Source organism: Bactrocera oleae, chromosome 6, assembly GCF_042242935.1.
Source record: "Bactrocera oleae isolate idBacOlea1 chromosome 6, idBacOlea1, whole genome shotgun sequence".
Lineage (NCBI taxonomy): Eukaryota > Metazoa > Arthropoda > Insecta > Diptera > Tephritidae > Bactrocera > Bactrocera oleae.
Genome location: NC_091540.1, coordinates 30,135,961 through 30,196,908, shown reverse-complemented (window position 1 = coordinate 30,196,908; position 60,948 = coordinate 30,135,961). Strand labels below are relative to the sequence as shown.

General features: G+C 35.2%; 1 pseudogene; it reads right to left on the bottom strand.

Annotated features, from left to right (window-relative positions):
• Window positions 1-19,605: 19,605 nt before the first annotated feature.
• On the bottom strand, window positions 19,606-20,974 carry LOC138857793 (uncharacterized; annotated as a pseudogene).
• Window positions 20,975-60,948: the final 39,974 nt, after the last annotated feature.

Sequence of the window (60,948 nt, the reverse complement as noted above, 5' to 3'; positions counted from 1 at the left end):
TATTGTTGTTTTAGTTTTTGCTTAACAGTATAATTTTCAGGATTTACTTCTGATATAGTTTAATTTAAGAGTCGGAAATTCCTCTGTTAGATTTGTTAATATAATTAATTATATATATATGAACAGCAAGCATATGCATCCAATGTATATTATATATCCATATTTATTCTATGGAGTTCCAAAGTCAGATTATTATACGCATTAATAAAATTATCTTGTAATTTTCTTTTTGAAAAGATTTCGGTTTTTGATAAGCCTGATCTCAGAGCTTACAAATAGCATCAAAATAAAGCATTTATTCTACTATCAGACAGGAATTGTTAAGAGTCAATTAAAATCAAAATATCTTCTGTAGTAAGATTTTATTTGAAAATATTTTGAATTTTTGAAAATTGTTATTTACAACTTTCTGAATTTTGAATTGTTTTTGTAAGAGGTAACAATATTTGCGTTGAAGGCATTAGTGAATATGATATACCAAAAACAAAAAAAGTATTGTCCTTTTTTCCCTAATACAAGACCGACTGTCATTATGCTTATGGTAACCCAAATAATTTTCTAAGTGCCTGACCGAACCATCTATAGAAATGTAATTGTCAACGAAATTAATGACATCAAGAAATGTCTGGGGATCTTGAAGGTTGATCCAAGGAGCAGTATTAAGGCAACACCATAGTATGTGCTACCTGCCTTTCTGTTGAAACTTCACTCTAAAGTAAAAGTTTTTTATAAAATGCCCTCCAAAAATCGCACCATTCTCTTTAAAAAGCTTAAGGATTTGTCAATAGCGGAAGTCATTATATCCTGCACAGGATGCGGTCAGATGCGATTGTTCAAATCAAGCGATACCAATCTTGGTTTGTTAAATGGTTGGCTTTCTCTTCCTAAATATCTTTAAAATCGACACTTTTTGAAAGAATGACCAAAAACTCAACCCACTGAGATTCAGCAGCCGATAAAGTAATGAAGAAGGTTGGAAACCCAAATTGGCAACTGCGTTTTTTTCGCAACTTCCCAGTGTATTGGACAAGATCTAACCCCTTTTAAAAACCATCATCGTGTTGAATCAAGTTTGAACAAAATTTTCGTTTAATACCATAGATTCTGGGCCGTAACTCGGTTACGACCTAAAAACTTTCGAACGCAAATGAATATACTATTCCTAATTTGCAAGAATTCTAATTTTTTATAATGGTTTTCTTACTGTATTTGAAAGGGTATCTTGACCGCCTAGGTTCAGTTCTGCAGGTACAAGTGCTATGGAAATACGATTGCCTGAAAAGTTAATGTCGGACGTCTGTTTCTCATGACGATATTGAACCAACCTGGCATCCTCGGCATATGCAACTAAGGGAACTTCTTCTTGGTTATTAAATCCTGATATCAAGATCTCATTAATATGTATGTTTCGCTCATGATATAGAAGAGTCATATAGTAATGATTGTATTCCAAACGTGTGACATGAGCGTCATAAAAGGATCTCTGTAGGGATGTCACAATATTGTTATCTGAAATAGGTATATTAACCACAGCCCCTTTGAGCAAACTTTAGCCTTGAAACATCAAAGAACGGATGGTCATAAAAGGCAACCTAGGCATTATAAGCCGTTCTTCAATTGGGGTTAAATCTTTTAAGCAATCCGGAATTTCAGGAAATTCTAAACCGCATTTTTGCAAGTTGCATTAAAAATACGCCGGCATTCTGGTGACCTTGAGCAATGGTTTCGACTTTTAATTTGCGTACTTAGTATGAAAACCATAATTCCCAGCAGAAAATACATATTTCGGTAAGGTCCTTCTTTAAATTGTCAGTATAATCAGTTTCTACAACATTATTTTCTCTCGTTCATCTAATTTGTTGTGAGTGCCTTTCGTTTTAATTTTGTCTATTGGATAGGTGATCTCTACGAAGGCGAATCTGACTTTGACGACGAGGCCTCTAATTAAAAATTTCTTCCCTCGCTTCCCTCCTGATAAGTTTTCGACGTTGTGTTTGTCTATTATTCTCCCTATATCAGATATTTCTTCTTGCATGTTCTCTTTGTATTTGATCATGCATGCGCTCTAAATTCCCTTACTCAGGATTTCTTGCGCGAAGTTCTCTATATTCCCTAGTGTTGGAGAGTATCGTTATTTTGCTCAAACAAACGTATTTCGGGATCTAATCTGAGAATGGCGCGACTTTCTGTGTTTTGTGTGTGCTCACTATTTTTAAAAATATTGTTTGATCTACCTATCGTCTAAACGTCCAAACGACTTAGTGTAACAGATCTTCTACTTATTTTAGGCATAACTAATTAATAATAAAGGGCATACCAAAAAGATTAAAATTATTATTTTAACGACTTTTATATAGCTTTATGGGTCCGTCCGTTCACTCCACTTTCCGGGTAATTAAATCCTTCTTATCATTCTGTTACTGTGCTAATTTTTGTCGTATATATAACGATGTCACAAAACCAATATATAATTAATAGATACAGTAAAACTATTTGAATAAAGGTTTATTAAATTCTCATTATCATTTTGATACTGTGCTGCCTTTAGTCGTATATTTAATGTCACAAACACTTAATGTATTCACAAGGTGTCATATTGTGTCATATCGTCACATTGTCTTATTTTTTTATGTTTGTCATATCAACACTGTTGTTGTTTCCCATGCAAAATTGAACAACGACAAATACAACACGGCAAGGTATGTTTTTTGAGCGTGCTATTCTACCAGCTGTATCTGTTTACTTTTTCTTTTGTTAACGTTTAGTGTCTAAATTAAAAAAGTAATAAATTTCATCAATTTCTTTAAAATATGGAAGGAAGCCATGACATTCAGGTAAATTAAGTTAAAGAAAAGTGAAATATAAAAATATTTTGTTGTTTCTATGGTTTTAAATAATTTTATTGCAATGTAAATCAAAACGTCGCCGACGTTTCAACATAAAGAAGCTTTAATTTTATTTTTGTCACTTCCTCGTGACATTTTTGTATTCATAATTTTTGACTACCAGCTGGCGAAGTGTAGAAATATTACACAATATCACATACAACAATTAAGGGATGCTAGTGTCATATTTTTTAAGACTATTAAAATTCGACATAAGACGAAGCTTGTGAATTGCCTAAATATATATTATATTTACTTGTTTATAGTAAAACTTGTTTAAATAAAGTTTCTTCTTAAATGCTCAAGATATCTAGCGTAACCAAAAGTTTGAAAACAGTGTACTTCATCATTATAGTATATTTCTATACACACAACATACATAATATTATTTCTGAAAAATTGAAATGTTGAACATCGGAAATTATTAGCTCGGAAAACCCTTGCGTAAACTGCTTTTGTTTAACGCTTTCTAAAAGGTGGGATTTACCTTCTCTGAAATGCCTGCTCATAGCTTTAAAATATCTGCTGGATACATATTATAATGTATAAATGTATGTAGATCATGTATGTAGATTTTATTGTGTAAGTATATATCTTAATATCTTAACCATTCCAGCTGCCAACGGCGCTGGATAAATCCCGTGTTTTCGTAAAAATCACAAAAAGCTTTTATATGTTTATGTTTACTTATATTTACATGTAAGTATTTAAAATGTAATTTAGTTGAGTTACAGTTCAATTCACGATCATTGGCTTAATGGTTTAAGCAGACGGATACCCAATTTGTTTACAAAGTCAACTTTAGAATTTCGAAAATCCATATAATATACTATATACCTAATATGGAAGCTAAAGGGAATATTGATCCGATTTTACGCATTTATGGCGACAGATATGTAAGAACAAAAGGATTTTCCATAAGTTTTATTAATATACCTCACAAGTTGGCCGATATTTTCCACACAAAGTCAGTGCTAGACACTGAGGTGGATATATTTGGTTTCTTGGGGCTTTAAAAGCTCTTATGCGATTTTACCCATTTATAGACATTAAGATATATATATTATATATTATATATGGTGCATTCCAAAGTAAACAGGACTTTAAAAAAAAAAGACAGAACAAATGGTTTTATCGGCAAAATCAATTTATTTTATTCAAAATAGTCTCCTTCCGCTTTAATACAGCTGTTTGCAAGGTCCAAAATGGACCTTTTCGTGCAAAGTTTTATTTCAATAAATTTCCTGATGTTTGATTTATATACTGCATAGTGAAAAATAATATAAAATAAAAAATTGTGTTAAATGGAAAGGCGCCCATTGTCCAATTTTTGTACAAATTCCTTTAAAGCTTTTGAAGTAGTTTTCAGCATAACCATTACATGGGAAGTGGGCGTGGTTATTATCCTGGCCTAGGCTTGTTGCACGAACTTTTTAAATTGTTCAGGTATACTCGAACACATATTTTTAAGCAATTTTATAAATAAATAACTCCCACACTGACCAACGTATCCGGCATACGGTTTGTTAGAATAAAGAAAATAAATTTATGTAGTATATGGGATTAGACTAAATTCACAGATTTCAAAAATTTTACCTTCTATTAATTTTGATAAGACATCTTACATATTGACCAATATACGAGTATACATACGGTATAACACTAACCGAAAGTTTTAAAATCTTATATTCGGAGTATGGGAGATAAGGGTAGTATTGCCCAATTTGATATATTTTTGGCATTACTACATATTATTAACAAAAACGGATGCTCTCTCAGTTTAAATAATGTACCTCATATATCATAACTAATAAATATGAAATAAAGTCGTATATATTTACATTTGAAAATCCTGATATTAGCTATTTGGGGACTAGGGCAAGTTTTAACACGTTTTTTTCGACTTTAGTAGTTACAAAGATGCAATGTTATAATTTATTAAGATAACTCAGATATTGGCCGATATATGCAGTATAAAGTCAGCCGGAAGTTCAAAAATCTTTCTTTTAGGTGTATGGAGACAAAGGAAGTATTCACCCTATTCAACCCATTTTTTACATACCGATATACTATTATTAGGAAATGTTTCTCTCCAAATGTTAGTAATATATTAAACACATTGTCCGATATTTTCGGTAGAGAATAAGTAGTACCGTAGGCACAGCTTGAACTGTGTTTTGTGCAAAATTTTATGCTGATATACTCATTGATTCTTGATTTGTATACTAGAAAGTGAAATCACATGGAATTTAAAATTGTATTATATGGGAAGTAGGCACAGTTGTAGTCCGATTTCGCCCATTCTCACAATGGAACGAAATTTAATGGTTTGGATACCGGTTGAGTAAGTCCTGAGAAATATAATTTCACATAAGTATGGACGGGGCCACGCCCATCGTTTTTTATACTATCTCAGTTGTAAAATTTAATGCCTCTGGCGTATTTCTTTATTGATTTATCGTGGTTTATTTATAGGGTCGGTAGGTATGCTTAAGGAATTTGTCTTGAGCGATTTTGGTTATTGTATCTTAAGTAGTTTTGGTGATATATACATTAAATTTTTAGAGTGCGGGGCCACCCCCATTTTTTAAATTTCCTGTTCAGTTGCTTTTGTGTTATAACTGATGTTTTTAATGGAAGTGGGTACAAGCCGCACTGACGAATGTGGCGTTGGAGGTGCTACTAAGCACTCCAGGTCCGCCGCGTCATGTACATGTGACGACATGAGATCAGTCCAGCTATATTAAGCCGCAACAGTTAAGGTGGAAGAGGTCTAGAGACAGACTATGAACAAAGGCGCGGATTCCGGCCACACCATCGCAGCCGGACAGAAGCCTGTAACTCGAATCTTCCAACTAGGCGATGGAGAATTGTCATGGCCTTCGATGACCCCAGAGCGGAATCTGTTGTGCAGACGAAACGAGTCACAATGCAGATTCTGTTGTTGCTACCAAAGGAGTCCGAAGAACCGCTGGCGAAAAGTGGCGGGGAGATCAACTACGGATTCGCAAAGGTGAAGATCATGACCTATAAGTCAGACGCCGATACAGGAGAAAATTTGGCATCGAAATCGGAATGTGAAGTCCAGAAAGATCCAATAGAGTACTTGAGTGACGTGGGGGACACTGAACAAGATCAACGTTCTCGGATATGAGCTTGCAGACTCTCTAAACTCTAAATTGAGAGTGAAAACATTAATCTCCATCAAAGCAAACTAGCTTCTCTAGCCTTAGTTAACCGCATGGCAGAAGAACGGTCTGACGTCGTCCGCATTCAGTAATAACGATACAACAGCAGTAAGCTGGGAGACAGACTGACTGACGTAGTATGACGAACTAGTAGTACCAACGCAGCTGATTAAAGACCTGGTACGAGACAGCGAAATATTCAAGTGCTTGATGAAGTCTGAGTTGCGGGTGAGTTGCTCTTTAATTAAGGACTGGAAGATAAAATGATACATTGGAGAGTACTGGCAGAAAACCCCTTCTCAGATCACCGCTACATAGAGTGTATAATTAAAGGAATGTTGATGGGGTAGAGATATACAGGAATCATAGGAAACAAACTGACAGATGCATTGCCAAGTGCTTAAAAAAACGTATTTCTATGATTCCGGCGTTTCAACCAGAGAACAAAGAGGACCTAGACATCCACGTTAAACAGTTCACAGATTCTTGTCGACAAGCACTAGAGGTGGCTTGCTCAAAAAGCAGTAGAGGAACAATTAGTGCCCTCTGGTGGTCTTCCATACTTAAGAACCTGCAGAAAAATTGCAGGAAGCAATTCAATTTAGCCAAATTATCCCAGAGAGAAGAAGATTGACTTTTTGTAATGACATCGAGAATACGACAAAAGCGTCTCGACTTAGAAAAATAATGACACAGTCGAAACATAACATTGGATACCTTCAGAAAGCAGACCACAACTGGACAGTATACAGTGAAGAGACTCTAGGACATACAATGGAGCATATACTGGGCAGTGAAGTCATAGCAGAGTCCCCTCTTGTAGGCATAGTGTCAGATAGTAATGTTTATTGGGCGATAGGAAGCTTCAAGCCTCATAAATTGCCGGGACCAGACAGGATATTTGCAGCTCAGTTACAGCAGTCCCAGAGCTACATAATAAACTTGTTAACAACCATGCTTAAAGCTCAAACACGAATCCAAAGGATTTTTAACACGTTAGTCACTTTTCTTAAAAACGCTGGAGAGGCTAATAGAAATACACATAATGTGCAAACTAAACGAAGGAAAAATGGCAGTTTCGCAGATTGCGTACTCTAAGGGATAATCCACAGAAACGGGAATTGTGCACCTATGGTCTCATCTGAAAATCCAAGTTGCCAGACAGAAACCCAGTAATGTTTCAAGTTTAAGAGAAATCATTTAAATAGAATGTTCAAAAATTTCATCAGAATTCACTAAAAGATTAATGAAATCGTTGCCAAATAGGTGTCAGGCGATAATAAAACTAAATAGTGGCCATAAGAGATATTAGCGCAGAGTGTGGATATTTTTGTTGCATTCAAATACGCAGTAGTAAAATATTTTTAGCTGTTTTTGTGTTTTAACTGATTTTAATTCATTTAAATATTGTTCTTACTTTAACTCACATTAAAGTGATATAAAAATAAAATTTTGGTTTTTTAAATTTGCAAATATTAAAGTTTTTGCATAAAGTAATTTTTTAGCGGTAGGAGTGTTAATAACTTTGTGACATAATAATAACCCATACGTGCGGAATTAGCCGAGTCAGAAAAGGCAAGAGAGTGTTTTGAGTGTTGAAATCTAAAACAGCTCAGCTAGAGAAACAAAAATTTCAACAGCTAAGATTTATAGTTACAATTTAATAAATTTTTACATTTTCATTCATTAAAATAATATAATTAATTCTTACATTTTCATTAATTAAGACAAAACTTTTCTTTTTAATTTTGAAAAGTGAGTCAGATAAGTATAATGTGCTGGAATAAAAATTAAAATCATGACATATACGGCGAAATGGCTCGTTTAGTTCAAAATTTGATCTAGAGTATTTTAACAGTAAAGGTCTAAACAGCCTTGAGAAGCGAATCGGGATATTAAATTTAATTTCAGAACTGCAAACTGTTCCATTCAAGATTTTCACTAAGAATATTATGCCAAGCATTTCCCTACGACTAGCAAGTGTAGGTAGATTAATAAGTTTTAAACGACTAGTGTATGGAGGTAGAATCCCATCGGAAATGCGCTAAGGCGAAAAGTGAAAATAGTTTTTGAACATACTCTAACTTGTCAGAATGGATTTGGTAGTTAGGGTTCCATATAACAGAGCCATATTCCAATATAGGTCTAACCAAAGTTGTATAAAGTGTTTTAGTAATATACGGATCTCTAAATTCTTTAGACAACGTTTAACAAAACCGAGGACAGCTTTTGCTTTCAAGACCATGGTGCCAATATGAAGACAAATATTAAGCTTAGGTTTATAGTAACTCCCAAATCAAACTTGCTGCATAATATGGTGTTTTATTACATAAGAAGAGGGGTGCACAGATCTACGGGAAAAGCACATCGTCTTACATTTATTCAGATTCAATTGCAAATCATTCTATCACACCATGCAACCATATTGTTTAAGTCTGTTTGCAACAGATATGTGTCTCAGTTGAAGTGTATGATTTAAAAAGCTTTACGTCGTCACCGTATAATAAAATATTGGAGAATTCAATTACTGAAGAGATATCGTTAATAAACAACAAGAACAGAATCGGGCCAAGATGACTACCTTGCGGAACACCTGAAGAAACATTATTTGTATCTGAAGGTGTATCCTCAAATATCACTCGTTGTGTTCTATTATAAAGATAGGAAGCTTCCCATTTAAGAAATCTTGGCTGAAAGCCCAGCAGATAAGGTTTATGTATGGAAATCGAGAGGTTTACAAATTCAAGCAAGTTTGTTAGAGTCGATTTCCCTTTAGGAAATCCATGCTGAGATGAGGAAATTAACGGAGAAATCGAAAAGGTTATATGGTCAGTGATGATGGCTTCAAAAAGTTTAGGTATAACTGATAGTTTTGCGATACCACTATAGTTTTCAATGTTGGATCTAAATCCACTTTTATGCAAAGAAATTATAAATGACTGTTTCCATATTGAAGGAAATATACCGTGTTTAAGAGAGGAATTAAATATCCTTGTCAAAGGCAAGTAAATATATTTGGCACTATTTTTTAGGTAGCATGAGGCTATCATGTCTGGCCTGTAACTAAAAGATGGTTTTAACTTATTTAATTTAAGTAGGACGTCTTCTCCAGAAATATTTGGAGCCTTAATTAAAGTATTCGAACACAGCACGTGCTGATAAGAAAAAGTTTTGGAAGAATTATTACAGTAGGTTGACTTGAAAAATTCTTTAAACATATTGGATATAATAACATTGTCAGTCGAAATGATAGATTTGTAGTTCATCGCGGACGGAAATTTGGAAATCCTGCGCTTAGAGTTGATGAAATCATAAAACGATTTTGGATTACTTACAACATTCTTTTTTACTTTATTTAAGTAATTATTATAGCATTTTTTGTTTAGGTCAAATAATTGTCGACGTAATACAGAATATTTAGAATAGTCGGCATAGTGTAGAAGCGACAATAATTATTACGAATGTGCTTGGAATAGAAAAATACTGAAGAGCAGTTAAAACTAAACGAAAGGGGAGGCGCTATCGTAATGATGCGCGAAGTGAAATATAGTAATAAATCTAAGTGACAAATTATAGGAACCTATATAGACATTGAAAAGCACTGAAATTTTGATTTTTGGCTCTTAAATTTTCTTTTGCCTGTTACACGTCGATAAGGATATTTTAATTTATTTTATAAACAAAGGAAGACAGTACGTTGATTAACCCGAAAGCAAACTGTACGATTAATTGTAAGTGGAACAGTAGTGAATGTTAACTTGTGTATCACAGTTGTAATAATCGTATTTATACATATATCAGATAGAAAATGACATCAAGACAGTGTAAATATAATGCTGATTTATTTTGTTTTATATGTGGTGAATTCATTAAAGGTAGAATTAAAAAATTTGCTTTGTCAAGGAATTGAAAACTTTGCGAAACCTATGAAGTTTTTTTTAACCTTAAAATCAGCAATCAAGATGAAAATTGGGTATCTTATTTTGCTGCGTTAATTGTTAAAATACTTTAGAAGGTAAATAATTGTAATAAAAAATTTTTTAAGATCTCAGGCTCACTTAAGTTACACTGCTCATAATTTTGTTATTTCACGCTTGGTATCGGGGAGAAAACCGGCACTTGAAGATTGCGGTACTAAGACGTTGGAGGGAACCAGTGATCACACCAACGATTATTATTTTTGTATCGTTAATCCAAGTAAGTGTCGATTTGGTGGAAATGCTGAGAAGATTGTTTTTTCTCATCTTCCCTCAAAATCGTCTTCTATACATCATGATGAAAATTTGCCGATACCATCACGTTCAGATAACTCTGAATATAGTAAGATCATAACTTATACTGATGGTAGTGAATTCATGTCAAAATCACAAAATTTTTGGCCGCATTTCATCAACTCACGCGAATTTAATGATTTAGTACGAGACCTTCCCAAGAGTAAAGCAAAAATTGTAGGTTAACGACTAAAGGATGGTAACTTGATTGAAGATGATGTAAAAATAACTGATCACAGAGAGCGTCATAGAACAGCCTGACTAATTTGTACAATGAAATTGGAGTAGCTCATAGCATTGGGCTAGCGGCTTTTATCGATACTTCTGCAAAAAGCTTAAAAGCACCTACTTCACAACGGAAACGTATTTCCTAGTCTTCCTTTAGCACATTCTGTATTGTTGAAAGAAAGCTATAATAGTGTAAAATAATATTAGAAAAATTCAAATATTGATGATATCAGTGATTTCATGAATTTTTCTGATGGGAATGCAAGGTGATTATACTAAAGATCCTTGTCACTTTTGCTTATGGAAGAGCACATCAGATTCTGTACATTATCAAAAGCGTGTCTGGTCTGATCGAGTCGAATTTAAGATTGGAAAACCTAACGGAGTCGTAATCAATCGTACAGCCTCAAAATATACTAAAGCCGCTGCTTTATACAAAATTATGCTTAATGAAGCAATTTGTGAATGTTCCGGTACCAAGTTCTAATATTTTCTATCGTTTAAAGGGATTATTGCCTAAATTATCTAAAGCTAAAGTTAAAGGAGATATTTTCGTTGGATCGCAAATAAAACAGCTCGTGAAGGATGATGATTTTACAAAACTTCTAAATGCTCGTTAAAGACGAGAGCTTTAAAGCAAATTTTGAGCAAGCAGTTGAAAGTTTTCTTAATAGATGTTGTATTAAGAATCTATTATCTTAATAATAGGGGTGACAATTATAGAGAACTGACCGAAATCATGCTTAATCTGATATGTCTGATATACTTCATGTGCTAAATGCTCATCTGGACGAATTTAAAGATAATACGGGTGCTTTCTTCGAGGTACAAGGAGAACGTTTTAACCTAAATGGGACGGACTTTGAACAGTGTTACCAAGGGCAGCACAACGATAATATGCCGGGAGATTACATTTGGGACTCTAATACGAACATAAGAGAAATAGAGAGAAATATTCACTTTTAAAAATTAATTTCTTGTAATTTTACATTTAAATGCTATTGTTTAGCACAGATATTAAATAAAAAACACTGTGATTGTCGGTTTGCCGGTGTGCCAAATAAAATAAAATTAGAATAAATTATTTCAATTCAACAAAATTTCACTTTAATATATTTGGGTGTGTGGGGTATAAATGTAATGTACAACTTGTGTGGATTAGTTTGTACAATAGTGTAGCTATGTGTGGATTTATATGTTATTTTTAACTGTAAACATAAATATTTGGTATGAAGATCCCGGCCGCTTTGCCGGGTCTGCGAATAAAAGGTTGTTAGATCTATTTTGCTTTCGGTTAATGAGTATTGCTTCAAATGGGTTTAGTGTATACTTAGGGCTTAAATCACATTAGCAATGGTTAGAGTCCAACCGTGTGGGGTGTTTTGTGCGATCCCGGTGTTGTTGTCTGGGTTGAATAATCCGGGTTTCATTATCCTTGGGTAGATGTTTGCTCCAAGTTCCATCACGATTTTATCATCTTTAGGATACATAGGGTCGTATAAGACTAAGTGGTCGAATCTCTAAACGATTTCGCCAATTATATCACGATTGTATGATCGGGTCGGTAATTCTTGCGTCATAAGGCAGTTGACTTCGATATGCCATTCGAGATCAGTAAGTGACTCTTTGACAATTTTACATATACGGTGAGAGTTGAGGTACGTTTTCGGTAACCTCAATCTCTGAAAAAGCTCAGAGACAATTATTGTCACCTTTCGGGTCGGGTTAATTATGGCACGTATTTAATTATATTTGCCATCATGTTTTATTTTGATCACGGCCGTCGGTATAAGAGTCGGCTTGGCCAGTAGCTTCGAAATCTCTTTGTTCTTATGCAGTTGCTTTTGTCGCTCTTTGTTGTTTTGTTTGATTCTTTGCAGAACATCCTGAGATGTCCGTATAGGGTTGAATGGTCTGCCCGTTACACATGCTACATAGTTTTGCGCTTGTGCATCTTTGTGTTGAGTGCGAGGGTGACAGTACGCCGGACCGTGCGGTGGGTACTTCCGCTTTCTTCTTGTTGAATGGGGGAGACAATCACGTTAAAGCAATGTAGGCGTTTAGCCAGGGTCCCATCGTCAGAAAATGAGGTGATACTTTGGGTCACACTGAGTGATCGCACGATGATGGCTGCGCTGCTCTGTAGGCTGCATATTGGTGTGGTGCTATTTTGAGAAGCTATGTCACTATAAAGAAATGAGATTAGTTATTTGGTACGGTGACTATTTTGCTTATTGTCTCCCTTCATCTTGGGATTCTTGGCGTATAACTGTCATATCATTGACCTCTATATTGCGTTGAGAGTATTTCCATTTATACCGTTTGTGAAGTTCTTTAAGAATCGTTTATAGTTTACATACGATCAAATCTAAAAAAAATGCTTTAAGCAATGCTCTCTATTTAAACATCAAGTTTTTTACATGTGTTACAAATCGCATTATGCACGATATGTGTTGCACAACCTACACCAACTATGTTCGATTTTAATTATTTGAATCTTGCAAAAACTTTTCCTTCACTTTTCCGATCAACGTGACCGAAATTAATTGGCGCATTGTCAGTATAGCGATTAATTTATTAGTCAAATCAAAATTTTCCAAGACTCTTTTAATCGATGGAAAAATCATATCCGACGTTTCACTTTTTTTCTTGTGAAAGTTCAATTGTTTTAACATTCACTCCCGATAATGGAAGAAAATAATGAATGACAACAGGAAACATTTTGATTGCTTTGCAATTGGAAGCGTCGGTCGACAAAAAAAATTAATCGGGCTTTCTATAAATCAGACTTGAGGCATTCCAATGCGTATGGTTCAAAAACATTGGTTATTATCGCTTCACTTTTTGTTCTTGAACACGAAAATTTTTTCATTTGGCAACAGGTTCGAAATACTATATTTTGGTTGCGAAGTCGATTAATCTAATAAGTTTAAAAAAATTTTAGTCTAGTTTTAGATTTTTTGAATAACAAACCTGAAACTGTGATTCTCATCAATTGTGTAGTACGCCCACACGCCTTCCATCGTCGACATATTCAAATCTGGTTTCTCTTCAATGAAAACATCTGATATGATTGAAGTTTGAAGAAAAAAGAAAGGAAATTTAATACCTTTCACGCGAAGTCTCTGCAACTTCGACCTTGAGTTTTTCACACGCTAGTAAAAACCTTATAAGAGGCAGCATAATCTCAAAAAAACTCCAAGCCATTGAGAGTTGTGAATTATATAGAACCCAACATTCAAGAGCCGAACAAACGTAATAAAAAATAATGGTTACTGTTGCAATTGCCTTGCATTATCGCATGAACTCTTTTGCATAAGGATGCCCCATCCCGCTCTTAATCCCTCCCTCAAGGATCAAGAGCCTCAAATCCGCCTCTTGACTCAAACGATAGTAGTACCTCCCAAACTCTTAATCGCAGTAAAAATCCGCAAGCCTACACATCCCTTTTACAGTCCACCGAAAGTAAAAACTAAGACCCACACAACTCAAATAGGAAGCAGATTTTGCTGGGTACTGCCATAGTTCAAGTTCTTTACAAAGGGCAATTATATACAGCTCAAGCACTTATAGACTCTAGGTCAGAAGCTACGTTCGTTTCCTAGAAATTCCACAGAAAATTGGAAATTCCCACATTTAAGAAAAACGCACAAGTGACTGGATTGAACAACACAGCCTCGGCAACAGCTACCAAAACCTGCGAACAATCCCTTTGTTCCACGCGTTTATCTTAAAACTTTTAACCGATAACTTACCCACACACTTACTTTATAGAATAATTTTCAATAAAGAATTCGGTTTTAGCTTAGCTGCCTCTCACTTATATAAACCCAAACCTGTCGACATCCTTATCGGAAGTGATCTGTGCCCACAAATAATTATCATTGGCGTACAGAGAAATGTACTTGGGTCAATATTAGTCTAAGAAACAGAAATCGTTTGGATTCTTTCCGGACCCACACCTAAAAAACCCATCTCACTCTCATAATGTCATTTTTCAATAAGATGACTCCAGACATGTTGCTAAAACAATTTCGAGCAGTCGAAGAAATCCCGAATACATTCAACTTTGGAAAGCTGTGTTAGCAAATTTATCAAAAAACCCGAACACATCCATGCCATCAACGAGTACCTGGAACTGGGTAATACGACCCCGCAGAGAATACCAATACATTCTATCTACCACATCACGCAGTCATCAAAACCGATCGATTATGAACCCTAAGCTTAATTTCAGTCTTCATATTGATACCATGGTCTTGAAAGCAAAAGCTGTCGTCAGTTTTGTTAAACGTTGGTCTAAAGAATTTAGAGATCCGTATATTACTAAAACACTTTATACAACTTTGGTTAGACCTATATTGGAATATGGCTCTATTGTATGGAACCCTAGCTACCAAATCCATTCTGACAAGTTAGAGTCGGTTCAAAAACAATTTTTACTTTTCGCCTTAACGCATTTCCGATGGGATGCTAGGGTAAGTTTACCTCCATACACTAGTCGTTTAAAACTTATTAATCTACCTACACTTTCTAGTCGTAGGGAAATGCTTGGCATAATATTCTTAGTGAAACTTTTGAATGGAACTGTTTGCACTTCTTTTCCCCTGGGAAAAAAATCTGGATTCTCACATTTGATATCAAATTACTCAGTTAACCGGAATCCAATAGTACAAAAACACTGGGAATAAGTTGAAAAGCAAAAAAATATGCATATTTTTTCTCATCATCCCTATTCAGGATAAGATATCGTTTACTAAAAGAGAAGTATTATCGATTAGAGCTAAATTGATCGACCCAGCTGGTTGGCTCAGACCCGAAGTAGTCACAGCCAAAATAATAATGCAACAGATATGGATGAGAGTAAAAAACCCTTAACTCTGGTTAATAATGACCTCTGGTGGCACGAATCTCAATGGCTAAAACTCGACCCGAAACATTGGCTAAATACCCGAAAATAAATCGATACAACACTGGAACTGCGGCAGATTTTACTCGAATGCGTCAGCCAATAGATCACAACAGCCTTAAGCAACGTTGGAAATAACTGCAGACGTGTTCAAAACTACCCACAAGAAGTTAATTATTTTAAGCAAGAAAGCACTTCCAGGAGGAGTATGAGGCTTTAACTTAAAAAACCAACAAACACAGAAATAGTACAATTTCGAACCTAAACCCTATAATCGTACCCAAAGGAATAATGCGAGTTGATGGTCGGTTGAGCAATTCTGCCGCATTATCATATAACAAGCGTTTTCCGGTTATATTACCCTATAGCAGTCGACTAACAAAACTATTCACCCAATTTACCCACTCAATTATCGATTTCGCCGGTCCCTATGACATAAAAAATTACACCGGCAGAGCATGCTTGATCACTAAGGGTTATGTATGCGTATTTGTTTGTTTTGCAACCAAAGCAATATACCTGGAGGAAACAAGTAATTTCACCACCCAAACATTCTTTTCTGTCTTTTCGGACAATTTAACTAATTTCGTGGGGGCGTCTACACTCTTAATCAAAGATCGTCAAGAATTCATAAAACTCACTATAAACACAAGTAAAAACAAGTGAAGCACACGAAAACATCAACTGGGACTTCCATGAGTGGACCCTGGAAAGCAAGAGTGAAAAGTATAAAGTATAATATATACAAGGTGCATTCCAAAGTAAACAGGACTTTAAAAAAAAAAATACAGAACAAATGGTTTTATCAGCAAAATCAATTAATTTTATTCAAAATAGTCTGCCTCTGCTTTAATACAGCTTTTTGCAAGCCTTTTGAATGGCCTCCACGTCTGCCTATAACGCTTTCCTTTCATCGGCAAATGCATTTTTCCGAAAAGGTAGAAGTCGCACGGTGCCATATCAGGTGAATACGGGGAGAGATTGATTGTTAAAATGTGATTTTTGGTCAAATAATCGGCCACAAGCGTCGATCGATGAGAAGGCGCATTATCGTGCAACAAACGCCAACTTCCATCTTCGCGATGTTCGGGCCAAGGTAAAATAACGCATTAACGTTTTAGCCGCGTGGAACAAATTCTTTGTGGACAATACCCTTGAAATAATAAAAACAAATCAGCATTGACTTCACTTTTGACTTCTCCAGGCGCGATTTTTTGGGTTTCGGCTCATTTCTCATTTATGTCCTCACGACCATTTTGAAAATGTTGAAACCACTCGTGCACTCTGGTACGGGATTTTTAAACAAAATTTAATGTTGGGTCTTTGTTCGAATTTCGCACCGATGACAAAAACATACTGACACTTAAAATGCAATAACTTCACTTCCAATAGATGAAATTTTTACTGGAAGTCGATAAAAGATAGCAGATTCTAACGCACTAGTCGACATGTAGATGGCCACTAGAGTTTACTTTTTTACTGTTTACTTTGGAACGCACCTTGTAAGGAGTAAAAGGAATATATAATCTTTAACTCCAGGCAGTTTCTTAATAGGTACCCCTTTACTAACCACAGCATAACCCAACTTAGAAGATACATATCTAAGCAGCCTACATATATGGCAAAAGCTAAAGAGACTCCATCAACACGTCTGCAAGCGATAAGAAGAAGAATATCAAAAAGAACTCCACAAAGGGTATAAGTGGAAATACTCCCAACGCAATATAGAGGTCAGTGATGTTGCAGTTATACGCCACGAATCCCAAAATTAATGGAGACTTGGTCGTATCGAAAAAACATATCTCGGTTCAGACAATAAAACCAGAGTAGTTGACATACGTACCTCTCATGGAACAATTACCCGCCCAATAACCAAAATATTCACCGTACGAAATAACTAATCTCATTTCTTTATAGTGACATAGCTTCTCAAAATAGCACCACACCAATATGCAGCCGACAGAGCTGTTTAGCCTTCACTGTGCGATCACTCAGTGTGATCCGAAGCATCACCTCATTTTCTGACGATGGGACTAACATCGCTTTGAATTGACCCTCTGCCCCTTTCGAGAATGAAGAGGAAGTACCCACCGCACGGCTCGGCATATTATGATACTCGCACCCAACACAAAGATGCACAAGGCAAAACGATTTAGGTTGTATACCGACGGCCATGATCAAAATTAAACACGATGGCAAATGAAATAAATTACGAGGCATAATTAACCCGACTCGAAAAGTGACAATAATTGTCTCTGAGCTGGTTCAGAGATTGAGGTTACCGAAAACGTACCTCAACTCTTACTGTATATGTAAAATCGTCATATAGTCACTTACTGATCCCGACTGGCATATCGAAGTCAACTGCCTTATGACGCAAGAATTACCGACCCGATCATACAATCGTGATATAATATAATTGGCGAAATCGTTAAGAGCTTCGTCCACTTAGTCCTAGCCGACCCTATGTTCCATAAATATTATAAAATCATGATGGAACGGGAAGCAGACATCTACCCAAGGATAATGAAATCCGATTTAAGCCCTAAGTATACACTAAACCCATTTAAAGCAATACTCATTAACCGAAAGCAAAATAGATCTAGAACTTTTTATTCGCAGACCCGGCAAGGCGGCCGGGATCTTCATACCAAATATTTATGTTTATAGTTATAAATAAGATATTATATAAGTCCACACATAACTACAATTGTACAAACTAATCCACACAAGTTGTACATTACACTTATACCCCACACACCCAAATATATAAAAGTGAAATTCTGTTGAATTTAAATAATTTATTATAATTTTATTTTATTTGGCACACCAGTAAACTCAACAATCAGAGTCTTTTTTATTTAATATGTGTGATAAACAATAGCATTTATATGTAAATGAAAAATAAATTATGTTTAAAAGTAAATATTTTTCTCTTTTTCTTCCATGTTCGTATAGGCTCCAAATGTAATCACCCATACTTATACTACATATGTATTATAAAGCCACACATAACTACACAATTGTACAAATAGTCCGGTCAAATGGACCATTAAATAGGAAAAAAAATGTGGAAAACGGTTGGCCTCAAGGGCCATCCCTGCAACTTCCCTCTAATTTCATACGCTAACGTTCAAATTTCGCTTTTTTCACTGCTTTTGAGCTCTTCGAAATTTTTCGTTTTCGATATCTAGCAAGTAAATCAACCGATTTCGAACCGGTTTGCGGCCAACGATGTGTTTCTTCAAGGCTTAGAACTGATTAGTTTTTGGTGTCGATTGGTCAAGTCGTTTGGAAGAAATTCGAAAAAAACGATTTTTCAAAATTTTTATTTTTGAGATTTCTCAAAATCTACTGGTCCGATTGGGTCCAAACTCACACGAAATTCAAGTGCGATGAAACCCTTTGGAATGCCGTTTAGTTTATTTAAATCGGTTGAGCCGTTTAAAAGTTATAAGAGGGTCACATACATCCACACACACACATACATCCACACATACATACAGACATACGGACATCATCGTAGAAATGTTCGCGGAAGCTTCCTCGACCTTCAAAACGTCGAGATCTGTTGAGAACTCGATTTTTGCAAAATGGGGTGAAACCAATATCTTCCCGATTTTTAGAAAATTTTCAATTTTCTTAGCGGGAAGTTAAAAACTTAACTTCGGTTGCAGCTACGTATATGATGAATTTCTGTGGAGAATACATTGTTGCCTTAAACAATAACTCGTGTCTAATTTGGTAAAAATACCTCGTCACATAAAAAAGTTTCCCATGCAAGCACTTGATTTCGATCGTTCAGTTTGTATGGCAGCTGTATGCTACAGTGATCCGATCTAAACAATTTCTTTAAATATTTCATTATTGCTTTAGATAATAACTAATTTCGTAAACATATCTCGTCAAATGAAAAAGTTTTCCATGCAAGCACTTGATTCCGATCGTTCTGTTTGTATGGCAGCTATAAGCTATCGCGGTCTGATATCGATCTGATATCCGATATGTGCAGCTTCTTAGTGTGAGTTTTGGTTGTTCGAGCGGAGGAAAAATAAAAATGCCGACGATGTTACTTCTGTGACATTATATTTTATTCTGTTTCTTTTTCAAATTATGTTCTGCTTATATAACTACTAAAGTGATTACAATTTTCTTAATCTATTTCTTTGTTTTTCTATTTTCTTATGAAATACAATATTTGTTAAATGTAATCTTATTTTCTATTGAATGCAAACAAACATGATTGTGTGGTTTACCCGATAATGTCTGGGTTATCATTACAGTCAAACATAAGGACCAAAACATGTTTGTATGCATTTGCATTATGTTCTTTATCTCTACTTGTTATCTTATTTTTTGTAATGTTTACTTGTTTTTCTTTAATCTTTTATTTTGTCCAATTTACAATATTTTGTTATGTGGTGTCTGGTTGGGATGATAGTGTACACATAACTCCTCCCTCCCTTAATTGAAAACTTTCCTAAGTTTAAATAGTATTCTTTTTCTTTTTTTTTAATTTCTATAATCAAAATAAAACTTAAAATTGATATTCCAATATGAGAGATATTTTTGTGATATTTTAATTCATTAATTTCATTTAAATTTTCTTCGTTTTTAAATACAAGGTCGTTAATTGTAATTTTGTTAGTGAAATTGTATCATAGTTTGGATAATAAAATATTTGATTGTATGATATTTTAGTATTTGAGAATGTTTGGTCTAGGATCTTAATTGTGCAGTTATTATAATGAATCAATGTAGGGTTTTTCAACTTAATTTTTCTGTTGTCGCAGTTCTGGTTTAGTTCTATGCCATTTGCATTATTTATTAAAATAGTTTCTTCATCAATTTGAAAAATTTCTGTAATGCTATTTTTGATAAGTTCACAATTTAATAAGTAGATGCAATGTTTAGAAATTTGTAGTTCATTGAGTGTTTTAGCTTCTTCGAATTTATAAGTGACATTTTTGTATTCAAAAACATTTTCAATTTCTGCTGTTATTTCTTTGCCTGCTGTATTTGGTATAGGAATATTAGTTTTCAATTGTACCGATTGAAATTCTTTTGGGATTTTGACCACGAACATTATATTGAAGTTTGTTGAGGTCTATGTTGTAATTATAAATTTCTTAATTTGTTAAAATGCTTGGGTGAAAAATACCACTTTTTGCTGAAATAATGTTTTCCTGAATCTGGTTTACTACGTCTTTGAGAATGTTTCTCTTTATTGTTTGTTCATGAGGAATCAATATTTTGTCGGTTCTCTCTTGATGCATTAAAGAATTCTTTCTTTCGTCTTCAATAATTTGTTTTAATTTTGTGAACGTGTTCGAAAAGAAATTATTAATTTTTATTTGGTTGAGAGCTGTAATTGAATTATGTAAATTTTCATCTACTTTCTTAAGGTGATTTTCAATATCTATTCTATCTCCATCATCCATCGTTCCAAATAGAAATTTATGTACAGAACCTATACCGTTAATTAAACCTCTCTTTTTAAACTCTCGCAACCTGTTGCTACAGAGTATAATAGTTTTGTTCACCTAACGGTTGTTTGTATCACCTAAAACTAATCGAGTTAGATATAGGGTTATGTATATATTATATAAATGATCCAGATGAAGAGACGAGTTGAAATCCGGGTGACTGTCTGTCCGTCCGTCCGTCTGTCCGTCCGTGCAAGCTGTAACTTGAGTAAAAATTGAGATATCTTTATGAAACTTGGTACACATGTTTCTTGATACCGTAAGACCAACCGGTGTTGCAGATGGGCGTAATCGGACCACTGCCACGCCCACAAAACGCCATTAATCAAAAACAAACAAATTACCATAACTAAGCTCCGCAATAAGATACAAGACTTTGGTACACAGGATCACATTAGGGAGGGGCATCTTCAGTTAAAATTTTTTTAAAAAAGTAGGCGTGGTCCCGCCTCTAATAGGTTTATTGTGCATATCTCCTAAACCGCTAATGTTATAATAACAAAATTCACTGTAAGAAAATTTTTTTAGAACCTCTACCCACAGTGTGAAAATAGTTGAAATCGGATGGCAACTCCGCCCACTCCCCATATAACGGTACTGTTAAAAACTACTAAAAGCGCTATAAATTAAGCACTAAACACGCCAGAGACATTAAATTTTATCTCTGGGATGGTATGAGATGACTTTAGAGGAACCGCGTTCAAAATTAGACAGTGGGCGTGGCACAGCCCACTTTTAGGTGAAAACCCATATCTTGAGATCTGCTCAACCGATTTCAACTAAATTCGGTACGTAACATTCTTCTCATATTTCTATGTTATAGTGCATTTTAAATTCCATCTGATTCTTTCACTTTCCACTATACATATCAAGCAACAATGATTATATCGGAGTAAAACTGTGCGTTAATAATACGTTTATAGTATGCCACCTTGTGACCAAAAATTGTCTAAATCGAACAAAAACTGTTCAAGCCCCTAAGTACTAAATATGCCAGTGCCTATAGTTGACCTTCTACCGAAAATATCAGCCAATCCACAAAGAAATCTCAAACGAGTATACCATTTGACTTTGCGAGAGTATAAAATGTTCGGTTACATCCGAACTTAGCCCTTCCTTACTTGTTTCTACTAACTTCTTTTCTTGGGATTATTGTTTTGATTTTACCTCTCAAGATTTCAATTTCATTAGATAGGGTGTAGTAATGTAGATGTGAATATGTTTGCGATATTTTTGTTATATTATTTAGTATGTAAAGAATTTCACGAGGGTCAATTATGTGAATTCGAGGTTAGATGATGTAACAATCTTTTTAGTTTTAGTGATAATTTTGCGTATCCATTGTCGGTATGTATTTGATGTACTTCCAGTTTGGCTGCATTACTAATTATTACAATTGCTATCATCAATGTTATTTTAAAGGTGTATTTGACCTAAAAAATTTGTTTGGACGTTTAATATTTGTCGGGTGAATATTATCATATGGAAATTTTCTATACCTTGGTTCGTATTTGTGCCGAACCGCTTTATTATTTTTTACGTAACCTTCTTTTTGAGTGTTATTAAACTCTTCTCTATTTCTATTTAGTTTTCTTATGCATTTTTCTTTAGTCTTCTGAATAGTGTCTTTAATCAAATTTTTACCAGTTTTTCCATTTTTAACCTCAAGAGGTGTGGTTTTAATTGTAGAATGATAAGATTTGTTATACCATTCTATGCTTTGAAATACTTTTTCCGCTGTCGAAAGGCTTGGTTTTTCAATTTCTGGGACTCTTATTCTTTCGAAGAGAGTCTTATGAAATCTTTCGATATCTGAATTCCCAGTATGACTGTTTGGTTTTGTAAAATGAACTTCTATTTCTTCTTTCCTAAAAAAATCTTTTATGTTAATTGAGTTGAATTCATTATCTAATATTAATTTTCTGGGTCTTCCTTTGATAGAAAAGAATAATATTTCTATCTTCTAGATAAAATGCCATAGCAAATTTTGCAAATTTGTCTATAAAAGTAAGGAAGTAACATTTTTTATTTATGTATATATCTGCGTGAACTATTTCATTTATATCTGATGGTGTTTTCGTTAATTAAAATTTTGGTTTTAAAGGTTTTCTATCATATTTTGCTCTATTGCAAACATCGCAATTATTTATATATTTTTGAATCAAAACTTTCAAATTTTTCCAGTATATTAGTTTTTTCAATTTTTCATAATTTTCATTAATACCTGAAGGCCTGTTTCATTTTTATGATATTGAGCAATTTGTTTATAAACTTGTTCTTCATTTTTCATATCTTTAGCATGGAATTCACATCTAAAAAACTTTACCTGTCTATTAAATATTTAAATAAGCTTTTGCTGAACTATACTGTACTGATTATCGGTTAAATAAGAAAAAATACCTACTTTTCCACTATTTATGGGCCTACGACAAAGATCTATGAAATTATTATTTTTTATATCTTCTGCGCTAGTAAAAATTTTCTTCGTGTTGCCTAGTTCTTCAGATTCCATAATTTTCTTTTTTGTTAAAATGATTTGTGTATTGAAGCGATTTACAATAGTATGTAAAATTGGAAAATGATCATTTAGTTCCTCCTCTTGAGAGTGGATTGTAGCATTTGTTGTGTTCTTGTTCTTGTCTTCTTCCAATGGATGAATTTCGCCTGTGTTACTATCTATTCTACTAGAAAATCGGCAACGTTATTTTCCTTTCCTTTCACGTAATTTATATTAATATTGTATTCACCTAGTTTAATTAACCATCTTTGCAATGTTGGGTTAATGTCTTTTCCCTTGTTTTTTATTTGGAGCCACTTAAGTGGTTGGTGATCGGTTAAGATATCAAATGCTCTGCCGTAAATGTATGGTCTATAATATGTCATACATATGTCTTTTTCTGTAGTGGAATAACTTCTTTCGTGTTTGTTAAGTGTTCGACCAGCATAGCTTATAGGATGACTGTCCTGGGTTAATACTGCGCCAATTGCAAAGTCACTTGCATCAGTTGAAATGCCAAATTTTTTGTTAAAGTCTGGATATTTCAATATTGGTGGGCTTACTAATAGATTTTTAAGTTTTTCAAAGGATGATATGTACTGAGGATCGCGAGTGTTTATTTTAATATCCTTTTTTAAATATTTTGTTAAACCATGTGCTACTTTAGCGTAATCTCTTACAAATTTTCTGTAATAACCTGTTATACCTAGGAATAATTTAATTTGCTTTGATGTAGTAGGCAACTTTAGTTTTTGTATGTTTTCGATTTTGCTTAGATTTGGTTGTATCCCTTCTGTTGTCAAAGTGTGACCTAGAAATTCAGTTGTTTTCGCGAAAAATTTGCATTTATTTACCTGAATCTTTAAATTATGTTTTATTAATGCTGAAAATATTTTGTTGATTTTATTACTAAAAATTAAGATGTCGTCTAAATAAACTACACATATCTTGTTGATATATTCCCTAAGAACTGAATTCATTAAACGTTGGAAAGTTGCTGGTGCATTCTTTAGTCCGAAAGGCATTCTTATAAATTCAAAGTGTCCTTAGGGGGTAGAGAAAGCTGTTTTTGGTCTATCTTCTTCTTTTATTAATACTTGATGAAAGCCTTTTGAAAGATCTAATGTTGTAAAATACTGAGCTCTTCCAAGTTTGCTGAGTATGGTTTCTATATGGGGTATTGGAAATTTGTCATCTATAGTGACTTCGTTTATCTTCCTGTAGTCAATAACTATTCTTCATTTTTTCTTCATTGAATTGTCTAGCTTTTTCGGTACAATCCAAAAAGGCGAGTTGTACGGGGAATTACTTTCTTTAATTATACCTTGGCGCAACATCTCGTTCATCTGTCTACTAATTTCTTCTTCATAAATTTGGGGATACCTATAAATTTTATTATAAGTTGGTCTACTTGTTTTTGTAACAATGTAACAAGGTTGGGGTGACTAACTCTTTATTTAAAGAAAATTTTCCTTAATGGTGCTAAAGTGTATTGGTTTATCAAGCTCAATGCATTCATAATCTTTTAACACATTATATTTCAATAATGATGTTGTTGACCCTATGTCAATAAGACATTTAATTTTTGAATTTTTTATGGTCACTTCTATTATCGGTAACGATTGTTTTGGGCTGGCAATCGAAAATTTGCTTGTTCTTGAACGTGATCTATTTCCATCGGTTCGGGAGGGTTTTGTCTCCTTTGGACTGAATTATATCTTATAGATTGTTGGGAATTATTTTTCCTTTTTGTCCAAAGCTAAATTGCTCAGAATTACAATATTTTGTCTACTTTGTCCAAAGTTAAATTGTTGATAATTGTCATTTTGGTTAGAATTGTTACGAAATTCTCTCTGCTGATTTTGTCCAAATTGAAAATTATTGGAATTTTGCATATACTCTTTATTATTGAAATTGCCAAAATTGTGAGCCAAAGAATTTCTATTTGAAACATTTTTATAATTATTTCTTTGATAATTGTTTTTTCTTTTATCAAATTGTATTAGCAAACCTGTCTCTTGAAGAACGCTAAAAGCCTCTCTAATGGTGCTTATATTTCTACTAATCACTACACTGCTTAAGTTGGGGTGTATCCCATTTAAAAATGTTTTTAGAATTAAACTTTCGTTGTTAATTGGAGAAAATTCTATAGGCTTTATCCTATCGAATTCATGTTTTAAATTTAGTTTATATAAAATATATTTTAAATTTTGAAAATATTGACTTACGTTATAGTTTCGTAGTACAATCGCCTGATTGTAAAGGGTGTGGTACGACTCCTTTACTCCAAAATTTTTTATGAGTTCATGCTGCCATGTTGGTGTAGGTCCCAAAGGCCCGATGACACTTGCTGCTTCTCCTTTAATTTTTGTTTTGACGTGTCGCTGCGTTACAAATTCAAACATTGATGGGTTGGGGTTGAATAAAGGAAGGATCATGTCAACTTCCCTGATGAACGATGATAAATCTCTGCCGTCAAAGTCCATGATTCTTGAAGCTTCCTTAGAAATTTGCGATCCTGTCATCTGAAGTGGTTGCTGCTCGCCTGGATTCATTGCTGATGTATCCTTTTTTGATACAACTGAACTTGTTGTTGTTGCTTTGTATGGTGCACGACGTTCCAGATAACTTGTGTAGTAACTTAAATTTCTTAAACTTGGCTACCGACTTATATATTTATATATATATAAGAGATCTTTAAAATGGGAGCTAATCTTAGGATTTGCTTCCCGTTGCTAAAGCTTACGAAACTTAAAAAACTTCAGTTTTTAGTATCGCTTAACTTTGCAGTTTGTTTTTACCGACTGCGCCAGTTTTGGTTGTTCGAGCGGAGGAAAAATAAAAATGCCGACGATATTACTTCTGTGACATTATATTTTATTATGTTTCTTTTAAATTATGTTCTGCTTATATAACTACTAAAGTGATTACAATTTTCTTAATCTATTTCTTTGTTTTTCTATTTTCTTATGAAATACAATATTTGTTAAATGTAATCTTATTTTCTATTGAATGCAAACAACTATGATTGTGTGGTTTACCCGATAATGTCTGGGTTATCATTACAGTCAAACATAAGGACCAAAACATGTTTGCATGCATTTGCATTATGTTCTTTATCTCTACTTGTTATCTTATTTTTTTTTAATGTTTACTTGTTTTTCTTTAATCTTTTATTTTGTCCAATTTACAATATTTTGTGGTGTGGTGTCTGGTTGGGATGATAGTGTACACATGACATGTGTTTGTACTTTGCATATACCCATATACACGGCTAAATCAACATAAACAATCATGCTGATCATTTATGTACTTTTATATATATAATAGGGTCTCCGGCGTTTCCTTCTGGGTGTTACAAACTTCGTGGGGTGTTCAGGGTATAATGAGAGTGAGTTATATAAATTCACAAGCTGAAAATTGGTGATATCGTTTAAAATATATTGTAATTATGAATAAATTTTCAAAGTTCTCCATTTTTCCCTGGATGGAAAAAAGTCTAGTCAAGGTCGAAAATCAAAAATGTGATTTTTGGCAAAACCATAGGTTTTATCACAAAAATATTTCCGACCAAAATTGTAGATTACAAAATTATCTATTGTATAAAAAAAATTTTCAATACTTTTGTTCCTACGAGCCACTGTTTCGGGGATTTAACGATTTAGAAATTAAGAAAAGTTGTAATCGTTATAAACGCATGAGTACGCCTCGTATATACATCTCCAGAGTTGTAATACAGTAGAACCTCGATAAGTTAAAGGGAAACACAAAATATTTTAAGTTATAGAGGTTTTAAGATATCAAGGGTCTATGTTAGGGATAGGTTTACATAGATGTAGGTATGTACATATGTATGTATGTCCCTTAAATTATACACCATTGTGACACTTAGAAAACATCTGTCTACTGTTTAAGAGTTGTGGGCTATCTTATACCTGCTATGGCAAATGAAATACTGCCAGTCTTGAAAACTACGCTATAGGAAAAACACGTGTTTATTCTAACCTCTATCGTGCTGTTTTGAGTTATATAATAAAAATGTCTGAATATTGTTTTATTTGTGATAAATTATTAGGTGAAAGTGAAGTTACTACTGTTGAACGGGGTAAGAAGACATTAATTAATGCAAGTATTGAAAAAGCCGATGAATTTTCGGAATATCTTAAAAATCGGGAATCTGGGACAGTACATAAAAGTTGAAGACAATACTAGGATAAAAGATAACGCTAAGAACAAGAAGCCAGTACATCTACAGCAAGCCGACCTCGTACTACATCACGTGTCAGTGAGCCAGACTTTTGTTTTAAAATTGTTTATTTTGTGCCCAGGAATTAAATGAAGAACATGGAAGAAAAAAATCCTTAGGTTTTCGCCGTCGAATCAGCCAAGTAAGCACATTTGAATTTAAAGATTCAATTCTGAAAGTAGCTAGGATTCGTGATGATGTTGCAGCAAAAGCTATTCTTGCGCGAGTCGAATTTGAAAATGATTTAGTTGCAGTTGAAGCCAAGTATCATCATGTTTGCTACATTTCTTGTTTGAAACCCTCCACTGGAGCTAAAGTCGGTCGTCCTATAAATGAAGCTGCGAAACGTTCAATGGAGGAAATATTTCATTACATGGAAAATAGCCATGACTGTCAGTTAGCTTTAAACGAATTAATAAAAAAGAAGAATATTTCATTACATGGAAAATAGCCATGACTGTCAGTTAGCTTTAAACGAATTAATAAAAAAGAAGAGAAATCAGCTGCAGCTATCATTCGCGAAGATATTCAAACCGGAGTGTTTAATAATTCTACCTACCCTCCACCAGATCTCATGCTTAAAGATTTAAGCAATCCCAAAAACGGCTTAAATTTGGGTCCTTTTTAGTTAATATACACAAGTATAATATTTACCATGGTATTATGACAGGTATTCGACCAACTATTACGACCAACCACTTGCACCTAGTATGAAGAACAAGAAAAGAATTTGACGGCTACGAATCAGACGAATAAATTTCACTAATTTGTTTTAATTTACATCGCTTTTACCAATTGGAGTCTTTGCCAACTTTTGATACTTTGCAATAATTTCAAATTAAACAGGATCTTAACGGACAGGTAGAATAGGCCTACTTGGGAAACCACGTTAAAAACAAACGCGCTGTGTACACTACTTCATAAGCAGTGTGAGAACGTGTGCATTTTATAACGACTACAACTTTTCTAAATTTTGAATCGCTATATCTGCGAAACAGTGGCCCGTAGAATAGTTTTATGACTATTTTATAGATAATTTTATAATCTACAATTTTGGTCTGTGATATTTTTATGATAAAACTTACTGTTTTGTTGAAAATCGCAAAATCATATTTTGGACCTTTGACCTTGAATAGAATTTTTTCCATACAGAGTAAAATTAGCGAACTTTGAAATATTATTTATAATTATATTTTAAACGCTTTAAAGCTCTTCCATTCTCGTCTTTCACGAGCATTTAGAAGTTTTGTAAAATCATCATCCTTCACTATCTGTTTTATTTGCGATCCAATTAAAATACCTCCTTTAACTTTAGCTTCAGATAATTTAGGGAATAATCCCTTTAAATGATAGAAAACCTTACACCTTGGTACCGGAACAAATTGCTTCATTAAGCATAATTTTGTATGAAGCAGCGACTCTAGTGTATTTTGAAGCTGTACGATTGGTTACGACGCTACGTTATGTTTTCCAATCTTAAATTCGACTCGGTCAGACCAGATATGCTTTTGATAATGCTGTACTCTTCCATAAGCAAAGGTGACAATGATATTTGCACCACCTTGCATTTCCATCAGAAAAATTCATAAAATCACCGATAGCATCAATATTGTAATTTTTCTAATATTATTTTACGCTACTATAGCTTTCTTTTAACAATACAGAATATGCTAGAGGAAGACTAGGAAATACGTTTCCGTTGTGAAGTAGGTGCTTTTAGGTTTTTGCAGAGCTATCGATAAAAAGCCTCCAGCCCAATCATACGAAGGGTACTCCGATTTCATTGAACAATTTAGTCACGCTGTGACAGTTACAAATACCGGCCTCTTTCCGTGAAAAAACATGTAAAAGTTTTAGGGCGCTATCTTTGATTTTTTTCACATCATCTTCAAGCAAGTTCCCAGAATTTCTGATTTACTTTTGGGAAGGTACAAGTCTCGCACTAAATCATTTAAGTCGTGTGAGTTGATGAAATACGGCCAAAAACGTTGTGATTATATCATGAATTCACTACCATCAGTATTGGTTACGATCGTACTATATTTTGTTGACCTTAGTTACTCGTGAACATCAGAGCTATCTGAACGTGATGACATGAGAATAAAAAATATTTTCAGCATTTCCACCAAATCGACGCTTACTTGGCTAAAACATACAAAAATAATAGCCGTTGATATTATCACTAGTTCCCTCCAAAGTCTTTGCACCGCAATCTTCAAGTGTCGGTTTTCTCCCCGATACCAAGCTAGAAATAACAAAATTAAAATTTTTTTTCTCTTCTTTTATTGGATCTTTCCTTAAGAAATTTATAATAATATATTAAAATCTTAAGACTAGTTTTAATAATTAAAGTTAGCACCAGCGTGCCAACTTCATTATTCAAATCTTACAATATTTCTTAATTTTCTATAATCACGGTTAGTGGGGGTATTGCGCGAGGCTCAACGTGTCACTTCGTTTTAATCTCGGATGGCCTTCAAACAGAAGCAGGTCCCTTGCTAGGTTGTTGGCATGAGTCGGTTAGCTTACCGACGTATTTGATGGTGTATTTTTTAATTTCTTCATGAATTGCAGGAATCGGGAGATCTCTATGGATATTTTCGTTACGAATAACATTGAGCACAGAAAATTTGTCGTAAAATCCTAGACTGTCTTCTTTGCAATTTCTGAACATTAGACGCGCAAGCACTGCCTGAATGCCCTTGGTCCATATTGTCTTTATAATGCACTTGTATAGAATAACATTGTGTTCAAGATCTAGTGTTAAATTAGGACCAATAATCCAGTGCATTTGAGCGGATTTTAGCTTAATGGCCGCTAATTTGGCCTCGATATGACGGGACCATATTAGACGCCGGTCCAGATGGACTCATAGGTATCTGAATTGATTTTCGACAGGGACAGCAATGTTATTTATTTTTATTCATGAGAAATCTTGTCTTCTAAGTGTTAAGGTTACATGAGCACACTTAGAATGATTAACTTTTATTCTCCGCTCTTATAACCATTTTTTTAAATCGTGTATGTGCGACTGCAGTTGTATTGATGCTACTTTCGGATCCTTGTGGACCCTTATAAATGCAGTGTCGTCTGCATATGTTGATGTATGTTGATTTGTGGACATATCTGATGTAGGTATTAATTAAATATAGGCGAATGCCTAATATGCTTCCTTGGGGAAGCGTCAAGGCTTTTAAAAGCAACCTGTACGTGAGAAAGCCGAAATTTGATAAGTGCGTTAACAGTATTACCTATGGCTGATATGAGCATTTGTGTCGTGTGGTGTGAAGAAATTCTCCAGACTGTTTGCAAAAGCGTTAACTTTTTTGCAAAAACACAAATTATGAGCAGTGTAATTCAAATTCACTTGAGATCGTAAAAAATAGTTAATTTCAGTTAGTTACCTTCTAAAGTATTTTAACAATTAACGCAGGCAAAATAAGATACCCAGTTTTCGTCTTGATTGCTGAATAATAATAAACTTCATAGGCTTCGGAAAGTTTTAAATTTCTTGACAAAGAAATTTTTTTAATTCTAACTTTAGTGAATACACCACATATAAAACAAAATGAATCATTATTATATTTACACTGTCTTGATGATATTTTTTAACTGATATATAAATACGATTATTACAACTTTGATAGACAAGTAAACAATCACTAATGTTCCTCTTACAAACAATCATACAGTTTACTTTCGGTTAATCAAAGTGCTGCCTTAATTTGTTTATAAAAAAAATTAAAATACCCTTATCGACGTAAATCAATCAAAAGCAAATTTAAGAGCTAAAAATAAACATTTCATTCTTTTTCAATGCCTAGAAATAAAAATTTGAGCATCAAAAGAGAAACCAAAACAAAAAAAATTCTTTCGTTGGCCGGTGTTAATTGACGAAATCGTGAGTAGATTATAATCAAATTTGGTATTTCAATAGGTTTCTATAATTAGTCACTTATATTTATTACTATATTTCACTTCGCGCATCATTACGTTAGCGCCTTCCCTTTCGTTTAGTTTTAACTGCTCTTCAGTATTTTTCAATTGCAAGCACATTCGTAATAATTATTGTCGCTTCTACACCAAGTCGACTATTCTAAATATTCTGTATTACGTCGAGAATATTTTGACCTAAACAAAAAATGTTATAATAATTATAATAAGAATGTTTTATGATTTCGTCAACTCTAAACGCAGGATTTCCAAATTTCCGCCCGCGATGAAATACAAATCTATCATCAATATGTTTAAAGAATTTTTCAAGCCAAACTACTGTAATAATTCTTCCAAAACTTTTTCTTATCAGCACGTGCTGTGTTCGAATACTTTAATTAACGCTCCAATTATTTCTGAAGAAGACGTCCTACTTAAATTAAATAAGTTAAAACCATATTTTAGTTACGGGCCAGACATGATAACCTCATGCTTCCTAAAAAATAGCGCCAAATATATTTTATATGCAACAAAATATCCACACTCTACGCTTATATCTGTTATGGCCACTATTTGGTACAATTATCGCCTGACACCTATTTGGCAACGATTTCACCAATCTTTTAGTGAACTCTGATGAGATTTTTGACCATTCTATTTAACTGATTTCTCTTAAACTTGAAGCATTACTGGGTTTCTGTCTGGCAACTTGGATTTTCAGATGAGACCATAAGTGCTCAATCGGATTTAGGTCCGGAGACCGAGCAGGCCAATTTTGCACAATCGAATTGGTCGCATAATAGTGTGGGGAGCCATATTCTATTACAGCACCTGCGAATTGCAGTTTTTAACGTTAAAAATTGACGCCAGTAACTAAAATCAGCATTTTCCTATTTATACTCTTGCAGCAATTTGCAACGGAATATAATAGTTCTATTTACCTAGCGGTTGTTTGTATCACCTAAAAATAATCGAGTTAGATAGGTTTTATGCAAACATGAACCTCTTAAGATACATAAACCAAATCGCTCAGGACTTATTCCTCAAGCATTCTTAACAACTCTGTTAAAAGAGATAAGATCCGATGAAAACTTCGCCCCCTCCCCATGTAAATGTTCTAATAAAAAATACTAAAAGCGCGATTAATCAATAAATAAATACGACAGAGACATTACTTTTTAGATCGGAAATAATACGAGAAGACGCGATCAAAATTAGATATTGACCATGTCACTACCCGCATTTTGGAGAAATCACATATCTCCGGACCTACTCGACCAATATAAACCAAATTGGTACATAATATTACCCTGACGATCTTATGTTACATTGTAAAGTCGGACTACAAACGCGCTTACTTTCCGTATAACACAATTTTAAATTCCATATGATTATTTCAGTTACAGTACACAACTCGAGCACCAATGAATATATTCGAATAAATTTTTCCAAAAATGGTGCTTTCGAGGTATGCTATCTCTTCTATGTCTAAGACAGCTACGAGGGTGTATTATTTTTTCTCCAAAGACTTTTCAATCTCTGCTACCACTGAGCTTAACCCCGTTTCTGTGGATTATCCCTTAGAGTACGCATTCTGCGAAACTGCCATTTTTCCTTTGTTTAGTTTGCACCTTATGTGTATTTCTATTAGCCTCTCCAGCGTTTTTAAGAAAAGTGACTAATGAAAATCCTTTGAATTCGTGTTTGAGCTTTAAGCATGGTTGTTAACAAGTTTATTATGTAGCTCTGGGACTGGCAATTTATCCCGGCAATTTATGAGGCTTGAAGCTTCCTATCGCCCAATAAGCATTACTATCTGACACTATGCCTACAAGAGGGGACTCTGCTATGACTTCACTGCCCAGTATATGCTCCATTGTGTGTCCTAGAGTCTCTTCACTGTATAACGTCCAGTTGTGGTCTGCTTTCTGAAGGTATCCAATGTTATGTTTCGACTGTGTCATTATTTTTCTAAGTCGAGACGCTTTTGTCGTATTCTCGATGTCATTACAAAAAGTCAATCTTCTTCTCTTTGGGATAATTTGGCTAAATTGAATTGCTTCCTGCAATATTTCTGCAGGTTCTTAAGTATGGAAGACCACCAGAGGGCACTAATTGTTCCTCTACTGCTTTTTGAGCAAGCCACCTCTAGTGCTTGTCGACAAGAATCTGTGAACTGTTTAACGAGGATGTCTAGGTCCTCTTTGTTCTCTGGTTGAAACGCCGGAATCATAGAAATACGTTTTTTTAAGCACTTGGCAATGCATCTGTCAGTTTGTTTCCTATGATTCCTGTATATCTCTACCCCATCAACATTCCTTTAATTATACACTCTATGTAGCGGTGATCTGAGAAGGGGTTTTCTGCCAGTACTCTCCAATGTGTCATTTTATCTTCCAGTTCTTAATTAAAGAGCAACTCACCCGCAACTCAGACTTCATCAAGCACTTGAATGCTTCAGTGTCTCATACCAAGTCTTTAATCAGCTGCGTTGGTACTACTAGTTCGTCATACTACGTCAGTCAGTCTGTCTCCCAGCTTACTGCTGTTGTATCGTTATTACTGAATGCGGACGACGTCAGACCGTTCTTCTGCCATGCGGTTAACTAAGGCTAGAGAAGCTAGTTTGCTATGATGGAGATTAATATTTTCACTTTCAGTTAAGAGTTTAGAGAGTCTGCAAGCTCATATCCGAAGAACGTTGACCTTGTTCAGTGTCCCCCACGTCACTCAATTACTCTATTGGATCTTTCTGGACTTCACATTCCGATTTCGATGCCAAATTTTCTCCTGTATCGGCGTCTGACTTATAGGTCATGATCTTCACCTTTGCGAATCCGTAGTTGATCTCCCCGCCACTTTTCGCCAGCGGTTCTTCGGACTCCTTTGGTAGCAACAACAGAATCTGCATTGTGACTCGTTTCGTCTGCACAACAGATTCCGCTCTGGGGTCATCGAAGGCCATGACAATTCTCCATCGCCTAGTTGGAAGATTCGAGTTACAGGCTTCTGTCCGGCTGCGATGCTGTAGCCCTCGGTCTCTTGGTTGACGGCTTAGTCTCTTTAACTAACTTTTGGTTCTTAGCCACTTCCAGCTTAAAGTTAGGCAAGACAGCTTTCGCGCAGTTAATGGAATCCTGGTGCTCTTTTGTAAGCTCCTCATTGGTTGGTGGTTGCAGCTCTTCCTTCCTCAGCAAGTATGCAGTGCGTCGCTTCTGTGCATACTTTGCCTTCGCTGGGTCTTCTATCTTAAAAGTTGGCCATTCTCTGGCTGTTACACCACTGGTAGCAGCACTTTTGGCACCTCTCTCTTTCCCTGCCTCTCTTTTTGCTAACTCCCCATATGACTAATATTCAGGAATTTTAATCACTCATCTGACTTTACTCCACATACTTATATGTTTATATTTATAAAATTTATTAAAAATAAGTTCTCAAGTATACCTCAGCAATATCAAAAAATAATACAATACATTTCTATGTCCTAAATATATGAAGTGTTTGGCGCTAAATATAAATGAAATTGTCGAATGGTTAGTATTGCAGGTGGACTGAATAGGACAAAACCCGATTAAACGAAAACCTATAAAATGCCATAACGCAGCTCCAAACTAAGATACAAGACTGTAATTCGGCAGAGATGATCGCAGAAGTAAGGTGCACCTGTGGGCTAGAAATTTTGAAAAAATGGTGGTGGCCCCGTCCTCTAAAGATTTAATATATATCACCTAAACTACTTAAGATACAATAACCAAATTCGCTCAGGACAAATCCCTTAAGCATCCCTACCGATACTGTAAAAATGCCCCTTCCCCTTATAACGGTTTTGTTAAAAACGTTTAGTGGTAAATCAATAAAATAATATTAATCAATAAATAAATACGCCAGAGACATTAAATTTTACACCTGAGATAGTACTAGAGACGATGGGCGTGGCACCGCCCACATTCATGTGAAAATCTATTTCTCAAGACTTACTCGACCGGTATCCAAACCATAAAATTTCGTTCCAGTGTGAAAATGGGCGAAATCGGACTACAACTGTGCCTACTTCCCATATAATACAATTTTAAATTCCATGTGATTTCACTTTCCAGTATACAAATCAAGAATCAATGAGTATATCAGGATAAAATTTTGCACAAAACACAGTTCAAGTTCCATATACCGAATATCTGTTCCCTAGTGCCTACGGTACTACTTATTCTCTACCGAGAATATCGGACAATGTGTGGAATATATTACTTACATTTGGAGAGAAACATTTCCTAATAATAGTATGTCGGTATGTAAAAAATGGGTTGAATCGGGTAAATACTTCCTTTGTCTCCATATACCTAAAAGAAAGATTTTTGAACTTCCGGCTGACTTTATACTGCATATATCGGCCAATATCTGAGATCTTAATAAATTATAACGTTGCATCTTTGTAACTACTAAAGTCGAGAAAAAACGTGTTAAAACTTGCCCTAGTCCCCAAATAGCTAATATCAGGATTTTCAAATGTATATACGACTTTATTTCATATTTATTAGTTATGATATATGAGGAACATTATTCAAACTTAGAGAGCATCCGTTTTTGTTAATAATATGTAGTAATGGGTTAATACTTCCTTATCTCCCATACTCCGAATATACGATTTTAAAACTTCCGGTTGGTGTTATACCGTATGTATACTCGTATATTGGTCAATATGTAAGATGTCTTATCAAAATCAAAATTAAAAAATTTTTGAAATCCCATATACTACATAAAATTATTTTCGTTATTCTAACAAACCGTATGCCGGATATGTTGGTCAGTGTGGGAGTTATTTATTTATAAAATTGCTTGAAAATATGTGCTCGAGTATACCTGAACAATTTAAAAAGTTACTGCAACAAGCCTAGGCCAAGATAATAACCACGCCCACTTCCCATGTAATGGTTATGCTGAAAACTACTTCAAAAGCTTCAGGAAATTTGTTGAAATAAAACTTTGCACGAAAAGTGCCTTGAAGGTACAAGGTCCGTTCCAAAGTAAACAGTACAAAAGTAACAAAGTAAACTCTAGTGGCGCCATCTATATGTCGCCTAGTGCGTTGGAATCTGCTACCTTTTATCGACTTCCAGTAAAAATTTCATGACATTTCATCTATTGGAAGTGAAGTTATTGCGTTTTAAGTGTCAGTATGTTTTTGTCATCGGTGCGAAAATGAGCTTCGAACAAAGAGCCAACATTAAATTTTGTTTTAAAATGGGTAAAACTTTTACCTAAACGTTTTAATTGATGAAGCAAGTGTAAATGACCAATATATGATATTGATTTTGTTTATTTAAAGTTTGTTTATTAAAGTATACATTTGTAATAATAACTGAATAATGCTGGCAACTCGCGCTGCGTTGCCTGTCCTTTCTCGTTTCGACTGACTACTCGTTGTCTCCCTTGCCACACCGTTCGTCATCTGCCAAATTGCCATCTAAGGTTGATAGCTCGGCCACTCCTGATGGATCGTCTCTCCGGGACGATTTTCCGTGGGCGTCGTCGTTGATGCTCTTAAATGAACATTTTGTTTCGTAATCGTCATCAGTCATACTCAAAGCGCACCATGGCTTTATGTTGTCATTCGTAAATATTCCTGCGTAGCGCTTTCGCTGGTTCGTTATATCTGGTAGATCTTCTACCACATAACGATCGTTGGGTAGAACCTTCGTTACCAAATACGGACCTTTGTATGACGGATCAAGCTTATGAGATGTACCAGTTGGAGGAGGTACGTAATCGATTACTACCCGATCTCCTTCGTTATACTGTCTCGGTTTATGATGTTTGATGTCGAAACGTTGTTTCCATTTAGCCCTTTTTATGTTAATTTGTTCGGCCGCTGATTTCAGCCGGAAGTCTTCATGTTGAGTTTTTCCGTCATCGTCGTCATCTGTGATAGCTTGGATTAATCGATTCGTTGTGACGTCGCGTGGCTTATAATTGAAAACTAAGCTATTGGGGCTTTGTTTCGTAGTTGCGTTGCTTTGGGAGTTTATGCTCCATTGAAGTTGTGGTAGTGCTTCGTCCCATTCTTTATCGGCTTTAATGCTGCATTTGAGTGATGCACCACTGCTACTTTGACATACTTGATGTCATACCTGTCGGTGAAGCTCTAAATCTCCTTTGATGTGAAAGCCGTGCCCCTGTCGGAAACTATTTGCCTCGGGCACCCATAGATTGTAATGTAATATCGTAGTGTACTGACAACGGGAGTTGTTTTCGTATTACGTAATGCTTTTAGTATAACATATTTCGTAAAAGCACACACAATTACCAAGATGTATACATTGCCATGTTAACTTCGTATAAAAGGCCCTAGATGGTCAACATGTATGCATCTAAATGGTATTGACACCACTTCGTTAACGTGGAGCTGTGCTTCCTTCTTCCCACCCGATGCTCTGTTAATGCAACATTTTGGACACGATGCAATATAGGATTTCACATACGGTCGCATACGAGCAAACCAAAAGTCTTTGGATAATCGTTCGCATATCTTATCCAGACCAAAATGTCCCGCCTCGTCGTGATATGCTCTCACTAAACGCCATTTTACGCCTCTCGGGACCACTAGCCTCTTGTTTTCCTGTACTTTGCGATATAACCGCTGACCTGGCCATATATAGTCGTCTTTCAGTTGCTGTGCGTTTAGTGCTTCTTTGCCGTTTAAAACTTCGATGATTTCTTTTAATGTCTCGTCTTGTCTTTGCATCGCCGATACCCAATCGTTGTCAATTTTCACCACGGGATAAATTGATTCGGCGATCGTTGTTGGTTCTACTGGTGAAAGGTTGGACATCTGCTTAACCCATCAGCTAACGTATTCCTTGCACCTGCGCGGTGAATGCATTAAAAGTCAAACTCCTGTAATTTGAGCCACCACCTCGCCACCCGCAGTAGCAGTGGTGTTGTCGCTTTAGTGACCGCCACGGCGTTGCAGTCCGTGATCACCTTAAACCTATGTCCAATCAAATACATTCAGTATCGTTGCAGTGTTTCAACTATCGCCAGAACTTCTAATTAGATTAGACTTTTAAGCTTTTCAAATGCGTGGTTTTGTTCTTCATTCCAAACAAACTCTGCGTTCTTCTTTAGTAACAATGTCAATGGTTGTGCCAAAATGCTGTACCCTTTAACAAACTTTCGGAAGTAACCAGTTATACCCAGAAATTATCGAACAGCTTTTGTTGTTGTTGGTTTCGGAAACTCTTCCATTACTTTGGTTTTGATTTCCCCTGGTCGTATGCCTTCACTGTCTATATCATGCCCCAGGAAACGGACATGCTGCGCTAAAAATGTACATTTGGATGGTCTAAGTGAAAGACCTGACGCTTTTACGGCTTCAAAAAATTCTTTAAGTACCTCGATACCTTCGTCGACTGTTTCTGTGGCTATGATGACCTCATCTACATAGTTGACCACTTTGTCCTGATGCTTAAGTGTCTTGATTAAATTGACAATAATTTCCTAGAAAACCATGGGAGCGTTTACCAACCCAAAAAGCATAACGTTATGCTCGAACAATCCCTCAGGTGTTAAAAATGCTGTGAATTTCTTTGATTCTTCGTTAATTGGTACTTGATAGTAACTGGATGTCATGTCCAGTGTTGAAAAGAACTTATTGCCCGATAACCGTGAAAGTTGCTCTTCGACTATCGGCATTACATAGTTTTTCTTAACAGTGACTTCATTGTGTGCTCGGTAGTCAATACACATTCGGCTTTCGCCGTTGGACTTCTTCACTAAGAGAACTGATGCTGCGTGTGGTGAATTACTCGGACGGATGATGTCGTTATCTAGCAGTTCCTTTAAAATCTTTGATAACATTGGTCGCTGTGAGAATGGAACTTGATAACGTTTGCCCAGAATAGGCCCTGGTACAGTAACTTCTATCGTCATATGCGCAGTGTTGCATCTACCGATTTGGTTGATACTTTCTGCAAAACAATTTTTATAAGTAAAAAAAAAATTCACTGCCTTGCCTCGTTCCTGCTCCGATAAATCGCTGGATACGTTAAGGTCTACCCTTTTAGCTTCTTGTAGATGTAGCACCCCCTTTCCGTTTACCATTTGATAACCGTTACTTTGTAGAAAGTCTCGACCCACTAAAATATCGTAGGGTAATAACTCGTCCTGAACTAGGTATAATGTCACTTCATGTTTGACGTTGTCGATTATTGCAACGACGTTGACCTGACGTGTCCCCTTTACTTTAGATCCGCCGAAACCCATGAAGCATCTGTTAGCTTCCTGAGTCTGCATCCCTTTGGCTGCCGTTTCCCATATCAACGAGCATACGCTGCCCGTATCGATGAACGCTTCAAGTTTATTCCCATTAAGCTCCACTATTTTCATAACTGGAGGAGCCCCGTCGTCTTCCTGGTGATTGGTAATCTTTGCAATTGATGCCTTTTTACTGCATGTTTTAGCTTCATGACCCATTTTTGAACATATCGTGCATCGTAGTTTCCGTTGTGGTTGGAGGCACTTGGCTCCCATGTGTCCCAACTCGTTGCAATTGAAGCACTTTATTTGTGTGTACTTCCCATTGTATTTAATTTCGGTCTTCATTGGCTGGTTTAGTGGTATTGATGTTACCAATGCACTACTGATTGCTAATAAATTCTTTAATGCAACCAATAGTTCACTACACGTTGTAAAATTCATCGTTGCTAATGGCTTAGTTAATGCGCTATCATTGAGACCGCTGATGGTCACCCACCCTACCTTGCCTACCGATGGTTAACATAGAGTAAAAATACTCTACATAGTCTTCGCCGTTTTTACGTTTGCGTTTCATAAACAATTTATGGAAAATCCGCTTTAAATGCGTACACAAATTCTGACCAGGTCTGAAAAACTGATTGTGCATCCAGCCAACGTTTGGCCATGCCTTTCATTTTGTGTTGCACTGCGATCAAAACTCTGTCTTCCTTCCAGCCGTAGCATTGTTGCAATTGTTCAGTTTGCGTTATAAATTGTGTTGCTGACGTTGAACCTTTTATTGGGTCGAATTCAGGCACAATCCCTATCATATCCTGAATCGACATCTCCCGCTGTATTGGTCTTTGTAAATCGTGAGCTGATTCCCAAGTTGATACACTTGACCCTGGTGACTCTAAGTCGTTGTTGATTGCAGCTTGTTGAATTTCCTCCCTATTCGGTACCGCTGTTGAATTTTGGGTGATCGCCGCCATAGCTGACGTTAAACCTGCGATTGCTTCTCTTAAACTGTTGATTTGCACTTGTAGATCACTTGTAGGACTGGAACTTTCATCTTCAATCTCGATTGCGTCTACTTCGTCGGCACCTAGAACCTCTTGCAGTTTTGATAACTTGATTGCCTTGGTACCTATCAGTGGTAAATCGTTTGCTCTTAGAAGTGTATTAAGCTGACTGACCTTTAGCGTATTTAATTTGATCATCTTGTGTCTTTTGTTTTGAGCTTCTAACTCGTTGCTCTTCTAACGTCGCCTTACTCGTACTCGATATTGATGTTTCGTTTTACTTTCTTGTGTTTGTACTCTTAAGTACCTTGCTCCCTCTTCTTACCAGATCCTTGCACCCGCTAATACGTTGCGTGTGTATTTCTATTAAAATTTTATCCGTTAACTCGCTGATGTAGTGACGTTGATATGGTGTCGTTTCGCCGCTTCGGTTCACAACTTCGTAGCAGCGCAGTTGATATTTTATAAGCAGAGAAATTCGCGTTGCACGTTCGAGCTTGCTATGATTGCCTCTCCCTTAGCAGAGTGCACGAGTGGTTTCAACGTTTTCAAAGTGGTCGTGAGGACATAAATGAGAAATGAACCGAAACCCAAAAAATCGCGCCTGGAGAAGTCAAAAATGAAGACAATGCTGATTTGTTTTTATTATTCCAAAGGTATTGTCCACAAAGAATTTGCTCCACGCTGCCAAAACGTTAATGCGGTATTCTACCTTGGAGTTTCGAGGCGTTTGGTGTGCCTTATTCGACGTTCGGCCCGAATATCGCGAAGATGGAAGTTGGTGTTTGTTGCACGATAATGCTCATCGATCGACGCTTGTGGCCGATTATTTGACCAAAAATCAGATTTTAACATTCAACCACTCCCGGTATTCACCTCATATGGCACCGTGCGACTTCTACCTTTTCGGAAAAATGCATTTGCCGATGAAAGGAAAGCCTTATGCAGACGTGGAGGCCATTCAAAAGGCTTGCACCGGCATACTGGCGACCATATCGGGCAACGAGCTAAAACACTCGTTCGACATGCTTTTGGACCTTGCAAAAACCTGTATTAAAGCGGAAGGAGACTACTTTGAATAAAATAAATTGATTTTGCCAATAAAACCATTTGTTCTGTCTTTTTTTTTTTTAAAGTCCTGCTTACTTTGGTACGCACCTTGTATATATATATCTTAATGTCTATAAATGGGTAAAATCGCATAATAGCTTTTAAAGCCCCAAGAAACCGAATATATGCACCTCAGTGTCTAGGGCTGACTTTATGTGGAAAATATCAGCCAATTTGTAAGGTATCTTAATGAAATTTATGGAAAATCCGTTTGTTCTTACATATCTGTCGCCATAAATGCGTAAAATCTGATCAATATTTCCTTTAGCTTCCATATTAGGTATATAGTATATTATATGGATTTTCGAAATTCTAAAGTTGACTTTGTAAACAAATTGGGTATCCGTCTGCTTAAACCATTAAGCCAATGATCGTGAATTGAACTGTAACTCAACTAAATTACATTTTAAATACTTACATGTAAATATAAGTAAACATAAACATATAAAAGCTTTTTGTGATTTTTACGAAAACACGGGATTTATCCAGCGCCGTTGGCAGCTGGAATGGTTAAGATATTAAGATATATACTTACACAATAAAATCTACATACATGATCTACATACATTTATACATTATTATATGTATCCAGCAGATATTATAAAGACATGAGCAGGCATTTCAGAGAAGGTAAATCCCACCTTTTAGAAAGCGTTAAACAAAAGCAGTTTACGGAAGGGTTTTCCGAGCTAATAATTTCCGATGTTCAACATTTCAATTTCTCAGAAATAATATTATGTATGTTGTGTGTATAGAAATATACTATAATGATGAAGTACACTGTTTTCAAACTTTTGGTTACGCTAGATATCTTGAGCATTTAAGAAGAAACTTTATTTAAACAAGTTTTACTATAAACAAGTAAATATAATATATATTTAGGCAATTCACAAGCTTCGTCTTATGTCGAATTTCAATAGTCTTAAAAATATGACACTAGCATCCCTTAATTGTTGTAGTCAAAAATTATGAATACAAAAATGTCAGGAGGAAGTGACAAAAATAAAATTAAAGCTTCTTTTTGTTGAAACGTCGGCGACGTTTTGATTTACATTGCAATAAAATTATTTCCAACCATAGACATAACAAAATATTTTTATATTTCACTTTTCTTTAACTTAATTTACCTGAATGTCATGGCTTCCTTCCATATTTTAAAGAAATTGATGAAATTTATTACTTTTTTAATTTAGAAACTAAACGTTAACAAAAGAAAAAGTAAAAAGATACAGCTGATAGAATAGCACGCTCTAAAAACATACCTTGCCGTGTAGTATTTGTGGTTTTTTAATATTGCATGGGAAACAACAACAGTGTTGATATGATAAACATAAAAAAATAAGACAATGTGACGATATGACACAATATGATACCTTGTGAATACATTAAATGTATTTGTGACATTAAGTATATGACTAAAAGCAGCACAGTATCAAAATGATAATGAGAATTCAATAAACCTTTATTCAAATAGTTTTACTGTATCTATTAATTATATATTGGTTTTGTGACATCGTTATATATACGACAAAAATTAGCACAGTAACAGAATGATAAGAAGGATTTAATTACCCGGAAAGTGGAGTGAACGGACGGACCCATAAAGCTATATAAAAGTCGTTAAAATAATAATTTTAATCTTTTTGGTATGCCCTTTATTATTAATTAGTTATGCCTAAATTAAGTAGAAGATCTGTTACACTAAGTCGTTTGGACGTTTAGACGATAGGTAGATCAAACAATATTTTTAAAAATAGTGAGCACACACAAAACACAGAAAGTCGCGCCATTCTCAGATTAGATCCCGAAATACGTTTGTTTGAGCAAAATAACGATACTCTCCAACACTAGGGAATATAGAGAACTTCGCGCAAGAAATCCTGAGTAAGGGAATTTAGAGCGCATGCATGATCAAATACAAAGAGAACATGCAAGAAGAAATATCTGATATAGGGAGAGAGGAACGTAATAGACAAACACAACGTCGAAAACTTATCAGGAGGGAAGCGAGGGAAGAAATTTTTAATTAGAGGCCTCGTCGTCAAAGTCAGATTCGCCTTCGTAGAGATCACCTAACCAATAGACAAAATTAAAACGAAAGGCACTCACAACAAATTAGATGAACGAGAGAAAATAATGTTGTAGAAACTGATTATACTGACAATTTAAAGAAGGACCTTACCGAAATATGTATTTTCTGCTGGGAATTATGGTTTTCATACTAAGTACGCAAATTAAAAGTCGAAACCATTGCTCAAGGTCACCAGAATGCCGGCGTATTTTTAATGCAACTTGCAAAAATGCGGTTTAGAATTTCCTGAAATTCCGGATTGCTTAAAAGATTTAACCCCAATTGAAGAACGGCTTATAATGCCTAGGTTGCCTTTTATGACCATCCGTTCTTTGATGTTTCAAGGCTAAAGTTTGCTCAAAGGGGCTGTGGTTAATATACCTATTTCAGTTAACAATATTGTGACATCCCTACAGAGATCCTTTTATGAGGCTCATGTCACACGTTTGGAATACAATCATTACTATATGACTCTTCTATATCATGAGCGAAACATACATATTAATGAGATCTTGATATCAGGATTTAATAACCAAGAAGAAGTTCCCTTAGTTGCATATGCCGAGGATGCCAGGTTGGTTCAATATCGTCATGAGAAACAGACGTCCGACATTAACTTTTCAGGCAATCGTATTTCCATAGCACTTGTACCTGCAGAACTGAACCTAGGCGGTCAAGATACCCTTTCAAATACAGTAAGAAAACCATTATAAAAAATTAGAATTCTTGCAAATTAGGAATAGTATATTCATTTGCGTTCGAAAGTTTTTAGGTCGTAACCGAGTTACGGCCCAGAATCTATGGTATTAAACGAAAATTTTGTTCAAAACTTGATTCAACACGATGATGGTTTTTAAAAGGTGTTAGATCTTTTCCAACACACTGGGAAGTTGCGAAAAAAACGCAGTTGGTAAGATTTGCCAATTTGGGCTTTCAACCTTCTTCATTACTTTATCGGCTGCTGAATCTCAGTGGGTTGAGTTTTTGGTCATTCTTTCAAAAAGTGTCGATTTTAAAGATATTTAGGAAGAGAAAGCCAACCATTTAACAAACCAAGATTGGTATCGCTTGACAAATCCTTAAGCTTTTTAAAGAGAATGGTGCGATTTTTGGAGAGCATTTTATAAAAAACTTTTACTTTAGAGTGAAGTTTCAACAGAAAGGCAGGTAGCACATACTATGGTGTTGCCTTAATACTGCTCCTTGGATCAACCTTCAAGATCCCCAGACATTTCTTGATGTCGTTAATTTCGTTGACAATTACATTTCTATAGATGGTTCGGTCAGGCACTTAGAAAATTATTTGGGTTACCATAAGCATAATGACAGTCGGTCTTGTATTAGGGAAAAAAGGACAATACTTTTTTTGTTTTTGGTATATCATATTCACTAATGCCTTCAACGCAAATATTGTTACCTCTTACAAAAACGATTCAAAATTCAGAAAGTTGTAAATAACAATTTTCAAAAATTCAAAATGTTTTCAAATAAAATCTTACTACAGAAGATATTTTGATTTTAATTGACTCTTAACAATTCCTGTCTGATAGTAGAATAAATGCTTTATTTTGATGCTATTTGTTAGCTCTGAGATCAGGCTTATCAAAAACCGAAATCTTTTCAAAAAGAAAATTACAAGATAATTTTATTAATGCGTATAATTATCTGACTTTGGAACTCCATAGAGTAAATATGGATATCTAATATATATTGGATGCATATGCTTGCTGTTCATATATATATAATTAATTATATTAACAAATCTAACAGAGGAATTTCCGACTCTTAAATTAAACTATATCAGAAGTAAATCCTGAAAATTATACTGTTAAGCAAAAACTAAAACAAAAATAATGGATTTCTTTTTACTACACCTAATATACATATGTAGGTCACGAATTTCTAACAGGCACAGAATTATCTTCGCAAGAAGCCGTCTATTTATGCATTGATCTGCATCTTTCGGAAGCAATTAAATTTAAATAAAATATTTATAATTACCTCTGAATATGGCCAGAACTGAGTATCCGTGGCTGAATGAACATCAAGATCTTATTGACACCGATAACGAGCAGACTTGAAAATGGTTCAGAAAGTCTGAATAATGAAATACTCTGGGGATTAAATTTTGGAAGCTACTGTTAGTTTTAAAACACGATCAAAAAAGCCTCCATTCTCTAGAAAGTTTCTGGACACCAATTGAAAAAGTTCTGAAATCTTTTCAAAATAAAAGAAATGAACAAATTTCAATTGAAAGAAATCAAGTAGTATTCCTAAAAGTTAGGGTGCCACATATGGTAAAACTGTGGTTCATACTCGACCTAGAATGCCTAGAGCTTCGATAAAAGTTGCTTGCATCCGAGCTACTACCGCAGAAGGTATTTTCATTATAGGAAATTGTATTGCCCTAACAAATTTTCTGAATTGGATCCAGTATTTAGGGAACTGATGAAATTGAACACAATATCAGCACTTCAAATATCATTTCATAATGTCCAGAGTCTCCACGCTCATGATATAAAAGGCGACTGTCTGATGCTAACTTCAGATATTTTATGTTTTGTAGACACTTGAAGTTATTCTTGTGAAAATTTTGATATACCAAAAGTTGTAATGAAAATTTATTTAGCCCGAAAAGTTTTAGAAGCAGTTTTGTTAAAATTTTTCAACAATAATATTGTAGTTCTTTACAGAAGTTAAGCTTTTTCTGTCAAACATTTAATTGCAGAATTTCAAGAAGACTTTACTACTGAATCATGCAATCAAAATGTCATAATTATTGGAGATTTTAACATTTTTATAAAAGCCATAGGCACTAGTTTTTATTAATGCTAATACATCTGTGCTTGCTATCACGTTAGTATTTGTGTTTTTAATCCAAGTAACTATGTGCAACGGTTCTTTCTCGTTTTCAAACCTAAAGGCATTAGAATAGCATCATAATTCTAATAGCAGTTTTTGAGAAAAATGTAATTAAACAGAATATGTATATTAATTGTAAATATTTTAATTATTAAAATCTAAATTATTTGTGTTAATTGATATTGTTTAAGAATAACTGTAAATTCAAGATAAAAATTAAATAGTTTAAGAACAAATGTATATTGGATAAATGTTGTTCAATATCTATATTTATATGCACATGTCTGTACAATTCTTTAAACTTTAAGATTACATATAACTTACTTACATAATTTAATTTTTAAAGTTTGAATGAGGTAAGAAATAAAATATTGTATTCCTTGTCAAAAACGATCAAGGATCAACGTCTACGGGATTGTAGCAATGCAAATAACGAATATATTAAATTTTGTGTTCAAATTAGATTTTTCTACTTACAGCTTTATTAAAAAATTGGTTTGCGTTTTTCAAACAATTAATAAGTGACACATTATTTGATTTTATGTACAATGCATTTTTGGTATATTTTTCAATTCTTGTTTTGACCGAATTGATTTAAGATACATTCCTTATATTATTATTAAAAAAGCTGAAAGCTCGTATTTCTATTAATGAAAATTATACTCGAAACTAAATCTTCATGTTGTTTTTCATTTTACGACGTGTACATACATACATATACATATTACCTAAAACTACATGATCTTCATCACTTTAACTTGATGTGAAGATTGGAGTTTCTATACTTAATAATGTGAATGAACAAACTCTATTTAAACTAGAAACAAATATTTTTCTGATATTTTAGAATTTTTCTTTAAAATATAATAAATTATAAAGGGAAGAGGAGTTTCTCATTATCATATGCACACATACTGCATATAGTTCAACATGTTGAATAACCTCAACAGAAGAATAGTTGATAAGTCCTCACATTGTAGAAATTTTATTGTCACAATTTCATTTTCATGTTGTATTTGTGAACATGAAGAACTTCAGTAAATAATATTTTAAGAAATCTACCAATCCACGTGCATGTTATTACGTATTAGATCAAGGGGGACTCAAAAATGCATTTGTATAATCTTCACTTGCTCCGTTAGGCGTGGTTTTGCCACACAACGTGTTTCGTTTAGCATGATAAATGATTTTCTGCTCACCGAAATGTGTTTGACCCTTAACTCGTCTTCACCAAAAAAAAAACGTCGTTCAAAGTTTCGTGGCAAATCACTATAATCTGGTTGGGTTTTATTCCGACTCTCATGCAATTTAAAGATTGTATGCCGACGAACCATGCTATTGTTTTTGTTTTCGCCATCTGACGAATACTCATCATCATCATCAAAGCGTTTTGGCCGTTGTAACTGTCGAGCGATATTAAGGGCATTGCCGCGACCCTATTTGTAATTTAGAATAATAACTTTTTAATATTTGCTAACTTATCAAAAACGTTTTTTTTCAATAATATATAATATACATTCTTTTTAATTTTGATTTAAACATACGTATTTTCAGAATATGCGATTTTCTATTGATAAACTCAAATTGTAGAAAATATTTCGAATATAATACTGAGCAAGTTATGTTGATGCAATAAGTAAGCAACTAAATGATTTAAATTAATATTATACTAAAAATTAAGTCCATTTCACTCAATAAAGGGTTTGACATACCTACGAAACATTATTTATATAAAAGCTCTGAAGTTTTGTGGGAATATTTTTTTGACTATTAGGGGGTAAATATTGAGGTAAGTGTTTATGCTTGTTTTAGATCAATGTCTGTGTTTTTAATGATTTTGGATTCAAGAAATGGCTGTAAGTATATAGGCTGTAAGGCTTTGACTTCGAGTGATTTTAGAGCTTAGTATATTACTTACTGTACTTGGCGCTCGAAACCAATCCAATTTAGTGGTAGCTAAAAGTTGTGACATGCAAAACGATTGAAAAACATTGCAACAAATTGTATAACCAAAATCATCCCGAAAAAATAACAAAACATAAGCCGATTGGATCCAATTCCTTATGACGTCGGTATATGTAAATTTGAGAATTTGTGTCATCGTATGTAATATAATCAGTCGGATCAATTGGCCACTCGAGATGTAAATAATCTTTTTTCAATTGGAGCAAGAGCACAATTAGAACAAATATTGAATTTATCATTATAAAGGCAAAAGCAAACATGTTACGTAATTCTCTCAAACTTTCCGCAATCTCGGCCTTTTTATCCTTTGTATGAAACAATGGACGCAAATACAGCTTTATTAAATCTTTCCAAAAACCGTCTTCTTTACTGTCACTTCTCTTGTACCCCATGAAACATCATTAATATTAAAGACTGAGTAAATAAGAATTAGCATGTACATGGAAGGAATGGTGATGTAATAGATGAAACCGCATATTAACGCTCCGACTTCTTGGGGATGCACTATGCCTAGAAATAAAAAGTGTGACTAATTGTTATCCCAACGTCGTCGTTGATTATAGAATTTATTTAGCATCTCGGGTGAATGAGTATAAGCGTCCAATGCAGCTGAATTTTTTACACGTAAGCTCTATTTCAAAGTCTATTTTAGTCTTTACTGTGTGCGGGGCAAGAGTGCCCCCGGCTAGCTCATTGGCTTTGCAGTTGCCAGCGATTCTGCTGTAACCAGGCACCCAAACGAGCCTGATGCTAATTATAGTGAAGACAGACACTCCTTGACTAGCTTTGATTGCACGGTTCGCGCACTCAGGGCGAGTACTGGCGAGTTGCTTTTGGATTGAATACTCATTTCTCTAAACAAAGCAGCAGTACTTCTACCGCCTACTTGATAGCAGCCACTTCCGGCTAAACAACCATAAAGTGGTCCGGTAGCCTGAAGCTAAGATTGACGGAGAGCTCTTAACAGAAAACCCCCTCTCCAACTTTACCTCCTAGCATCGACCCATCCGTGAAAAAGCTCACCGCGCCTCGTCTCTAGCGGTTTCTTCCCATCCACATCTCCCTCGTCGGAATATGACCAGAGAAAAGGTCACCTTGTGTGACCTCTGTAACGCAGTGATCTAAATTTTCAGGAATGCAGCAGAAAGAGGAGAGAATTTCAGCGTGACCTTGTTCGGTGCTCTTTATAAGCATAATAATTCAACTGCTGGCAATGTACACAGGTGCTATGTTTGAAATAATATTAAAAGCAATCGTTGGTGTGCACCGAAGATTCCGATGAGCGCCGCTCTTTGGACCCGCTCAAGCTTTTTAGCCAGAGTAGCCCTTTTGAGCGCCTTCCACCAGACAAACACACCATAGAACAATATTGTCTTGACTATGGTTTTGCAGAGCCAGAACACCACCTTTGGTGAGAGTCCCCACCTTTTCCCTATAGCTCTCGTGCAGCATCTCTCCTCGATGCTTGGCCTCCAAGAAAGCTTTCTATCAAGGATAAGCCCTAAGTATTTCACCTTATCACCAGGTTGAAGTCGTGAAACCCCGAAAGAGGGGAGAGGCACCTATTGGATCTTATACCTCCTAGTAAATAAAACAATTTCGGTTGACAGCTAGGCCGCTACTATTCGACCAGTTGGATAGCAAGTTTAGGAGTAAGCTCATAGACGGTATTTAAGAATTTTTCCTTAACCATAAGAACCACATCATCTGCATAGGCTATCGCCCGACAGCCTAGTTCCCCGAGTTCTATAAGTAGGTCATTTACCACCAATATCCAGAGCAGTGGGGAGGGTACCCCTCCCTGCGGAGATCCCCTATTAACCTTTCTGGTTGTCTTGGCACTACCCCACTCCACTACGACAGAATTGTCGCCAAGAAGACCAAATATGAAATGATTCTACCTCAAACTTTTCGAGGGCTTTAACCCCTACCCTTGGCCGCACGTTATTGAAGGCCCTCTAGGTGTCGAAAAAAGTGCCTACGGCATGTGTATAAGGGTAATCTCCAGCCATGGCTCTACATCATACAAAGCAGTGTCGACCGACCTGCCTTTGATAAAGGTATGCTGGCCCCGTAACACTTTACCCCTCGGTATTATGTTCCTAATGTACAGATTCATAAGTCTCTCCAGCGTTTTCAACAGAAACGAGGATAGGCTGATGGGTCTGAAATCTTTTGCCCCGACCTCTAACCGGCCTTTGAAATAAACGTAACTTTAACCTGTCTTTAGTTTTCCCTTTACTTTTATGAATTATCAGAAGACAGGAGCTTTCAAGAGTAGTTTTAGTCTGATCGAAGCTTCCTAAAATACAGTACGCAATTGGTATTCCTGAAATTTCTATGGGTTTCGTGCTTCGGTCGCGAGCCGTCCAAGTTGAAACCAATATATTTATGATCGGAGAATGAATGGTCATCTAGAGCTCTCCACTCCGAGATCAAGGGAGCAATTTCTCTAGAGGCTAGCGTGACGTCAAGGACTTCCGCCCTGCTAGGTGTCACAAAAGGTCGACCGACCTGCCTTTGATATAGGCATGCTGCGCCCGTAACAGTTTACCCCTCGGTATTTTGCTCCTAATTTACAGACCCTAAGGATAGGCTGATGGGTCTGAAATCACCGATATGAGAGCTTTTACCGGCCTTTGAAATAAGAGTAATCTTAACCTGGGTCCTGACCCAATTGGTATTCCTGAAATTTTTATGGGTTTTGTGCTTCGGTCGCGAGCTGTCCAAGCTGAAACCAATATATTTATGATCGGAGAAGGAATGGTCGTCTAGAACTCTCCAATCCGAGATCAAGGGAGCAATTTCTCTAGAAGCTAGCGTGACGTCAAGGACTTTGGCCCTGCTAGGTGTCACAAAAGGAGGGCAGTTTCCCTTATTGTAAATAAAAAGCGACTCACCTCTTGCGTTTGTACCCAATTCGCCCAGACGGTGTGCCTTGAGTTGGCATCCGAGCCTATTAAAACCGCGGCTTCTTTACGCCTGGCCTATGCCAAACTCCTCCTCAGCAGGTTCGGAGGTTGCTCCACCTCGTCGTCGTGCGGCATATAGGCTGAGACAAGCCAAATTTCTCCAGCACTGTCCTCCAACATAGCAGTGACGACGTAAACAAATTGGGTATCCGTCTGCTTAAACCATTAAGCCAATGATCGTGAATTGAACTGTAACTCAACTAAATTACATTTTAAATACTTACATGTAAATATAAGTAAACATAAACATATAAAAGCTTTTTGTGATTTTTACGAAAACACGGGATTTATCCAGCGCCGTTGGCAGCTGGAATGGTTAAGATATTAAGATATATACTTACACAATAAAATCTACATACATGATCTACATACATTTATACATTATTATATGTATCCAGCAGATATTATAAAGACATGAGCAGGCATTTCAGAGAAGGTAAATCCCACCTTTTAGAAAGCGTTAAACAAAAGCAGTTTACGGAAGGGTTTTCCGAGCTAATAATTTCCGATGTTCAACATTTCAATTTCTCAGAAATAATATTATGTATGTTGTGTGTATAGAAATATACTATAATGATGAAGTACACTGTTTTCAAACTTTTGGTTACGCTAGATATCTTGAGCATTTAAGAAGAAACTTTATTTAAACAAGTTTTACTATAAACAAGTAAATATAATATATATTTAGGCAATTCACAAGCTTCGTCTTATGTCGAATTTCAATAGTCTTAAAAATATGACACTAGCATCCCTTAATTGTTGTAGTCAAAAATTATGAATACAAAAATGTCACGAGGAAGTGACAAAAATAAAATTAAAGCTTCTTTATGTTGAAACGTCGGCGACGTTTTGATGTCATGGCTTCCTTCCATATTTTAAAGAAATTGATGAAATTTATTACTTTTTTAATTTAGAAACTAAACGTTAACAAAAGAAAAAGTAAAAAGATACAGCTGATAGAATAGCACGCTCAAAAAACATACCTTGCCGTGTAGTATTTGTGGTTTTTTAATATTGCATGGGAAACAACAACAGTGTTGATATGATAAACATAAAAAAATAAGACAATGTGACGATATGACACAATATGATACCTTGTGAATACATTAAATGTATTTGTGACATTAAGTATATGACTAAAAGCAGCACAGTATCAAAATGATAATGAGAATTCAATAAACCTTTATTCAAATAGTTTTACTGTATCTATTAATCATATATTGGTTTTGTGACATCGTTATATATACGACAAAAATTAGCACAGTAACAGAATGATAAGAAGGATTTAATTACCCGGAAAGTGGAGTGAACGGACGGACCCATAAAGCTATATAAAAGTCGTTAAAATAATAATTTTAATCTTTTTGGTATGCCCTTTATTATTAATTAGTTATGCCTAAATTAAGTAGAAGATCTGTTACACTAAGTCGTTTGGACGTTTAGACGATGGGTAGATCAAACAATATTTTTAAAAATAGTGAGCACACACAAAACACAGAAAGTCGCGCCATTCTCAGATTAGATCCCGAAATACGTTTGTTTGAGCAAAATAACGATACTCTCCAACACTAGGGAATATAGAGAACTTCGCGCAAGAAATCCTGAGTAAGGGAATTTAGAGCGCATGCATGATCAAATACAAAGAGAACATGCAAGAAGAAATATCTGATATAGGGAGAGAGGAACGTAATAGACAAACACAACGTCGAAAACTTATCAGGAGGGAAGCGAGGGAAGAAATTTTTAATTAGAGGCCTCGTCGTCAAAGTCAGATTCGCCTTCGTAGAGATCACCTATCCAATAGACAAAATTAAAACGAAAGGCACTCACAACAAATTAGATGAACGAGAGAAAATAATGTTGTAGAAACTGATTATACTGACAATTTAAAGAAGGACCTTACCGAAATATGTATTTTCTGCTGGGAATTATGGTTTTCATACTAAGTACGCAAATTAAAAGTCGAAACCATTGCTCAAGGTCACCAGAATGCCGGCGTATTTTTAATGCAACTTGCAAAAATGCGGTTTAGAATTTCCTGAAATTCCGGATTGCTTAAAAGATTTAACCCCAATTGAAGAACGGCTTATAATGCCTAGGTTGCCTTTTATGACCATCCGTTCTTTGATGTTTCAAGGCTAAAGTTTGCTCAAAGGGGCTGTGGTTAATATACCTATTTCAGTTAACAATATTGGGACATCCCTACAGAGATCCTTTTATGAGGCTCATGTCACACGTTTGGAATACAATCATTACTATATGACTCTTCTATATCATGAGCGAAACATACATATTAATGAGATCTTGATATCAGGATTTAATAACCAAGAAGAAGTTCCCTTAGTTGCATATGCCGAGGATGCCAGGTTGGTTCAATATCGTCATGAGAAACAGACGTCCGACATTAACTTTTCAGGCAATCGTATTTCCATAGCACTTGTACCTGCAGAACTGAACCTAGGCGGTCAAGATACCCTTTCAAATACAGTAAGAAAACCATTATAAAAAATTAGAATTCTTGCAAATTAGGAATAGTATATTCATTTGCGTTCGAAAGTTTTTAGGTCGTAACCGAGTTACGGCCCAGAATCTATGGTATTAAACGAAAATTTTGTTCAAAACTTGATTCAACACGATGATGGTTTTTAAAAGGTGTTAGATCTTTTCCAACACACTGGGAAGTTGCGAAAAAAACGCAGTTGGTAAGATTTGCCAATTTGGGCTTTCAACCTTCTTCATTACTTTATCGGCTGCTGAATCTCAGTGGGTTGAGTTTTTGGTCATTCTTTCAAAACGTGTCGATTTTAAAGATATTTAGGAAGAGAAAGCCAACCATTTAACAAACCAAGATTGGTATCGCTTGACAAATCCTTAAGCTTTTTAAAGAGAATGGTGCGATTTTTGGAGAGCATTTTATAAAAAACTTTTACTTTAGAGTGAAGTTTCAACAGAAAGGCAGGTAGCACATACTATGGTGTTGCCTTAATACTGCTCCTTGGATCAACCTTCAAGATCCCCAGACATTTCTTGATGTCGTTAATTTCGTTGACAATTACATTTCTATAGATGGTTCGGTCAGGCACTTAGAAAATTATTTGGGTTACCATAAGCATAATGACAGTCGGTCTTGTATTAGGGAAAAAAGGACAATACTTTTTTTGTTTTTGGTATATCATATTCACTAATGCCTTCAACGCAAATATTGTTACCTCTTACAAAAACGATTCAAAATTCAGAAAGTTGTAAATAACAATTTTCAAAAATTCAAAATGTTTTCAAATAAAATCTTACTACAGAAGATATTTTGATTTTAATTGACTCTTAACAATTCCTGTCTGATATTAGAATAAATGCTTTATTTTGATGCTATTTGTTAGCTCTGAGATCAGGCTTATCAAAAACCGAAATCTTTTCAAAAAGAAAATTACAAGATAATTTTATTAATGCGTATAATTATCTGACTTTGGAACTCCATAGAGTAAATATGGATATCTAATATATATTGGATGCATATGCTTGCTGTTCATATATATATAATTAATTATATTAACAAATCTAACAGAGGAATTTCCGACTCTTAAATTAAACTATATCAGAAGTAAATCCTGAAAATTATACTGTTAAGCAAAAACTAAAACAAAAATAATGGATTTCTTTTTACTACACCTAATATACATATGTAGGTCACGAATTTCTAACAGGCACAGAAATATCTTCGCAAGAAGCCGTCTATTTATGCATTGATCTGCATCTTTCGGAAGCAATTAAATTTAAATAAAATATTTATAATTACCTCTGAATATGGCCAGAACTGAGTATCCGTGGCTGAATGAACATCAAGATCTTATTGACACCGATAACGAGCAGACTTGAAAATGGTTCAGAAAGTCTGAATAATGAAATACTCTGGGGATTAAATTTTGGAAGCTACTGTTAGTTTTAAAACACGATCAAAAAAGCCTCCATTCTCTAGAAAGTTTCTGGACACCAATTGAAAAAGTTCTGAAATCTTTTCAAAATAAAAGAAATGAACAAATTTCAATTGAAAGAAATCAAGTAGTATTCCTAAAAGTTAGGGTGCCACATATGGTAAAACTGTGGTTCATACTCGACCTAGAATGCCTAGAGCTTCGATAAAAGTTGCTTGCATCCGAGCTACTACCGCAGAAGGTATTTTCATTATAGGAAATTGTATTGCCCTAACAAATTTTCTGAATTGGATCCAGTATTTAGGGAACTGATGAAATTGAACACAATATCAGCACTTCAAATATCATTTCATAATGTCCAGAGTCTCCACGCTCATGATATAAAAGGCGACTGTCTGATGCTAACTTCAGATATTTTATGTTTTGTAGACACTTGAAGTTATTCTTGTGAAAATTTTGATATACCAAAAGTTGTAATGAAAATTTATTTAGCCCGAAAAGTTTTAGAAGCAGTTTTGTTAAAATTTTTCAACAATAATATTGTAGTTCTTTACAGAAGTTAAGCTTTTTCTGTCAAACATTTAATTGCAGAATTTCAAGAAGACTTTACTACTGAGTCATGCAATCAAAATGTCATAATTGTTGGAGATTTTAACATTTTTATAAAAGCCATAGGCACTAGTTTTTATTAATGCTAATACATCTGTGCTTGCTATCACGTTAGTATTTGTGTTTTTAATCCAAGTAACTATATGCAACGGTTCTTTCTCGTTTTCAAACCTAAAGGCATTAGAATAGCATCATAATTCTAATAGCAGTTTTTGAGAAAAATGTAATTAAACAGAATATGTATATTAATTGTAAATATTTTAATTATTAAAATCTAAATTATTTGTGTTAATTGATATTGTTTAAGAATAACTGTAAATTCAAGATAAAAATTAAATAGTTTAAGAACAAATGTATACTGGATAAATGTTGTTCAATATCTATATTTATATGCACATGTCTGTACAATTCTTTAAACTTTAAGATTACATATAACTTACTTACATAATTTAATTTTTAAAGTTTGAATGAGGTAAGAAATAAAATATTGTATTCCTTGTCAAAAACGATCAAGGATCAACGTCTACGGGATTGTAGCAATGCAAATAACGAATATATTAAATTTTGTGTTCAAATTAGATTTTTCTACTTACAGCTTTATTAAAAAATTGGTTTGCATTTTTCAAACAATTAATAAGTGACACATTATTTGATTTTATGTACAATGCATTTTTGGTATATTTTTCAATTTTTGTTTTGACCGAATTGATTTAAGATACATTCCTTATATTATTATTAAAAAAGCTGAAAGCTCGTATTTCTATTAATGAAAATTATACTCGAAACTAAATCTTCATGTTGTTTTTCATTTTGCGACGTGTACATACATACATATACATATTACCTAAAACTACATGATCTTCATCACTTTAACTAGATGTGAAGATTGGAGTTTCTATACTTAATAATGTGAATGAACAAACTCTATTTAAACTAGAAACAAATAGTTTTCTGATATTATAGAATTTTTCTTTAAAATATAATAAATTATAAAGGGAAGAGGAGTTTCTCATTATCATATGCACACATACTGCATATAGTTCAACATGTTGAATAACCTCAACAGAAGAATAGTTGATAAGTCCTCACATTGTAGAAATTTTATTGTCACAATTTCATTTTCATGTTGTATTTGTGAACATGAAGAACTTCAGTAAATAATATTTTAAGAAATCTACCAATCCGCGTGCATGTTATTACGTATTAGATCAAGGGGGACTCAAAAAATGCATTTGTATAATCTTCACTTGCTCCGTTAGGCGTGGTTTTGCCACACAACGTGTTTCGTTTAGCATGATAAATGATTTTCTGCTCACCGAAATGTGTTTGACCCTTAACTCGTCTTCACCAAAAAAAAAACGTCGTTCAAAGTTTCGTGGCAAATCACTATAATCTGGTTGGGTTTTATTCCGACTCTCATGCAATTTAAAGATTGTATGCCGACGAACCATGCTATTGTTTTTGTTTTCGCCATCTGACGAATACTCATCATCATCATCAAAGCGTTTTGGCCGTTGTAACTGTCGAGCGATATTAACGGCATTGCCGCGACCCTATTTGTAATTTAGAATAATAACTTTTTAATATTTGCTAACTTATCAAAAACGTTTTTTTTTCAATAATATATAATATATATTCTTTTTAATTTTGATTTAAACATACGTATTTTCAGAATATGCGATTTTCTATTGATAAACTCAAATTGTAGAAAATATTTCGAATATAATACTGAGCAAGTTATGTTGATGCAATAAGTAAGCAACTAAATGATTTAAATTTATATTATACTAAAAATTAAGTCCATTTCACTCAATAAAGGGTTTGACATACCTACGAAACATTATTTTATATAAAAGCTCTGAAGTTTTGTGGGAATATTTTTTTGACTATTAGGAGGTAAATATTGAGGTAAGTGTTTATGCTTGTTTTAGATCAATGTCTGTGTTTTTAATGATTTTGGATTCAAGAAATGGCTGTAAGTATATAGGCTGTAAGGCTTTGACTTCGAGTGATTTTAGAGCTTAGTATATTACTTACTGTACTTGGCGCTCGAAACCAATCCAATTTAGTGGTAGCTAAAAGTTGTGACATGCAAAACGATTGAAAAACATTGCAACAAATTGTATAACCAAAATCATCCCGAAAAAATAACAAAACATAAGCCGATTGGATCCAATTCCTTATGACGTCGGTATATGTAAATTTGAGAATTTGTGTCATCGTATGTAATATAATCAGTCGGATCAATTGGCCACTCGAGATGTAAATAATCTTTTTTCAATTGGAGCAAGAGCACAATTAGAACAAATATTGAATTTATCATTATAAAGGCAAAAGCAAACATGTTACGTAATTCTCTCAAACTTTCCGCAATCTCGGCCTTTTTATCCTTTGTATGAAACAATGGACGCAAATACAGCTTTATTAAATCTTTCCAAAAACCGTCTTCTTTACTGTCACTTCTCTTGTACCCCATGAAACATCATTAATATTAAAGACTGAGTAAATAAGAATTAGCATGTACATGGAAGGAATGGTGATGTAATAGATGAAACCGCATATTAACGCTCCGACTTCTTGGGAATGCACTATGCCTAGAAATAAAAAGTGTGACTAATTGTTATCCCAACGTCGTCGTTGATTATAGAATTTATTTAGCATCTCGGGTGAATGAGTATAAGCGTCCAATGCAGCTGAATTTTTTACACGTAAGCTCTATTTCAAAGTCTATTTTAGTCTTTACTGTGTGCGGGGCAAGAGTGCCCCCGGCTAGCTCATTGGCTTTGCAGTTGCCAGCGATTCTGCTGTAACCAGGCACCCAAACGAGCCTGATGCTAATTATAGTGAAGACAGACACTCCTTGACTAGCTTTGATTGCACGGTTCGCGAACTCAGGGCTAGTATTGCCGCGCTGCTTTTGGATTGAATGCTCATTTCTCTAAACGAAGTAGCAGTACTTCTACCGCCTCCTTGCAGCCACTTCCGCCTAAACAACGCTACAGTGGTCCGGTAGCCTGAAGCTAAGATTAACGGAGAGCTCTTTACAGAAACCAGGCACTCCTTGACTAGCTTTGATTGCACGGTTCGCGCACTCAGGGCGAGTACTGGCGAGTTGCTTTTGGATTGAATGCTCATTTCTCTAAACAAAGCAGCAGTACTTCTACCGCCTACTTGATAGCAGCCACTTCCGGCTAAACAACCATAAAGTGGTCCGGTAGCCTGAAGCTAAGATTGACGGAGAGCTCTTTACAGAAAACCCCCTCTCCAACTTTACCTCCTAGCATCGACCCATCCGTGAAAAAGCTCACCGCGCCTCGTCTCTAGCGGTTTCTTCCCATCCACATCTCCCTCGTCGGAATATGACCAGAGAAAAGGTCACCTTGTGTGACCTCTGTAACGCAGTGATCTAAATTTTCAGGAATGCAGCAGAAAGAGGAGAGAATTTCAGCGTGACCTTGTTCGGTGCTCTTTATAAGCATAATAATTCAACTGCTGGCAATGTACACAGGTGCTATGTTTGAAATAATATTAAAAGCAATCGTTGGTGTGCACCGAAGATTCCGATGAGCGCCGCTCTTTGGACCCGCTCAAGCTTTTTAGCCAGAGTAGCCCTTTTGAGCGCCTTCCACCAGACAAACACACCATAGAACAATATTGTCTTGACTACGGTTTTGCAGAATCAGAACACCACCTTTGGTGAGAGTCCCCACCTTTTCCCTATAGCTCTCGTGCAGCATCTCTCCTCGATGCTTGGCCTCCAAGAAAGCTTTCTATCAAGGATAAGCCCTAAGTATTTCACCTTATCACCAGGTTGAAGTCGTGAAACCCCGAAAGAGGGGAGAGGCACCTATTGGATCTTATACCTCCTAGTAAATAAAACAATTTCGGTTGACAGCTAGGCCGCTACTATTCGACCAGTTGGATAGCAAGTTTAGGAGTAAGCTCATAGACGGTATTTAAGAATTTTTCCTTAACCATAAGAACCACATCATCTGCATAGGCTATCGCCCGACAGCCTAGTTCCCCGAGTTCTATAAGTAGGTCATTTACCACCAATATCCAGCGCAGTGGGGAGGGTACCCCTCCCTGCGGAGATCCCCTATTAACCTTTCTGGTTGTCTTGGCACTACCCCACTCCACTACGACAGAATTGTCGCCAAGAAGACCAAATATGAAATGATTCTACTTCAAACTTTTCGAGGGCTTTAACCCCTACCCTTGGCCGCACGTTATTGAAGGCCCTCTAGGTGTCGAAAAAAGTGCCTACGGCATGTGTATAAGGGTAATCTCCAGCCATGGCTCTACATCATACAAAGCAGTGTCGACCGACATGCCTTTGATAAAGGTATGCTGGCCCCGTAACACTTTACCCCTCGGTATTCTGTTCCTAATGTACAGATTCATAAGTCTCTCCAGCGTTTTCAACAGAAACGAGGATAGGCTGATGGGTCTGAAATCTTTTGCCCCGACCTCTTACCGGCCTTTGAAATAAACGTAACTTTAACCTGTCTTTAGTTTTCCCTTTACTTTTAT